At 40.7% G+C, this 72,089-nt stretch overlaps 1 protein-coding gene and 1 long non-coding RNA gene across 4 annotated transcripts in view; both read right to left on the reverse strand.

The window, feature by feature from the left end:
- Positions 1-5,274: 5,274 nt before the first annotated feature.
- Positions 5,275-51,454, reverse strand: LOC120368996. 2 transcript variants are annotated; one of them, XR_005582882.1, is made up of 3 exons: positions 51,124-51,454; positions 13,638-13,738; positions 5,275-5,442 (listed from the first exon to the last, which is right to left on the reverse strand). It is a non-coding gene; the product is annotated as an uncharacterized LOC120368996 (long non-coding RNA). The 2 variants fall into 2 exon arrangements; XR_005582881.1 differs by lacking the exon at positions 5,275-5,442 and adding an exon at positions 8,337-9,122.
- A 16,168-nt stretch (positions 51,455-67,622) lies between these two features.
- The window catches only part of RPS24 (ribosomal protein S24), a 9,507-nt gene continuing 5,040 nt past the window's right edge, over positions 67,623-72,089 (reverse strand). For both annotated transcript variants that reach the window (XM_039482214.1, XM_039482215.1), the window contains 2 exons: positions 68,734-68,757; positions 67,623-67,708 (listed from right to left, as the gene is read on the reverse strand). Coding sequence is in view for 1 of the 2 variants with exons in the window: in XM_039482215.1 (XP_039338149.1) it covers positions 68,755-68,757 (3 nt within the window). In the remaining variant the exon portion in view is untranslated. The remainder of the gene's footprint in view (positions 67,709-68,733; positions 68,758-72,089) is intronic.

A 72,089-nucleotide genomic window follows, 5' to 3' on the forward strand; every position in this document is an offset into this window, starting at 1 on the left:
ATGAACTCAAACAGGAAAATGATAAAAGTAAAAAACACCACATCATCAGTTGGTGAACACTTTTCACAAAGTGATCCCTCTATATATGACCTCTCAGTCCTCATCCTCAAAGGAAACCTGCACAACACTTTACAAAGACAGCCTGGGAGCTTACATTCATAACTTTGCTAGACACTAAAAATGATGCTCTTTGGCAATGTCTACATTACAAAATTATGCTGACCTAATTTACGTCAGCATACAGCCACTGCAGTTATTAAATCACTTGTGAGAGCACATGTTTGGCTCCTTGCTCCTGGTGATGATGCACATCACTGAAAAACCTGTACCAATGTATTGTCAGTGTGGGACATTGTGGGACAGCCCTGAAAGCCAGTAACAGTTGACATAAGAAACATAGCACCTACACTGACACTGTATTAACATAATGACATTGACCCTGCCTTTAAGCCACTCGGGGAGGTGGTGTTACTAATTTGGTATAGAGAGGTACTTACGTTGGCAGGAGTCAAATTTAAGTGGAGACACTTCCACAGCTAGGTTGATGCAAGGCAGCTTACATTGACCTAACCATGTAGTGTAGACCAGGTCTTAATAAAGACATTGCATTTATAGCTTATTACAACAATCTGTAACCCACTAGCCCCCTTTTTCGTCCGATGACTACAGAGATTTTAATGGCTAATTCACTTTGAATGGTCCCTTAGAACAGTGGCTCTCAACATTTCCAGACTACTGTACCCCTTTCAGTCTGATTCGTCTTGCATACCCCAAGTTTCACCTCACTTAAAAACTACTTGCTTACAAAATCAGACATAAAAATACAAAAGTATCACCCCATACTATTACTAAATGCTTGCTTTCTCATTTTGGCTGTATGAAATTTAGTTTGCACGGACTTCACTAGTGCTTTTTATGTAGTCTGTTGTAACACTATGCAAATATTTAGCTGGGTTGATGTGTCCCCTGGAAGACCTCTGCATACCCCTGGTTGAGAACCACTGCCTTAGAATATGTGCTATTTGTGCTAAACTATCTGTTTGATCTTGTATTTAGCTGTGACACTCTGAATACCTTTCCCAGACCTGAAGAAGAGTTCTGGGTAGCTGGAACACTTCTCTCTCACCAACAGAAGCTGATCCAATAAAATATTACCTCACCCACCTTGCCTCTCTGGCCCCAGAGAATAGCTCCAGCAGTAAAAGCTTGGCTTATTCTCTGAAGTTTGAGGGTTTACATCTCCTCCAAAAACCAACTTTATTCTTATATTTACTACTGTTCTTCCAACATTTACTATTATAACTCAATCTCACTATCCCTATAAACAACAAACCTCTCTGTGCTTCCATTTCCCCTCTCACGCATTGTCTTGTCTGTTTAGTTTGTATGCTCTTTGGGGTCAGAGTCGGGTCTGAGTGTGAAGAGTGCCTACCACAGTGGGCTGGGGGTGGGGTGTCTGATCTCAGTTGGTGCCTCTAAGCCAGTGATTCTTAACCAGGGTTACACATACCCCTGGGGGTACGCAGAGATCTTCCACGGGGTACATCAACTCATCTAGATATTTGCCTAGTTTAACAGGCTACATAAAAAGCACTAGACAAACTAAAATTCCATACAGACAATGACTTTTTCATACCGCTCTATATAAACTATACACTGAAATGTAGAGTACAATATTTATATTCCAATTGATTTATTTTATAATATGGTAAAAATGAGAAAGTAAGAAATTTTTTCAGTACTAATGTGCTGTAATACTTTTGTATTTGTATGTCTGATTTTGTAAGCAAGTAGTTTTTAAGTGAGGTGAAACTTGTGTTACACAAGACAAATCAGACTCCAGAAAGGGGTACAGTAGTCTGGAAAGGTTGAGAGCCACTGCTCTAAGCACTATTGTAATTTCAATAAATAGTAACCCTGGAATGTGGACAGCACTAGTGTAAGCATCCTCCCACTGTCTGATCAGTTTGCCTCAACCCTGTTCTAAGGCTGACAAAGTTGTTCAGTCTTCAGTCCTATGCAATTTGTATCCTCTCTACTCAGACTGCCAATAGGTTGCAGTTGTGGTGTGATCCAGACAGATCTTTCCCTTCCAGTGATGTTTTCTAGAAGAAATTCATTTCAGATGAGAAAACTATTTCCATATTTAATGTTGTCATTCTAATTAACTCAAACAGCTACTTTTTTGACAATATTTTGCTATTGTTTTCCACAGGAGGAAGGGAGTCTATTCCTCATAAAGAGGAGCCTCAAAGAGCAATTGAAGTTATATTTGAAAACACTCAGGAAAAGGTGTTTATATTAATCTAAAAGAAAGGGAAAATTCACACCTTGTCCACTTCATTTATAATAGCAGCTTCCTCATTTCATTGGCATATTCCCTTATTTACATTACAGGCTGTTCTTGAAATGACAGCGAACTTTACAGGCTTGCTAAAGGCTTGTTTCTAATAGAGCTGGTCTACAGGGATTTTCAGCTTTAACAGCACTTTGTGCATTTTCCTATGCCATTGCCTCAAACCACAAGAACTTTCTATGTAGTTTTGGATTTGTTTGCACATATAAACACTTTGCCTTGATTTGGGCCAGCAAAGGGTTTTTAAACATTGATTGTTGTTGTTGCTAAGACACAGGTCCTTTGAATGTGATAAAAAAAAAAGAGAGAAATGCTTGAACATCTGGTTATCTTCCATAGCTGTCTCCAATGACTATGAAAAGGAGATAAATAATTTTGGAGATGGATCCTGGCAACGTTGCAATAGATTTAGCAATTTCCTTTCTATCTAATTTTCCAGTCCCCACCCCCACATTTAACTCTCTGTATGCTCAAAGTATTCTGCATGCTTATTGCAGCCCTACAGACTGCTATAAAAATACCACACTATTCTACAGCTTGTAAATGTTAATAGCATTTTGCAATATTACTATAGAATACCATGGGGAGGGGTTGTTTTTGTTTGGCTGGTTGGTTTGCTTTGTTTTTGGGGTGGGGGGCATTTAAAGGATAAAGAATAAAGTGGCCATAAAATCATAGTTTCTATGCATCTACTTCCACCCAGGAACTACACAGAACAATGGGAAATGTAAATACAGAGAAAAGCTGCTGAGATGCAAATAAGCACATCTGAACCACTGCAAAAGCTTCCCATACCCAAGAGATCATACAAAAACAGGCAAAAGCCATGATCAAGAAATAGGAAGAGAGAAGAGGTGGGGATGGGGAGGGGCACATTCTAGGCAACATAATCCACCTCTCTGCAGATTAACATCCAGATACAAATAGCACGTTAGTTAAATTCTATTTCAAAGTGCACAGATGTAACGCTACACATACATCCAGAGTAATAGCAGTAGCTTCAGAGTTACTCCAGATTTACCCCCAATGTAAAGGAGAGCAGAACCTGGTCCATTTTGTTTTTCCTTCCTTTTGAAACCCTTCTACAACTCCGCAGATAAGAACTCGTTTTGTTTAAATACTGTCTTGTTTTACCACCAAGGTCCAGTCTGTTCCTCAAGTGCAACCATGGTTTTGTGACACTCCCATCTGACCAGCTTAGAGTAAACATGTTTGACTTGTGTCCACACAACTGCTTTTTCCACAATACAATTAAGTGAGTCCACACTTACCACGTGACAGACTATCCCACATTTGCCTACTGTAGGGTATCTTGCTTCTCTGGCTACATCTATGCTATGATCTGGGGGTATGATGCCCAGCTCACATAGACGCACTCAGGCTAGTTCTCATGAGTTTGTGCACTATAAATAATAGTGTGCCACGATAGCACAGACACAGTGGCACACACTAGCAGCCCCAAGTACATATGCACAGAGTTTGGGTGGGTTTGTGCTCAAGGCAGCTAGTACGTTCCATCGCTGTCTGTGCTTCCATGGCCACATTACTCTTTTTAGCATAGTAGCTCAGATAAGAGCTAGCACAAGTATGTCTATGCAAGCTAGGAATCACACCCCTAGTTCATAGAGTATGTGTAGCTTCCGACGCCTCCAGTGCTGCCCATGGTCAGACAGGATACTGGGCTTGATGGACCATGGGTCTGATTCAGTCTGGCAATTCCTAGGTTCCTAACTGTACTTGAATAATGCCTTTTGGCAAAATCTGAGCAGTTATAGAGGTCATGCACACTGGGGGAATGCACTCCAGGAGAGCTAAGAAGTAGAAGACCATACAGGCTTACAAAGGCAGCGTTTGAGGAGAGAAAGGAGGGCAGCTACACTGCCCAGAAAGTGATGAAGTGATTTTTGTGGTTTATCCTGTAATCACTAAGCCACTGGTGAGGCTGGAACTGTTAACTATTAGCCGCCACACAGTTACTGAGTACTAGCTATATTGTTTGTTTAGAGCACCAGGCACAATGGGGTCCTGCTCCACGACTGGGGCTTGTAAGCACCACCACCATATAACCAGTAACAACAAACAAACAAACTGGTTGAATACCTCAGTGATACGTGGTAGGGCTGACAACCTTGTGCTACTTTACTTTATGCTCCGTTTACATCATGTGAAGTAGGAATTTTGCAACTGAGCATACCCACTTCCTGTGGTCACATCTCTTCTGGTAGGCTGCCAGAGAGACCTAATGGCCCATCAGGCTCCAAGGTAGTATAGCAGTTAGTGTTGTTACTCCATTTTGTTCTGCATGCACTGCCTGCTGTCCCTGGCACAGTGTGTACTGGCCCATCTCATCTCTTTCAGTTCTCACTCTTATGTAAGTTCCTGGTATTTACCGCAAGTGTGTATTTTTAGGAATGAATCTGATGCTGCATTTTGTATGTCATACTGTCAGTCATTATTTTGTTTGGCTGTTCTACTGATCCCAGCCCAATAGGTCTAAGATAAACGAGGCATTTATTCGCAATCAAGAAGCTATTTAAAAATATGCTTTTAAGTCCAATGAATTAATTCATACCAAATTAATTACTTAATACCATTTGACCTTCTTCTTTTCCAGGGGATGATTTGTGGGTTGTGGGGTTTTTTTGCCTGAGCAGTGTCCTTGACTGGCAGCTTTCTGTCAAGTATAATGGATGATTATATTCTTTAAACAGTGTTTATGACATCTGATGAAACAGTCACTTGGTGAAGCTCCATATATGGTCAATGTTGGTGCACGTGCTATCATTTCACTTTATCCTCAGTGGATTAACAAAGTAGAGTTAATGTTGCTCACAAGCACAAACAAGAGTTGTTCCTTTCACCACTCACAAGTGGCTTTTTTATTTAAAAAAATAGAATACAAAGGTTGAGTACCGCAAATATCTGTAACCCAGACTCAATGTTCTTCCATTGTGAGGTCCTTATGTAGCAGAGGGGAGACAAAAAAAAAGAGGAAAAAAAAAAAAAAAGTAGTCCTCCATTGGATCAAATACAAATACAGATTTATCCTGTCTAGGTGCCAGGATGTTATCAGTAGAGCTGAGATCCTAGAAGAAAAAAATTGTCCCTATATATTCACGCTGCAGTGAATTTTGATATTTGTTTCATAAATATTCAAGCACTCAAGCATTATTACCATGAATATTGCAAAAAGTGAATTTTTAGACCAAATACTTGCTGAAAATGAATTTTTAGTTGCATGCATGATTATAAAATTCTCAATTCACAATTGTGTTAGTACATAAGTCCCCCAATAGGGGTCAGAAGTAATGCCACATGACTTATGTAACTAACCAACACTGTCAATTTGAATATTCTAATTTACTGCACAATTTGCAGTATATGTAGTCTACATAGCATGCAGTTTCAGTTCCCTGATTGGATTATTTATCTAATTGATGCAGCCTGAATTTTGAATTGTATATTTGATTATATTTGTTATTCACTTTCTATTCGTTACACAAGCCATCCAACCAGAAAACAGAAACTGTGCCACATGACTTACTGGTATGTTACACAACACAAATATTTTCAAGAAATATTTAGCAAATGAGCTGTAGAGCAATTATGGAATGATTTTGCGATGAATAAATTCATTGCAATTTTTCAATCTGTTCACAGATAGTGTCACAGAAAAATATGAGTTTTGATAAATTTGTTGTTTTCACTCAGCTATGATCTCCAGGGGCCTAATCCAACTCCTAAAGTAGTATTGACTAAAGTGGGAACTGGATTGGGACCCAGGCGTGTATATCTGTCTTTTATTACATTACAATAATTCTTCTGTCTTATTCTGCGCCTTCCTTCCAAGGATGTAGAAGCATTTTACAAATAGTCAATCAATCCTCACAATAACAACAGATTTTATAGATGAGGAAACTGAGGCACAAAGAGGTTAAGGGATTTGCCTGAGGTCACACAAGCAATCTGTGGTAGAACATTTGTCTCTTTGCCTGGCCTGTGCCTTAGTCAAAAGCCCACCCCTTTTGTATCATAGGTCTGGTAGAGGTAGAATTTAAAAATGTGTCTTTGTAGAGGCTTGTGCTTAACCCAATCCATTAATAGCACAAATGGAATTCACCACATCATTGTCATATAGCATAGCATATATATGTCATATAGCATAGAATATATATAGGATACAGCATAGGAGTGTGAAATAGGGTTGCATTATAGTTACCAAGACCTCCTAACCAACAAGAGTATGGTAACAAAATATTACATCAGCCACAATAAAATATTTACTCTAAAATTAATAGCTTATTCATCAGGTATGTACACTACAAAAATGATCTGTCTATACAGTCACTGGGGACTCAAGACAATTGGGACTTCAACTTCTGTATAGTCTATTGTACATTTAATGACCATAATGATCATAATTCTAAATGAGAATAAGACAGAATGTTTGTTTATAATTCTTACCATGTACTAAGAGGTTTAACCTATACTGGCTGCCCGTGAGGGAACTACAGTAACTGTGAGAATTCTGAGGACATCCCAGCCAAGTTTTATCTATTTGACCCTGTTAAAAATGGTAATTATGTTATTTTATATTTGTGAATTATATTATATCCCAGAATAGAGCCTACGGTGCTGAAAATGTATGTTATAACTACTAACTGCAAAGAATTGTGGTGAAGGATATTGTGACTGACCACACTATCTCCGGGCTCTCTGAAACACAAGATATCAGCAGAAGGTGATGGATCTTAACTGCATATCACCTGACTACTTTTAGAAAACTTATCTACATTTTGGAATCATTTTGAGAAGGTTCTATGAGTAATTGTAACTGGGTTTAAAACCCTGACTTACAACTACTCAGACCTAGAGCTTGCTGGGAAATTTCAGTCAAATGTTTTTTGGTCAGAAAATGCTGCTTTGTCAAAACTAAGGCTATCTGTGGGGAAATGCCGGTTGCAAAAAACTTCCCATTTCAAAAAATTATGAAAAAATAATAATAAATTATCCAGCCTGCCTCATCATTTTCTAAATGAAAAAAAGGCATTTTTTGGTTCCAAACAACTTTTTGTTTAAAATGTTTTAATTTATAGTAAAAGGTAATTTTAAGTAGATAAAATAAAGGTTAAAACAAAACAAAACATTTCAAAATTATTGAAATAATACATTTTGATTGGCTGATCCAATTATTTTTTTCCAATTTTGCCTTCACAAAAATTTGAGATTTTGACTTTTCATCACAATTCAGGTTGGGAAATATTTTCAGAATGTCAAAAATTCTCACAGTACAGGAAAAACATTTCTCCCCCAGCTCTCCTCACATCCTACTGCTGACATGGCCTTTCTGCATGTAAGACAGACCAGCTTGGCCTCAGCTATCTAAATACAGAGTTATTGTATAAAAGGCTATAAATCAGTGGTTCTCAAACTAGGACTGCCACTTGTTCAGGGAAAGCCCCTGGCGGGCCAGGCCGGTTTGTTTACCTGCCGCGTCTGCAGGTTCAGCCAATCACAACTCTCACTGGCTGTGTTTCACCGCTCCAGGCCAATGGGGGCTCCAGGAAGCAGCGCGGGCCAAGGGACGTGCTGGCCACCCTTCCTGCAGCCCCCGTTGGCCTGGAGTCGCGATCGGCTGAACCTGCGGATGCAGCAGGTAAACAAACCAGCCCGACCCACCAGGGGCTTTCCCTGAACAAGCAGCAGCCCTAGTTTGAGAACTACTGGTGTAAATCACACAATGGTAGCTCGTTGGGTGGTAGTCAGTTTACTTGGCCCTAAGAGAATCCAAGCTGGTGCAATCTATATGCAAAACTGACTGGAAAATAGGTGTAAAACAGATGAGAATCTTAGACGTGGGTTATTGACTCCAATGTGATTTTGCTAAACTAAAAACTGCATGATCTGGTCCTTGTATCATAAAGTACAACAAACCAAAGACTTGTGCTTTGACATATATACAGTAAGTGAAAATCGTTACAGTAATTTTGAGCTCAGTAAACTTTTTACTATCAGAAGGAGAATGCTACTGTAGCTCCACGGCAATCATTATAATGAAGTCCAAGACCATCTATCAGCAAAACCCATTAAGCTTTATTTTTAGATACACAGAACTATGGTCAACTAGTGAAATATATTTCACTACATTAGTCAGGCTCTTTGGACTCAGTAAACAGATAAATTAACTGATGACATTAAATAATGTATTATATGGAGACTGTTCTCGCTGTGATGAATTTATAGCTAAGCCTAACAATGCTGATGTACTTACAAGTCTGTCAGTAATGCTGGGCTAAGCCTTATTTTTAAGGGCTTCAGAGCTAATTATGAGCAAATTTTGAAACTATCTGTAGGTTTGACTACAAATTTGGCTGCTTCTTCATAGACTTTAACACCAGAAGATCTTTTAGTGTGATGTCCTGCATATCACAGGGCATAGAATTTCATCCAGTTTCTCCTGCATTGAGCTCAATTGTATTGTATTCCTGCAACTGAAGTATCTAAAGTTTAGATTCTCTAAAACACTTGAGTGTGCAGTATTGTACTGGAAATCTTCCAAGAATAGGTTTGTGTGGGAAAGCTCGTTGAAAGAGGGAGAGGATTTGACATCAAAAATATCAAGAAAATCTTGTTTCCATTCTGCATCAAAACTTTGAAGTTTTCCATCTAGCTCTCTACCATCCTGAGAAGTTTGGGGTTCTTCCTGCTGCTGACTGAGCTAGAAATACCAAGAAAACAGAGTTGCTCACAGGATTTGGGGTACAAGCTAGAAATGGAAAGACAGAAGTAGATTAAAAAATGAAAAGTAATTTTATAATATTCACATACCTTCTGAACCTCAAGGAGGCTCAGATCAATTTCATTGTGAATTTTGGGTGGAAATTCAGCTTGGTTCCCTTTTTCTTGCCCAGTTTGCCAAGCCCTATTTGTCAAGCAAGCAGGAGTACATGGTGGTTGGAACATTCGTCTGGGTGTCCGGTCTCTTCCACTGACTTGCGGCAATGACTTGGATGAGTCATTACACGTCTCTGTGCCTCAGTTGCCTCATATGTAAAATGGGGATGACAGTAACTTCCCTTCCTCAGGGGGGTGTTGTGAGGCTTAATGGAAGTGCTTTGAGATTGCAAGATGAAAGAATGTTGCTACAGAAAGGTTCTGAGATGTAAATAAGTTCTCTAAAAGCAACCAAACTAAGATCCACACCTTCCACGAATACCTTGTGGTTTAGAGTCCTGAGAAAGTAAGTGAGAGCTCAGTCACAAAACCCTTCCCCACAATTCTTTGCAGTTAAGGTTATTATGAATTCTCAGCACTGTGTACCTTATTCTGGGCCATAACCCACCATCAGGCTTTACACAGAACCCCCGACTGAACTAAAGCAATGGTGCTGAAGGACTCTGCAGGGCACAGAACTGTAGCAGGGGACATGCCTACATAAACTACCATCCCACACCCATAAGGAGGTATGATCAGTGGATTGGGGCATGGTTCAGTCCTCAGAACCACTAACACACATGCTGCCGACAGCAGCAAGCATTGGCAAGTGGATGGTGGGTGGGTGTGTTGGTTCTGCTTAGGGGGAAAGCACTTCCCAGCTGATAGCACTGTGCACTGGGGCTACCTGTGAAATCCCACTCTAAGCAGAATTATCCCTGTGGCAGAGAATACACTGGGTTTGGACTTTGCCTCCTGTCATGATCCCAGCCACAGCAGGGGACAGGTTATAATATATTGCTTTCCAAAGCCAAAAACATTTTTTTAAAGGATTACAGTTGGATAAGTGTCACATTCCCCCTAAAAACATGGAAGTTAGTTATGGGACACCTCTTAAAAGGTTCCCCAATGCCCATACGACACATTTTTCACCAAAGATGACAGACTCTTCGTCTTCACAAGGAACTTCCTTTGGCCTCCAACAGATCAGGAAACAAACATTAATTTCCCTCACAGTGTAACAAACAATCTAATCACCACCTCAGAAAACACTCAGCATTGGGTTATGTGCATGACATACATTTGAAGTCATAATTAAGGTTGTGTGTCCAACTGAGAGAGAAGTTATTGTGACGTGTGTAATGTTTTGACTCTACAACAGTCATTTCAGTTCCTCCTGCACCAGCACTCACAACTCACAGCCTCCAAACACTACGTCTGCCAAGGCCCCGATCCCAGTGCCTGCTGCTTCTCCTCATTTCCCCCGTCTGAAAAGGATGCCTCCTCACATCCACATTGAATCCACCAGAGGAATGCACTGCGCGCCTCTGCCCCAATTTCAGGATCACAGTCTGCCTAGTCTTGGTGGAAAAGGTCCATGCTTCAGAAGTGCCAGCCGCTACTACACATTGCTCACTAGCATTGCATGGTCGGGCAGAATGAAAACATTCACACCAAACTATCTTTAGACTGGGGGAAGGTGCACTTAACTGGAAGTCAGGAGAGTTCCTTTAAATCTCACCTTTTCCACTCAATTGCTGTGTACATTTCTGTTCACTTAATACCTCCTTACTGAGCAAGGCCTCATACCCTGACCTGGAGCCAGGCAAGTTACATTTCCCCATCTTACAAACAAGTAAGAGGTTGCATGCAGTCACTTGTGATGGAATGGAGAATAGGACAGTGTATGACAAATCTCTGGGCTTGGCTATCCAGTCTGTAACCACTGCCATAGTCATCAGACCACATTTCCTACACAGAGCCAGGAAAAGGACCCAGGAGTCCTGATCCCCAACTTTCTATGGCTGTCTAGCAAATGGTGGGGTAATCCTTTGGTCAAGAGTGTGTTGCAAACCTCTCTAATATCTACTCCATATAAAGGATAACCTTTAGCTCAAATTGTGGAGGTCTTGGCTGTGGAACTGAATATCTAGGGTCCAAAGCCTGCTGACAGCCTGCGTGGAGAATCCTTATGGTCACACATGTTTTATAGTATTCTTTTTAATAACCTCTTATTTCATTCAATGAGAAATTAACCTTAAATTGGTGTTATACTTAAAAACCATTATAATCTGCAACAGGCAACAAAATCCAGGTGTTCCACATTTCATATATTTTGCTTGCGTCACACACAGGCAGGTCTGGAGACTGAGAAACTTGATGGCTGTTGTGATGGCTCTGAGAGCAACCTGGGGCTTTTCTTCCACTGAAAACAATGGGAAACCTCTTTACTAGGGGCAGCCCCCGGCACACAGGAGCAATGGGAGCTAGCCTCCCCACAAGGGAAATATTGTGGGGGCTGATCTATGTTTCTGCCCCTGCGTGTCACTCCCTCTCCCTTGCATGCATGGACTGGAGGGTGGAGGCAAGAGTGGGACCCAAAGCAACTAGAGTGGCTGCTGCAGTGGACCTCACACACATACATTCAAAACATGCTTCCTAGCCTTTGCCTGCACACAGTGTGAAATAGTAGCCATCTTTACTGAAGGCATGAGAAGCCTCAATCCCATAGGGTAGCTTCAGCTCTGTTTGAAGTTTTGGGAAATGACAACCACTTAGAGGAAGGAAAAAATGTGAACACAATGAAAAAAGCAGAGGGAAAATCATAAGTAACTTTGCTTCATTGCAACCTAATTTCTTCATATGTACATTCTTCACTAGTTGGCAATGAGTTTCAACTGCAAAATGTATGAATAATCTAGGCATTTGTTAGCAATAAAGCATTTTTAAAAAGGCAAGGCAGGCAAAAAAAAGGTCCCTTTTTTGTCACATCTGATATTTAATAGACGTCTGAAATCAGACAAACTGCTGATGAGTTTTAGGTAACTGTAAAGATGAACCAAATAGTCTAAAAGACTATCTGAGTTGCAGGGGGTATAACTGAAATGAACTAAAAATATAGAGAAATGTTGAAACTGATTATTTTATTCTGCTCAAACGCTCTCTGATTGACACACGTATTTATTTTGCTTACATGGTATTTAGTTTGCTGAAGGGGTGGGGGGGATAACATTATGGGTATTTTTCCAAAGAGACCCATGTTTATTTAGGTTGGCAGCAGGAAAAGATGTTTTTAAAGCTACATCAATGCCCGCCACCTGCGGTAAGCTGCTTGTTTTGCAACAGAACAGTCCTAAATGCTGGATGAGAGCTGGAAAACTTAATTAAAATGCACTTCAAAACAAACGCATCCTGCAAGCATCTCAGGAAATCTATAGGTTCATCATTAAATTCATTAGCAAGTTTATAAAAATCCAAAGACAAAAACAAAAAAATACATCTCAAATATGCACGAACGCACACACAAAAGAACACCCCCAGTTATTCAAATTCTCTTGGACCTTGCTCACTGTGGCAAGGCCCCTGGAGTAAGGCAAACATGAACGACCATCTGTTATTTTTGTCTGCAAAGCAGTGACTTCCCCCTGATGAATCTTTGATAGCAGCCAAGGAATGGCAGCAACTGCTCTGGCAGAAACTGACAGCCAGCAACCCTGGTCTCCATTCCTCTTTTCACTCATCCTGCATGTTAAATGGATGCTTCAAACCCAGGAGTAGCTCTTTACAGATTAAAATTGAATATCCCTTTTCTGCGCTCTCATTTAAATTACAGCAAATGAAGGCAAGTGTCAGGGAGCAAGTGAAGGGAAAATAAGAAAGAGAGAAAGAGAATATCGGAGAATGAGGAACCCCGGAGGGAGCATTCACAGTGCCAAAGAGATACTCATTTTCTAGCACCATCTGTCAGGAGCCACTTGGAGCTTTTTCTTTCTTTCATTTTTTCTCTCTTTTCTTCTTGTTCCCCTCCCCCAAATCCTTACCTTGTTTGTGGGAAACATCAGTAGGTAAAACCCTCTGGAACTAACAGAACTGTGGATTGGGTTTGCTTAAAGTGACACTTTATTTTAGGGCTTGATCCACTTCCCACTGAAGGCAATGGAAAGACTCCCATTGACTTCAGGAATCAGATCAGACCCTTCAGCCTCCGTTGTTCAACGTCAGCTTCTCTATTAGTGATTTGTGCTGCTTTCTTGAAATTCTTACTCTGGAGATGTGCTTGCTGACTCCAGACACCCAGGCCTCTGTCTGCCCACAAGGCCCAGATTGAACTGGCAATGAAATTACTGATCCCTCGCTGTCTGACTGCTTGAAAAAATCCCACACACATTATCCGTCAGCAGCCTCGCAGCATTTTCGCCATGTCGGATTTCCAGAGAAAGTTGCCTTGTGAGCCACAAAACAACAATATTAACTTGAGATTAGTCCTGAAAATTTGTGTTGGTGACATGGGACTTAAAGAAAAAACAGAAGACATTGTTTCGTACAAAAATGTGTATTAATGAATTACCTTAATATTTGGGTCTCAATCCTGCTCCCACTGACAAAAGTCATCTCTACTTTCAGTGCTCAAAGTCGGACTCTTCCAGAACACAGGATGTAAAACGGTACCTACAGACAAGTACATACATACCACAAACTATAGTAAGTGCATAGACATTGGCCTTCACATGTTCACTTAAGAACAAGTAATTCTTTAAGTTGCAGGAAAAAATTACATTACACAAAGATCATTATAGCAGAAGAGCAGCAAAGAGTCCTGTGGCACCTTATAGACTAACAGACGTTTTGGAGCATGAGCTTTCATGGGTGAGCAGAAGAGTAGTTTTTGGTTGGGTCCATTTTCACAATGATTATTCTAGACCAGTGTAAATACATATTACAGCATTTCCTACGGCATGTGGCATGTAGGTATTAAGTGGTGAGGGGGGAGGGTTATTCTAATCATGACTGCTTTCTGTGTTTAGTTTCTCTCTTGTGATTTCATTTTGTTTGATGGACAGCCCCAAAGAATGACTTGTATGCTCTGTTTGTTGACAGTAGCAAGGGCCATGCGGTCAACAGGATTCCAAACCACAGAACCCAGTATTGTCAGCTCTCAGAGTTCAGACCTCATGGGTCAGGCCCCAAAATAAACAGATTGATTTAAATAATACATTTTAGGGTTCTTTTTATTCACCTTCTAGTGCTGGAGCACTTAGGGCTTATTTACACTTAAAACGCTACAGCAGCACAGCTGAGCCGCTATAGCGCTTCAGTGTAGACACTGCCTATACCAATGGGAGAGATTCTCCTGTCGGCATAGGTAATCCACCTCCCTGAACAGTGGTAACTAGGTTGACAGAAGAATTCTTCCATCGACCTAGCCTGGGGACTTAGATTGGCTTCACTATGCTGCTCCGAGGTGTGGATTTTTCACACCTTTGACCAATGTAGTTAAACCAGCTTGATTTTCTAGCATACACCAGTTTTGGCAGGGGTGTAAGAAGGTGCAACTTCCATTGAAGCAGGCTACTTACACAAAGGCTGGAGAGGCGTGGGCAGGGGAGATCCAAGCTGCCTTTCTAGCCAGTGCCACCAATCTCAAGGGATCATGATTTCCTGGCTACAGCATATGTACAGACATCTCTCCGGCCATAGCAGACATATTGCTTTGGTTATGCCGTCTCTGGAGGAAGAACTACCCACTGCTGAGGCTGCATGTGCATCCAGCATGGAAGGGGAGAGGGATTTGTAGGCACCTTGTACCACCACCACCCTGCTCTGCATGGAGTTGCAACATCCAAGGGCTCTGTGCCATGGGTTCTGGCAGATGAATCTCCTAATTTTGGCAGAAGGGTTGCCCCAATCTTCTGCCACTTTTGTTTCTTCATTGACTTTCACTGCACTTTTGTGAGGCTCATGAGCTTTCATCATTTGTGGAGTAAAAACTGAGCAAGTTTGAATAGCTAGCACTCAGGGGGAAAACAGAGACATCTAGCTTTTCACTGTCAGTGAGCAATAAAAGGAACAGATATGCACCAAAACTAGCTATGTTGTAAATCACCACTAGATGGCAATATCTTTTTTATTACAAACATTTCATTTAACTCAAGTGTGGATTTTTGTTGTTTTTTTAAATAACCTGTGGGTACATTTTAGTTAACACAAGTTCAGCAAGGTACTTAAACATGCATAACTTTAAGCACCTGAAGAGTCTCATTGACTTCAGTGGAACCATTCAGGTACTCAAAGCTAATTACATGCTAAATTGGGTCTAACGGAGGGACTGAAAGCATTCTGGAACCATGCATAACTGTAAGAGCTTTTCCTTGTCAGTCTAGGATCCATATCCCTGTTAACTAAAGCAGGTCAAAAACTGGGAGGGGGGGGGGGCGGCGGAATTGCACAGAAAACAAGTTTAAGTATTTTCCATATTGTTTTAGAAAATTTCAGCACACACACTTCAAAGATTTTTTTCACTATTTTAAAAAAAGGGACATCCACTCTTATAGTTGGTCAAGGAAGTGGGGACATTTTTATAAAATTTCAACCAGCACTGTTCTCAGCATCTGAACCAGCTGGGACATGACACAAGGTGGGAAAGTGTCCAAAACGTTTGACACCGATTTTCAATGTGCATAAAATAAAATTGTGTGTCAGAAACTATACTAGAAATGATTAAGCAACTGGACTGATAACACTGGCCAAACTCCACTCTTATTCACAAGAAATCAGGTCACCTCTTAGTAAGTCTTTTTTCCTTCCTCTTTCTTCTTTTATACTTATCTTCAATAATTTTTCAAATACCTACTTTTGTGTACCTGTTTCTTTTTGCCTAACACCATCTTTTTCTTACCCCTCCTGTAATTCTCTTTTGTCTCTTGCCCTTCTTTTTTGTTCTAGCTCCTACTGTTTTGGTCTCTTTCCATATTTTTACTTGAGCTCAGTTAGTTTATTTCTTTATCTGTTTACTCACCATCCAGATTCTCCTCTCCAGATGTGGACCTTAATACTGCCCCCACCCCCACCATTCATCTCAGGCTGCTCATGCTATTCAAGGACCTCCTTCCTTAGAGGTTTTTAAGGCCCGGCTTGACAAAGCCCTGGCTGGGATGATTTAGTTGGGTTTGGTCCTGCTTTGAGCAGGGGGTTGGACTAGATGACCTCCTGAGGTCCCTTCCAACCCTGAGATTCTATGATTCTATGACTCTCTTTTTGCAAGGCTTGTGCCTGAAGCTACTGCTGTTGCCAACTCTTTACAGCTTCTTTCCTCTCCCCAGACTCCTCAAAGAGCAGGGAAAGCACTCCATGGTGCTACCTGTGAGAAGAGAAAAGGAAGCAAACTAAATCAGTAATGATCAGTGTTCATGTACAAGCAGCTAAGCACTGAGCACAAGGAATCTAATTTTCTTCTCACCCACCCATTGGTTTTACATTGGTGTAATTCCTTTGAACTCTTTGGAGTTATTCCTCATTTAGTCTAGTGTAAAAGAAACATCTACTCCTACATATCCCTTCCTCTGCAGGCACATTAGGGGAATTTAAATTACAGCTCATGTGTAGGAATCCTGGAGCAATCCAGAAAAAGCACCACAACCTGGGAATGAAAAGAAAATCCATACAAATTGATAGCTTTGCTATCAACACTTCCCAGTCTTGACCCCTGCCTGGGCTCCTTACGCAGAAACTGATGACTGTGCAGACTTCATTAAAAATATTTAACGAACGGATTTAAAAATCATTCATATCTAAAATGTATTTTTATATATATTATATACTCACACACACACACACACACCCCTTAGTTTAGATTGAGCATCTCAAATGTAAGTATGGGAATAGACAGATTGGATTGATCCAGAAGCCTTTGCACAATGGTTGTAACAGGTTGCCTATTTCCTTCTGGTGTCCCACCCTGTTAGCCTTACAGGCAATGGAAGATGCCAATTGATTTCTGATGATTCACTATGGGGGGAGAGGGGGCTATATCTAATTAACTCAACCAGGAATACGTAGCAGATAGGAGTGGCACAGAATGAAATCTAGACTCTGGGGTTGAGTAATCTTAAGGAGGAAGCCTGGAAGCAAGCAGGGCCAGGGAGATGGCTTGGGCCGGAGTTCATGTTGTGTGAATTTCTTAAAAAACCAAACCCCAGGAAGGGGACGAGTTCACACACAGCATCTATTGACTGCATTTTAAAACAGGGGGAAATGCCACCTGCTCACATGTTGTTACAATTGTCACAAAGTGCCTTTGAAATAGTACCCTCTCTTGCAATTGAGATAATCACTGATGTAATCAATGTATTACATACTATACTTGCAAAGAGCAAACCTATACTTTGTCCGAATGGTTTTAGTTTTTGATTAAGAAAGACCAAAAGCAGAGAATACAAACAGGGATGAGTCAAAACCATATTATTATTATTGTTAACCATCTCCCAGCATTGGTTTGGATAAAGTAAAACATGTCTCTGAGCTATGGCCGGTTTTGGATTTGCAAACTTAAAGGCTGAACTGATGTGGGCTTGCAAAACAAACTGAAACCACCCAGCTTGACTGTTATAGAAATTGGACAGAGCTCAAATTTTTTATCCAAAGCCAAAGGTGAATGCACTGGGTGAAATTCAAAGTATTGCTCCTCATCTAGAAGTGCAGGATTACAGCCACCGGCTAACACTTACTCATCTGTATAGTTTGGGGGGTGCTGCCCCTAAAACTGCAAGCCTCGGGCCAGCACAGAATTTGCCCACACACACGGCCCCATTGACCTGACTGGAGTTGCCTCCCCAAATATAGAAATCAAACTTCACCTATGGTGAGTAGTCCCTATTCATAGTAGTAATCTTAAGCATGTGTGTAACAAGGAAGTCTAGTGGTTACAGCGGTGGGCTCTCTTTAACTCCTGCTGTGCTGGCAGGCAGTTTCTTTGCTTTATCACAATGTGCATACGTTTTTGCAGGACCAGAACCTAAGCAATCTGTGCCACTGTCATTTCAGCAACTTCTTCTCCCAATACAAGTCCCCATTTTTGTGAGAATGCTACTTCTCTTTTGACTGGAATAAAGTGTGCCTTTCTCTGGTTATAGTTCCATGGGGAAGGATAACCTCCTTACAGCCACTAACCTGGGACTCAAGACAATCTGAGTTTGCTTCCTGGTTCGTCTAAAGACATTCTCTGCGACCCTGAACAAAACCTCTAGGGCCAGATCCACAAAGGAACTTAGACATTAATCATTGTGTAGGAAGCCTGGGCACCTCACTCAGATATTATTGTTCCAGTGATTTTCCAGGCATCTAAAAGGTATTGCAACTCTGGTGATTGCAATGCCTAAGTCCCTCTGTGGATCTGGGACTGTCTCAAAATATTAGTTTTCTTCTTGTATTTCTTTCTTCTACTTCTCCCACTCTCTGTCTATATTGTCTATTTAGACTGGAAAGCATTCAGGGCAGGAACTGTCTTACTACAGGCAAATCTACACAGCATCTGGGAGGTATAATTCCCAGGTTGGGTAGACACTGGGTGGGACCATACTTGGGTAGCAAACCCAAAGCTGTGTACCACCACAGCCACACTGCTATTTTTAGACTCTAGCTCGAGTGGGGCTGGCACATGTATGTCTATCCAAGCTGGGAATTACACCTCCCAGAGGCTGTGTAGACATACCCAATGTGTTTGTGCAGCCACTAGCCCAATGGGATCTTGCTGTTGGTTGGGGCCTGTAAGTATTCTAATAATGGCAATCTGGTGCTGAGTGTCTTAGAATGACTTGTATTACTAATAAATAACAGAATCAAATGCTAATAAATAATCATAATATGGTCACCTGAGCTGAGTTTTGAGCAGAACCATCACAAAAAGTTCCTTGAAAATCTTTAACGTCCACAAGTTGGCAGGGCCCTAATTTTTTCCACCTCTTTCCCAAGACAGGTTATTTACAACAGCAAATGATTCAGGGAGGAGTTATGGGACACCTTTTTTATGCATGTATTATATCAGATTTTGCAAGCACTCCTAGAAGATTGCAAGTAGGATATATTGCTTTTCTTTACAATATATCACAAGAACCAGGAGACCTGGCAGCTTGTGTGTCACGGTAAATGTAAATTTGTTTGTACCACATCAAATCCCATAAATGAAAGCATTAGTTATAAAAACTGAAGTACAATTTGGTGTGTTTTACCTCTTCACTCGTGCTATTAAATCTTTTTTTCCCCTCCAAAGGTACACATGTTGTGGCATAAGGAGCAAACTGTTGACAGATGGCACTGAAACTCCACAGTCCCATAATTGAGGCTTATTTTCATACATTCCTGCCAGTTTGAAATCTAATTGCCAATAAAACAATACTGTGATATTGCCACATCTAATACTATCGTATTTCTCTAAAGTTGCACTTGAATCCACTAGTAAATTCTCATCTCCCAGAGCAAAACATTTCCCCCCTTCCATTTGAAAAAAGCACCATAAATCCATGTACACTAGTTCGATTTTGAATAGAAAGTTACCTCCCTCCTCCCCAAAGAGCTCTCACATAGTTATTGTTACTGCCATTAGGAGAGTACTAAATATTCTTTGTTTACTTAGTTGCAGCACAGATGTGCTTCAGACATCTCCTCTTATTAAAATATGATAATGGTTAGACTGACAACAACAGTTGTTCTTATAAAAGGACCAGCTAAAACAAGGATAAAATATGCAATCTTTGCTATATTAACCGCTTGCATAGCACCGAAGGTTTCAGATAGACGTGTTGTATTTGAACCCATTTCCAATATATCAGGCACTGTTCATCCTCACAGTCCATCAATTCCATTTCATTGTACTACTTATTCATACTGTGCTTTTTTTACAAAAATTTGATGTGCATATGAAGAAAGGCTTAAAAAGGAAATGTACTGAAAATACTTTATTAGTTATAAATAAGAACATGCAATGATGATTATACTAATGACCTAATACTGCATTTACTGCTATGTGAGAATTGTATAGCACCACTCAGCCTTGAAAGGTGCCTAAATATTTTCTACAAACTGGCCCTGATCCTGCAAACTCTCATTCACATTTAAGGTTACTATAATGAGTATGATTTCAATTTTCAAGTGATTTCAATGATCTCAAAAGGACCACTCACAACAATAAATTAAGCACACGAGTGAGTACTTATTTGCAGGACTGGAGCCTTTATACGACCATATACATACACACCATATACCCACCCTTGAGATGCAGTCACCTCTGGGATGGAAACAGCAAGTTTTTAAAGCCACACAACAATTCCAAAACAATTTGGGTCAGGAAAAGAAGGAGCCTACTGTAAAACTGCCAGGGAATTTTTAGGTACTATTATTTGAACTGGTCGATTAATTCATTATGAATAAGTATTCAACAAATTAAGTCCCTTGTTCTGTACATGGATCATTGGCAAGCTGATCCCACTTTCCACTAATATATTAGTTATAAGACTTTGCTGAATAGTTTATGTGAACAAATTTCCGCAAACGGCAGCAGTTCACTCTAGCAATTTGTGGAAATATGGTCAGCAATCGGGCATCTAAGTCACATGGTATTAGTATTTGCTCCCTGATTGGATGACTGGACATTTTCAATGAAAGAAGAACGCAAAACAAATGATGAATAGTGAGTAACATATAGCAAACATGCTTATTGGCACACAAATTAGGTAATTCATACAAAGAACCGCCATTCCCTACACACTTGTTTGAACAAAAACCCATTTTGCAAGTGTTTTTAAATCGCCATTAGTAAGGACACAAACATGGTCCAACCAAAAAGTTGTTCAGAAACCAAACAAATTTTCACAAACACTATTTTTGTAGTAAGCACCTAGCTCCAGTTATTATGTTTGTCTATATGCCATCATTATACTAATTACTGTATATTGCAAAGAGAGAAATTGTCATATTTCCTAGCATGGTCAGGCAGCTGAGAGTATCTTCAGTGTTAGTATGCTACAGCCTCTCTACTTCAGGAATCCAGAGTGAGACCGGGGATATAAAGTTTAAACCGCAACTCTCTTTAGATACATAACAAGATGGCTCCTTCAGACTCTGAGCATGCAGATCTTGAGTCTGTCTGCCTTGTCACGTGAGACACCTTTCACAATGGGAGGCTCACTGGTGACTACACATGACTAATTTTAAAGAGTGTTCTTGTAGCCTTGTCAGTCCCAGGATATCAGAGACAAGAGGGATGAGATAATATCTTTTATTGGACCAACTTCAGTTGGTGAGAGAGACAAGCTTTCGAGCTCTTCTTCAGGTTCTGGAAACTATCTGAGAGTATCACAGCTAAATACAAGGTGGAAAAGATTGCTTAACATAAATAATGAACACATATTTCAAGAGACCATTGAAAGGTGAGGTGACCCATTAACACCCCTCTAATCTTAGGAAGGAAAGTTCTGTCTTGTTACAATTTAAATTCTATGGATGTATCTGTAGCCAAGAAAATCTCTCTTTGTCAGGGTCACACACTGCCAGTTCTCCTGGCTTTCTGCATGCAACACACACAGCCTACAGCCAATATCCTAGCCCCAGGGAAAACCCTACTGGGTTAGCCTTAACTTGCCATGCAGCCAGTCCCACTATTCTCTGAAGCTGTTTTTACATAAAGGGGCTGCTCACTTGTTCTGTTGAGCCTGAAAGAGTGCTTGGCACACACCTAAAGAGGCCTGAGATTGTATCACCTGATGGCAGCCATTAACATCATTCAGTATAACAGTAACATTAATCTAATTATAGATGGAAAAGAGCAATATGCATTGACTAAGTTACAGATAAAATAACATAAGAATAATCTCAGGCGATTCACTTCCAGCATAATTAATGCAGTAAGAAAGACAAAATCAGTGATTCTCCTATGATGGACTACAAAGTATCTGGTTCTTACAAGGGATGGGAATAGGGGCCATAAGTCTTTTCCTACCTCCACTGGTAGTCAACTCAAAGGAGCCAGGAAGGAGGTCATGACCCTACCCATTCCTCCACACCAGAATGGGTTCACACATAGCCCTTCCTAAGGGGTGACACAGCAAGTCAATTTACATTTGTACAGGGCCGGCGCAACCTATTAGGTGACCTAGGTGGTCGCCTAGGGTGCTGACATTTTGGGGGCAGCAACCACGGCAGCCGGATGTTCTGCCGCCACAGTCATCAGCGGTATTTTGGGGGCGGGACCTTCCGCCACCTAGGGTGCCAAAAAGGCTGCCGGCGTGCCTGCATTTTAAGTCAATCTCTGGAAGACTGCAACTTTGCACTGCCCTTACCACAGACTAGCACCTGACTGGTGCAATCTGGCCCTGCTCCTGTGTGAGTGCTTCTATTAATTCACTCAGTCCAGCAGGGGTAGAAGAATACCAGGACTGAAAGAGTTAACTGCAGGCCATACAGTGACTATTAGATGGTGCTGGGTTTCCTAGCATGGATGATTTACACTAGTCAGACTGTTACTCTTCATATAAGCCTTAACATAAATCACATAAGAAGGACAACAATCTTTCTGGCTCTGTCCTGATCAAAGCAGTATATTTCAGTTTCTCACCAGGAGACTGATGCAAAAAGAGATGCTAAGGATATTAGGCATGGAGCCAATTCCTATTTCATGTAAAATTGTAGAAGTTTCAATTACACACACATATTGAATCCACCATCCTGGGGTCACGTGTAAGCCCCAAGCCCAAGCGAATTCCCAGATCCAATTCCCACCTCCTAACTTTGGTAATTTAAAATCCAGGCACAGAGCTGAAATTTGCAATGGGAAACATCAAAGCCCTAGATGCAAATACCTCCAAACTTTGGGATACTCAAAATCTGGATCCAAATTTTGCAGCTTGAGATGAGCTCTCGTCGCTGTATTTTGATAAGTGACGTAAGCTGTAAGAAGAGCCACAGATATAGGGTGACCAGACAAAGTGTGAAAAATCAGGACAGAGGGTGGGGGGGTAATAGGAGCCTATATAAGAAAAAGACCCAAAAATCAGGACTGTCGCTATAAAATCGGGACATCTGGTCACCCTACACGGATACCCTGGATAGGGAGACCTTCCAAGGAAGACTGATGAAGGTCACAGGGAGGGAAAAAGCTGGAGAAGTTTAATTGAGAAGGAGGCAGAGGGGCAGCCTATTGAGAGTGACAGAAGTGGGTGGGAATGCCAAAGGGCACCGAGGCTGGAACCAGGGGGTCAGGGGCCATGCCCCCCCCCCCACACACACACACATTCACACTCCCTTTTTAACAAAAGAAACATAGGCGCTCTCTGTGGGATATTTTAAGTATTAATTTCCTCCACCACTTTGACTTTGGCCCCTCCACTTCTACAAAGGTTCCAATGCCCGAAGCGCCATTGTCCCCCCCCCCACACCCTTTAAAACTTGTTTTGGAGGGAGCACACCATGACGTGGCCCAGTTGGCCAGCACCCGCGTCCCACTCTCCATTGAGCCACATGCCAGCAGCTGGGCCCACACGTGTCAGCTACCAAAACTGCAGCGCAGGCTCCTCTTGGTGCCAGGGACCCACCAGGTCTGGAAAGCAGGAAGCCAGGAGTTTTGGGCTTGTCAGCAGGGAGAGTAAGGTAAGAGTGTGTGGAGGGGAGGAAGGGGCTCAGGGAGGGTGGGACTGGTCGTAGGGGCAGGGGCTCTGATAGAGTGGGACTGGGGGGGGCTCCCCCTCCACTCTTCCAGTCCTCCTAGTGCCCAAGCCAGAGGGCCCATTTATGCTTATGGATGCCTGAAGATTTTCTGCTCCCTGTTTCCTGACAAAGCAGAAGCGCTGACAGGGAAAAGTGTGCACTGAGGGTAGGGGCTTCTCCATGCTTTAGAAAGAAGAGACGAAATAAAATCAGTTAAGGAAACTATTATTTTTAAAGCTGGGTGTAAAACACTTTCCTTCTGAGTAGGAGAGACTTCCAAACCCTCCCTATTATAAAAGCAATTTTCAAAAGTTCCTATCAAAACTTTTTAAGACAGACTATAACAGGATGTCTGGTTCTCAGCCCCTACATAATATTGTACTCTTACTGAGTCACCTGGATATCCCTTGATTTGAAAAAGAAATATTTTCAAGCTATACTTAATCTTTATTTCATGTTTGGCTCTGACAAGATGGTATGTGTTTGACACAAGGGTACCCAGGCATCTCCCAGTGTAGTATGTATGGGGCCAGATAGATTAGACAGGTCACAGAAAATTTTATGCAGTCACTGTTTGACCAAATGATTTAGCCACTGAAAATTGGGCAGACTTTGCTGCTTTACATGTATTGAAATCAGCTGTCCTTTTCCAGCCCTAATTTTAGCTTGTTATGCCACGACACCAGCTAAGTCAATCAGTTCTTACAATCAGGCTCCACTGCTGCTGCAGGATACAAAATAATGAAGAAAAATCGCTGGTATGCTGGGCTGAGGTAATCTGATTGGCACAACAGAGATGTGGAATAAAGCATAAAAGACGGGAACTTAACCCTTAGAGAGGTACCTGAGCCATGGTTTTGAGTCAGATTCTCAAATGTGACCTCCCGCAGAATATGGAGGTGGGTTAGATTCATTGTTCCAGCTTGAGTGCATTGTAGGAATACGATCAAGCCACAAAACTTGGACCATTGTGGAGCTTGTGGAAGGGGAGAGGGATCAGACCTTGGAGTTCAGCACCCGTTCATCTCTTGTATTCGCGTCTTTATTTAGCAATTTGTAAAACGAACATAACCACATGCTGTAGATTCACACTAGGGTGACCAGACGCAAGTGTGAAAAATTGGGACTGGGGGTGGGGGGGTAATAGGAGCCTATACAAGACAACACCCCAAATATTGGGACTGTTCCTATAAAACTGGGACATCTGGTCGCCCTAGTTCACACAACTAAAACAATGACAAATCACACAAAGGAAGCCAACAAGAAGCTCTCAACATGCTCTTACCCTGTTAACCAAGAGAGTCTATAAGCAGGATTGTCTATAGCCAGTACCTCCAAAGCACATCGGCCCTGCTAATCCAACACCTTCTCAAAAGCTTGGGACAACAAGGCTAGAGCTCCAAGGCAGTCAGTGGATTCTAGCTCTGTCAGACCAAGGAGAGAAACAAGTTCCTGAACAGAGAGTCCTCCTCCTAGACATACTTACATATATAATAATCACATATGCTGCTAATTGTTCATTTGGTTGGCAGTGTGGAAACTGACAACATTTAATGGGGTAACGGAGAGTTTGTGGTTTGTGAAATGGAAGATTATGTAATCATAACAATTAAGGCTAAGAGAGACCATTAGGTTAATCTGACCTATTGACTGAGGAAGGGTTTCATTTCCAGCATGATATTATGCGTTCCTTGCATTTTTGCTGGGCAAAAATTTTTGGACACAGCATTTATTCATGAAAAAATTCAGTTTCAGGTTGACTTAAACTATTCATCAATCCAACACAAATTTACTGAATAGTTTTGGCCCATTTTTTTCAGGCTATATTCACAAAGGGACTTACACACCATTCACAAAATCAAGGCGATGCAGACATCCCCACCTTGTACTCTGTAGCCCTGTGATTAAAGCACTCACCTAGGATATGAGAGATCCAGGTTCTGTTCTCTTTTCTGCCCAATTCAGAGGAGGAATTTGAACTTGGATTTCTCACACTGCAGATGAGTGCCTTAACCATGGGTCTATAGGACAGTCTGGAATGGGAACCTCTTTTGTGGAAGCTGTTCCACTTTGAATAACTAATTAAATACTCAGTAGAGTAGGGACTGGCACCCAGTAGAGTAGGGACTGGCACCCAAGTCCCAACTGAGTGCCCTAACCATGAAGCTATAGAATCATTCTCACTTGTTCTCTGGCCTGAAACCTAGAAAGAGGCTCTGTTTCATAGCAGTGAGCTTTAGGGAGGGATTTGCTGCAGTGGAATGAAGATGGTCATTCAGCCATAAAGCACAGCATGGAACAAGCTTGGGAAACAAAAGTAGATCATGGAGATGAGGCATTATTCACTGGAGGATGAGATGGTGTGTAGGAGACAGGATTACAGATTTAGTCAAGGACAGAACTGTGTAGTGATTTAACAGTCAGTTCAAGGAGTCTAACTTGATGCAGAAGTCAGTGGATAATATGAGAAAGGGGAAGGATGAGATCATAGTGGCAGGCAAGGAAACTGGATTTTCTCAGAGTACCAGCCATGTTAGTCTGTATCTGCAAAAAGAACAGGAGTACTTGTGGCACCTTCGAGACTAACAAATACTCAAATTTGTTAGTCTCTAAGGTGCCACAAGGACTCCTGTTCTTTTTGTGGGTTTTTTGTATGTGCTAAAATGGTCAGCAGAGAAGTATTGAACAACGTTGCCACTTAAACTGGCATCACAAGGTTTCAGAGACAATAAGCTGATGTCAGTCTATCTTCAGACTTAGTAAGATGGTGCTGCTTCATTCTACATTCAAGATGCTCTCTTTGCAACCGTAAGGGTTGAAAACTTAGTTTTGGAGGAAGCATTACGAAAGTTTAAATTTTGTGGAAAAACTGATGGAGCCACCCAGAGAAGTGCTGACACTGACCCCAAGTGAAAATGATCCATTCTCTGAAGTACTTGGGTATTTTACCTGAAGAGGCTTAGTAATACCTTTTTAAAATGGATTAACAGCACATGAAACTGACACGATAGTAATGATCAACAGTGCGTGTATAATATACATGTCTTGCTCTGACCTAAGGATTTCATGGAACTTCATAAACATTAATGAACTTCAAAAGACATCCCTGCAATGTATCATGCCACAAAATTCTGATGGGTAAACTGAGGCACAGAGAGAGTGTGCAACTTGCCTAAAATCACAGTCATACAATGAGCAACTGGCAGATTTGGAATTAGAACCCAGGAATCCTGACACTCAGTCCTCTAGTACCACTGCCTTCTGAGCAGATGCTGGCTGAAAAGACAAAACTGAAAGAAAAAACAGTTTGTTGGTAGCATAAGTGCAACATATGCCATAGGGACTTGCAATTAAATATCACTGCGACAGAGGGAGGGGGGCAATCTGTATGAACTATAAACAGGGGAACCCAGAGTCAGAAAAACATGCCATGAACAATGTCATAAATAGACCAGCTATTTATTTTAGTTCATCAACATATCTAAGGACAGTCTTCCCTTGTCAGAGGTAGCTAAGAGTTGTATTTATCCAACAAGTTTCAAAGGAGATCAGCTGCAGAGACTGTATCTTTAGATAACAGCATCAGGTAAGATGCTGACCCATGAACAAATGTTTAAATATCCAGCCACCATGTGCTGTGTTAAATCAGTATTTCCCAGTGTATGAAGAAAAAACACAAATTATCGTATTTCCATGTGTATATAAAATGCAATTATTTTTTATCTTAGCTGTGTGATTTGGGGGGTTATTGCTTAATAGAACAAATTAATTTTATAACAGAAAGACTCTCTACTGTTAATAGCACCATTTACATTCTCCTCTGTATGAATGATGAAGCATAAACTAATTAATGCTTGGAATAACTGCAACCCTATCCGTTTGGAGTGGGGGGTGGGTCTGAATAGTAATGCATCATTATCAGCTAAACCTTAACATCTGTTTATTAAATCAATTCAGTACCAGTCAAATGCTATTAATGTCAGCTACATTGTTTTCCTAAATTCAAATCCAGTCAAACACTGGATCGCCTGTACATATGATACAGAGCTGTCCCCCCATAGCCTAATTAGTGCTACAGCCCTGAATACCAAAACCCAGACAGTAGATTCAGTACTGGCTACAGCAGACACACTGGACACTTGTTGAACAAGTTGTTTTCTATAACTGTTGGCACAGAGCATGGGGGTATAATAGCATAAATTCCCAGAAGCAAGAGGAACTCTCTTTTCTGCCAGCTTCTCTATGGAAGAGCGTGCTACTTGAGACTAGTTAAAAGCTACCTATGTATTCTCTCACACACACACTCACTCACTCTTCTTGGTGGAATAAATTAGCACCTGAAATGGATAATCACTTTCGATTTTTTGCTTTTGCAAGACAAACTACAAGTTCTTTACAACAACAGGAAGATAATGTATTCCTTGCACTTTTTTTTTTTGGTAGTATTTCTATCTTTTTCTTCAAAGTGGAAAAAAAATCAGTTTCAGTTACTATCTCATAGAGATGAGTGCTGCAGAAATTTATTTCTAGAGCATTTTGATTTTCCCAGTTTCCCCCACTCCACCCCAGTAGCTTCTGTCTGTCAGTTGGGGTGGGGTGCATGTTACTATGAGAGAAGAGTCACACTGGAAAACAGTAGGCAAGAAAAAACTCACCCTGTGATTTTAAGATCTTTCTAAAACTGTTGCTGCTTTCTGTAGCATCTGAATTTTAAAGATAATCATGTTTCTAATCTATTCTGTTGCAGAGAGCCTTTACACTGTGCTTTTAGCTCTGTGGGCAGAATTGATTCCTCATCAAATGTGTTCAGTTTGCAAATTGAAAGATAGGTGGGTTGTTGTTGTTTTTTCCAAACTGCAATCTCACGCTGGGATCCAAAACCCAAATAAGGATCTTGATAGCAAATTCTGCCCTCATTCCACCTGGGCAGCTCTATAGTCTTCCACTTGTGCCCTCAAAGACATCTGTTCAACCCTATCAGCTGCAGCAAGGCTATGCAGGTATAAACAGAACATGGTTAAAAAATGTGAGATAAAGCAGGAGCAGGAATATAATCCAGTTCCTTCTCCTAGAGCTGTGCTGGATCATCAGCATCAACAAGAATTTTTTAAGAAGTCATGAATCACTATAGTGAGCAACCATGACTCTGGAGTCACATGGAGAATAGATCAATTGAGCAAGATGATGTCATTTTTGCAGCGTCACTTTCCAGAGGAGAACCTCACTTGCAAAAGCTAACAGTGTTGTGTTCTTACATTGACATAGCACTTTTCCTTAAAACAAAAGGACACCAAAACACTTCTTAGATCAAAAAGTATACACTAAGGTCTTCCCATCACCCACATGCAACCATCTTTAAGGTGGGGCATCAGAAGTTTGGATTTGGGAAGCACCTCTTGTAATTGGTGGGAGATGCATACTGTTAACCTGGAGAGTCAAAGATCACTAAGATGGGATTCATTCCTCCCTGCCTCTTTCATCTCCCCACTCTTTCTCCTCTGGGATCTTCCACTCTCCTCCCTGTCACAATGTGAACAGGGGCCTCATGTACTGTCCACCTGCCTTCCAACTAATTTTGAGCATGGTAAGCCAGCCACCTTGCAATCAATAGGGTGCTCAAAATCAGAAGGATTTGCAGTATCAGTCCCTGAGCCATCCAATTCCTTTCCCTCTACTTCTGTACATTATCTGGGTGGTTTATAGCATTGTTCTAAAATAGCTGTGAAATACCCATCACATGATATTATTTATGAATTTATTTTCATCCAAGTAAGTTAAATATAAGGTACTGCAGGTAGGGCTGGTTGAAATTTTTCTGTCAATTTTTTTAAATGAGAAATTAGAATTTAATCTAAAATATTTTCTCTGAAAGTATCTGCTTTCCCTACACTTTCATCAGAAAACCAAAAAACAAAAGTTGGATGTAATTCTGTGATTGCCAAAAGCTGAATGTCAGGTTTTGGTTTTTGGACTGTAAATCAAAAATTTTCACTGAAAACAAAAAAACTCAATTCATTTTTGTGTAAACTTTCCACGAGGGGGGACTTTTTCCATACCCAGCTCTAACTGCATGGACCGATCTGGCAGCATCAAGACACCTTGGGTCAAATCCAGGACTCCACTGAGTTCTGCCTGGTAGGAATTTGGTCCATTAAATTCAATCTTAAATATCCCTTTATTTAGGAGAGAGTGTAACCATATGAAATACCCAATCTGAGCTTCCCCTTAAATAGAGCTAATTGAAAACATATTTTACATGGAACATACTTTGTAAAATATATAAAGATGTTAGCTGAGGAATCAAAAGCAGTATGATGAACAAAAAAGGCTGGTATATGTAATATTACAAAATCCCATTGGTAGGAAAGGACATGAATGATATGAAGGACAACATTCTGCCTTGACTTACACCTACTGCAAGTTCCACTGTTTTCTGTAGAGTTGCACTGGGTGTAATTCAGGGCAGAAATGGATCCTATGAGCTTATATTACTGATATGGTAGGGGCAATATAGCAAAATGAAGAGAGATGGGGAAAGACAGACAACATGGCTATAAATCAGAGGTGTAGCCATGTTAGTCTGTATCCACAAAAACAACGAGGAGTCCGGTGGCACCTTAAAGTAACAGACTGGCTATAAAGTGACTTGGAATGAGATCAGGTGCAACTAAGGAGGGTGTGACCGGGATCCCAGTGGGGGCCAGCTGAGGTCACTCAGTTAGGGTGAACTGCAAAGAATGGGGCAGATAATCCCTAAAACTGGTGGATATTTTCAATACTTAAATTTACCAAGCCAGCATAAGACAGATTCTTTATTACCTCACTGGTTGCCCAGAAGCCAACACAGTTCCCTTAAAGTAACCCAGCTTCCAGCCTCCATCCAGGTATCCAACTCAAATATGATGATTTCTGAAAATCTTTTTCCATCATATAAAATAAAAGGTTCTACCAATCCCAAAGGATCAGACACATTATCTCCCAGGTTAATGAATAATCCAGAATTTACCCAAATACACACTACAGCCAATTCTTATTAACTAAACTAAAAAACAAAAGAGAGAGAGTATGGTTAAAAGACCAATGTACATACAGACATGAGTTCAGTTCTTGAGGTTGAGATTCATAGCAGAGATGGAGAGCTTTGTAGTTGCAAAGAGTTCCTTTAGAATTTAGTTCATAGGTTATAGTCCAATGTCCAATATCATATCCAGGGTGTACCAGCTTAACTTAGATCTCATCTTGTGGCTTAAGCTTCCTGATGAAGTTTAAACAGATCTGAGATAAAAAGGATCAGGACCCAAGGATCTTTTATACAGTGTCAGGTCTTCTTTTATAAGTTGGAGTCCCTCAGGGAACAATAGGTAATCAGGGTGTCTTTGAAGTAGGTCCATCACCAGTACTTAGCTATATGAATTAACACAAGACAATTTCCTGTTCCTCCACCATTCACCGATGACTTGCTATACATTTCAAAGAGAGATGAATACAGAGATATCCCGAGTTTACACTTAATTTAAATGCTAAGATGTTCTTTTGATCTCTGAATTATCAGAATACAGCATAGACACGGACTGCTGATTACATAGTTGACCACTACCCATGCATACCTAAATACACAAAAACACAAACATTATCTCCCCACCTGTGTTTAAGGGTTGAATTTGAGTAATTAATTTTACAGGATGTTTAACCCTTTCTGGCCATGCGTCACAGAGGGTGACTCATATTAGCATGCACTGACCATATTGTAATGCACTAGTACTAAAGCCACTATCCTGCATCCCTTATGCCCCCTAAATTCCGATTGACTTAATGGACATATTGGCTGCAGAAGAAATGGAGGATCAGGCTTTTAATGTTGTAGCCTCTATATTTTCTTTATGGAAAAGTATGCACGCTGACTAGAGAGAGAGAGAAATAGATACAGGCTTACAACTGAGGTAAAACCAGATAAAGGCTTTCTACTGCCAATGACTAGAACATGTGGTGAGACAGCATGTGACCTCTGCCATATGGCATTTGTACCCCCATTGTTCTCCTTAATCCTTCTGGGGCGGTGGGAATAATGACGGAAGGGATACGGGCGATCACAGTTTCTAGGTGAAGAACAGGTAACTTTGGGATTTGGATACATAAATCAACATGAAGTGGAGCCCCATGACTAAACTAGTCAAGCAAGGTACAAAGAAATACTAAGTGATTCAATGCAAAGCTTTTACAACTTGTTCAGTGAAGAGATCCAGGAGCTGGAATCTTTGTAGCAACTGAAACATGACTTTTGGGTGGCAATTTTCCACCCATTAATTTACCTTTCAAGTCCTATATTCTAACTTGCAGCGCAGAGGAATTACTTTTTATTAAGCAGCACCAGAATTCAGTGCCATTGTGAAGGCTGAAAGGTGGTGAGATAAGAACATTTCTAACATATCTAAGTAGCAGGGGCATTTATGAATATCAATTACTCCATAAACTTCTCCATACACATTTAAAATAAAATCAGTGAGCTAAATTCTGTCCTTATTACTCCCATGCGAACATATTGCAAGAAGAGTTTGGGACAGTCCAATCCTGAAAGATGTTGAGAGCCCAGAGCATCATTAAAGTTGATGCAAATGGGAAAACATTCAGAAGTGCCAAAGTGACTTGGGAGCCTAAGTCTTATAGGATATGGGATCCTAAATCACTTAGGGACTTCTGAAAATGTTGCCCAAAATAGAAAAGTCCAAGGCATCAGAGAAATCATAGGCCTTGGACAAAGAGGTTAGTAAAAGAGTTGAGTCAAAGGAGATTAGAGAAGGTTTACCTTGCCATACAGATTTTGGCAGGTGAACTAAGGGCTTTGTCTATGCACAGTTCATGCAGTGATTGCGTTAAATCAGTGCAACCCTTTAGCATGGACATGCTTGTATCAACTTGAATGTTTCTAGTAATTTTGCTTGTGTCGGGAAATGAAGTTAAATCAGAACAAAAAGCTCACATGTAGGACAGTCACACTCTACAGTCAAACTAACTAAATGGGTTTTATTTCACAACTTTAGTTATTCTTGGAACACATGTCTGTGTGGCTCGCTGTCTTGGATTAAGGGTGTCCTATTATAGTTTAACTGAAATGTATTTTTATTGACTTAAGCTAAATTGAAATAGAACACTCTTACTCCTAAATAAGAATGTTCACACACATACTTGGGCCAAAATAACTAAAATCTGTGAATTAAAAATCCCCATTTAACTAGCTAAATTCCAGTCTGTGCAAAGCACTAGGTCACCTGTGTTTTGAGTATTTTATTAGTAAGTCCTTTGGCAAGACTATGGTGCTGAACAGAGGTAAGGGAATAAGTTTCATAGTAAACTAATAAGAGGTATGTTATTCAAAGGCAAATAGTTTTTAACAGGACTTCACACGCCATAGTAGAGTACCTACTATCATGTCCCGCCTCTCCCTGCTCCTGACTCCTGTTGCTTAGTCTCATTTCCTCTTCCCACAGAGGAAATAGTTTGTGCATCCCACCTTTGTAACATGAGCTAGAGATTCAGTCACACAAAACTCCACTTGCCCATCTGCCTGGAGTGAGTATTTTTTAAATTAATAAAATATCATTAGCTTTTCCAATATCAGCATTATCATGAGGAGGAGTGATTTGTGTCTCAGCTGGTCAGTTTTCATGACAAGTTTGCATGGCTGAGCTAAGATAGTGATGGGAAATGCAAAGATAAAACCACAGAGAGAGGGAGGGGGAGGGACTGGGAGGAGGAAAGAAAAGGAAGAACTTGTGAAGCAAATTTTCATGGCTCAATCAATATTTATCCAGAGCTAGACACACAATATAGTACTGTGGACTGGTACCACCTTCAGTACATTCAATCCTACTGATCTGAGTCTTGCAGCTCAGAAAAAGCTCTGAATATGTAATGTTTCCTTTCCATTCCAAATTCCTTCAGAGCCCTATCATCAAGAAAGATATTCCTCCAAAGGTCATGCCATTCTTCCTCTGAATCTAAACTAACTTGCATGTGTTGTGGTAATCTATGCAGTAAAGAAAAACTGTTTCAAGTCAAACAGATTAACACAGCAAGTCTTGCTAGTGCAGAAAGAAAAGTACTCTACTGTTCGCTTGTACCAACAAAGTAGTGGCTGCTGGGGTAAAGGACTGTATTATAAATCCACAATCCTCAGGGATGCAGAGCCAGACTCCAGAGTCGTTATGCCTACTCAGTGCTGGGACAGGCAGAATGCCTCTGGAGCACAGTGAGGGAAGGCTAAGTACAGTTTCAGAGCACTAGAGCCAAGCACAGCACTTTGGGGGCTATAGGAAGAGTAGGGGCATAGCAACAACAATAAGGTTTGGCCAAAGAAAATAATTTCATCTTCATTTTATTGTCATGCTTTTCCCCATCTCATACAGGGATGAATGGATAACCAGTGCTATCAAAGATGTCATATCCAAAATGGTGGCATCATACTGTGCTTCTGATGGATATAAACACAATGTTCCAGATCCTCATAAGTACTTAGGCACCCGATTGCCATTGAAATCAATGAGTTAGGCACCTAAAGACCTTTGAGAGCACCATAAGAGCTCACCAGGCCAGTTCGAACATGACTTTGAACAACCATTGTCCGAAGCCATCTTATTATACACCACTGCCAGACAAATAGTTACAGGTAAATATTGTGGAAAAATCAATAGACAAACAAGGTGGAGTTCCCCTACTAGTGATTAGTACATTGATTCAGAGTCAGTCCCAGTTGTGTATCCCACAACTATACAATATGTAACAATACTGACCTTGTTGCCTAATATGTCCATAGAAGTTTTGGCTCTCGGCATTCAGCAACAACTCAGTGGCACTGAAAAGTCTTGCAGCATATGACTTTGTTGCTGCATTGTTGATTTTAGCTATTTAATTTCATGAAACCCCAGGTGGGTGTAAATGAGAAGTGTTGTGGAATTACACAGTGTCTGATGAAGAAGATGATTTCCCATGTGATCTGTTTTCACTGTACACTAAGCCCAGGCTCTGGCTCACTTTGAGACCAAGCACCTCTTCCGTACACACATAAATCAGTCTGACTCAGCTCAGCAAACACTGAGGACCTAACTAGAAAGGCAGGTCAGAGCCTGAGTCCCACTGTAACTTGGTCCAAACCCTGTCATCTTGCAGTGTGCTCACAGGTCAAGCCACAGACCCGAGTCAGAAGGTCAGCCTGGTGCAGTATGGACAGTTAGCACAACTGTGCGACCTGGGTCCAGCAATTGTAAACCCAGGCGTGCAATGCAGTGTGGATGCTCAAGCACAGGCCTGGAAACACCAAGTGCACAAGTCTGGGTCCTACAGACCCAGATGTAGTGTGCAGTATAGACATAACCTATGTAGATAAGGTGGACAAGAGGCCCCTCAAACTACAACACAGCAATCAGAGTCAGAAATTCCCTTTTCTAGAGTTCCCTTTTCATTATTGGTGTCTGCTATTCAGATGTAACGCTTACCATATTTTAACCTTAAACTTCCGAAGTCTTCAGTGAAGGCAACCAAAGACTCCTGTAACACTTTTGATCTAGCTAGGTATTTCTATGGTCCCTCATCACCATACTATATGAGCATCTCCCAAACATTTAATAAACTTACCCTTGCAGTGCAATAGGAAAATCTCATAACCCACATTTTGCAGATGAAGAGCTGAGGCACCAACAGATTAAAAGTCTGAATAGCAGAGTGCAATCCCTGGTGGCTGAGGCAGGCTAGAGGGCAGTCCAAAGTAGCACGGATGTAATTTGTAAAGTCAAATGGTTGAGAACTTAACAATGGGATGGTGGTAGACTGCGGATCACAGCAATGATTTAACCTGGTGATATTCTGAACAAAGAGAGCTCTCAATCATACTTGTTGCTGTTTCCATCACTTCACGTTGACTCTACTGACATTCTCAGCTTCAGAGTGCCAGACAGAGTGACAATCCTGGATATAGATTGAGAGTTCAGTTGAGCATGCACTACAACTCTCGCCGTCTCAGGAAGATGAGTCAACAGAGCTAGAGATGATTTAATACTGCTTTCTATCACACTTGATTTTGTGATGAGGTTTCTGTTTCCACTGTACACCTTGGATATCACAATGAGAAATGTCTAGACCTGGGCTTGGCTACCTCGCATTGTATGGTAAAAATTAGAATGGCTGCATTGTTGAGCAAGTTCATACTTTTGTTAACAAGTGCCTTCTTGCTAAGGGAATGACTGCAGCAGTAAACCAGACAGGCCACCGTCAGTGGGTGTCACTGAAGACACTAAGGCAGCAGGAACTGAATGCAAATGAAGAGAGAGAAGCAAAAATTAAGAGAATCAGGTAGTCCAGCAACCACCACATAAACTTCTACAGCTCTATCTTGGTATTGTCATTCAATTCCCCATAGCCTTCTAAAACCTAGATGATCAGATAATTAAAGGTTGAGTGGTATGCATAACATCAAGCTGATTAAATTTGTTTACTGATAATTCTTTCAGGTTCCCGTGAATATCATGTAATTTTCAAGGTTTATTTCAAACAGATTTTGTGTAATGTATTATTGACATCATCCTCATGGACCATTTCTACAATGTCATTCAGGATAATTATTTCACAACAGATTTTCAGAGTCCCTGATTCCTGTTGGGATTTGCTTTTGCATAAATTACAGTGCAGAATATTTAATCAGTGTCCCCATTAGAACCCTCTGGCTTATTTTTAGGAATAAAGAATGGGAGAGATGGCAGTGGGAGGTGGGGAGAAAGGGATATTTGTATGATTGCAGCATGAATATATTTTCCTCAGCTCTGTTTTCTAAAGTGCAACTGAGCTGGATGTTACCCTGCAGCATCTTTGCCTTTTTTAGAAATAAACACAGGCATTAATCTTTTGACTGCATTAAATTAAATATTAATGTTAACGGATCACATAATGTGAAGTTAAAAAACGATTAACATTTAAACTGCATTCTCTCTGATTGTTCCAAAAAAATGAATTACTCTCTCTTAACTAATAATGCCAAAACAATAATAAATCTGAGAATTAGGACTACAGGAAGTGTCTTTTATATATACACATATAGATTAAGACTGGCCAACCCTTGTTCCCCTAAAGGAACCTAAACTCTAGGCTTCAGTGCATTCATATGCGTTTCCATGCATAACCTCTTCTGTAGTCTACAACTCAGAATTCTGTAGTGTGCATGCTGTTTACAAAAGATAATTAAGCAGGCCGATCAATATGGTGCTGGGATTTGGCAGTATTAATATATCAAGAGTAAAACCATATGGATTCATTTCTCTAATAGATTGCAGGTTGCCCACTGTTGTCAGCTCACAAACTGTAGTGTGCCCTGGGTAAAACTACTGAGTTGATGGAATTTGGGTTTCCTTGAACTGGACAGTATGAAGTAGTTACGCTACTGTACACATGAGCGTACAGCTACTTTGGCAAAGGATTAGAGGTACCCAGTCTGGGGACTTGGGGTATGTCTGCACAGCCCACGGAAACAAGCCTCCCAGCCTGGGTCAACAGACTCAGGTTAGCTGGGCTTACACTAGTGTTCCAAAAACAGATGTCTAGACAGCACTTTGGGGTTCTAGCTTGGGCTGGAGCTTTGAGCCTAAAGCCTAAGGCGGAGGATGGACTTCCATTCTGTCAACCAGGGCTTGGAGACTCTCTTCTGTGGGCTTTGTAGACGTACCCTAGGAGACAGGGGCCGGTCTTACCCAACTGAGAGTCCACATATGCAGAGTTATACTAAGCACTGGGGGCCCAGCACACTGTAATATCTTGGTGGGTGAATGTGTGACCTCCCGTAGGGTCCCCAGGTGGTGTCTTGCATTAATTGAGGTTTTCCCCTGCCCAGGTAAAGCGAGTGGCATCTGGCAGGTTATCAGAGTGCTGGGGTTAATTCCTGCCTCCTCTGAGGTTGTAAAAGGGATTCGGGCCTCATGAGAGGCAAGTGGGATTCTCTACTTCCAGGCACATGGCTTGGAATTTGGGGATCACACCAATGAACCAAGGTGTCCCCACCACACTGACGCTGTTGACATTGAACCTCTCTGGCCATTCTGTGCCAGGAGCACAAGGGTGAGGATCATGCCTGGACCCTGCATCTTCTCTCCTCGTCCCTTCCGGAATAGCTTCCACATATTCAAAGTGAAGCTTGTCAAGACAGAAATAGGCTCCTATCTGCACTTAGGACTAAAAATCATTAATGTGGTGATGGCTTAAATTCAGACACTTCCTTCTCTAGCGATAGTCATTCAAATATAGAAACCACAGACACTGCTTCTGCTCAGGTAGATTTAGTGCAGGTGAAAGGTACCAGGAACTGCAACCCCAGAAACTGAAATCTTCTCTGTCTTTCCCCAGAGCACTCTTCCCAGTAACACACAATTGGATGGCTTGGCTTTCTTAATTAGTGGACTTGGGTCTGCAGCCACATAGAAAGATAATGGAACCAGCCCTTATTTTTATTATAACCTGATACTAAACCAATTTCACAACATTTTGCCTAGAAAACACAAATCATCTTGTAACAACCCTACATGCAAACCCCTGCAGAAAACTAAGAAGTGCCAATTTTAACAAAGCCCTACCATTTTTCCCCCTCACTTAGCAACAGCAACAAAGCACAGCGTACATGCAAAATGGGAATAAAAAGACCAATAGATGCACCCAACTGGCAACTACCATAAGACACTGGAATCATTAAGGAAAGGGCTGCATCTAAGGGCTTGTAGTAGAAGAGGTCATGTTGTGCTCATCAGTGAGTACAGGGAAGGTTTTATTAGGACTCTGGAGGTGATCTCACTGCAGTACATTCATTCATTCAGCATATGTAGACTCAACTCCAGCAAAGAAGCAAACTAGGGCCATTTATTCACAACAAATGTAAGATGTTATTACTGCATTTGGGACATAATCATCCATTCTTTGCATGAAGCCATGAGTGTTAGACATGGCATCTCCTTGCTCTGTATAATGAGAAAAAATGTGATGCTCCCTCTATGTATGTTTGAAAACCACACAAAGAAAAGGGTAGTTTACAAGCTCAGTAGGGCACATTTCACCTACATCACTGGTGCATACTGCAATGTGATGGGAGAGGGCTGCTAGAAATGTGCCTGACCACTGGATTTGAATCTCAGACACTCAGGACAAAGATTGTCTAAGAAGGCTATGGAGGGAGGAAGTAGCAAGTGTGTGGTGTTGCCCTCTAAAAGCTGAGCCAGAGGCTGCCACTTGTAGCTACCAAACTTCTTTAAAAGTAAATAAAATGGTGGGGGAGAAAAGAATTCCAAGCATTATTCCCAGGCTTGAAAATTGTACCATACAGCTACTAATCAGCTAACTAAACCTACTGCCCAGAGGGAGGCACAAAAGGAGGGGGTTATGTCATCAATGAGATCCAGGCTGCCCTGGTGAGATGCTCAAGGATTAGATTAACAGAAAAGAGCCGTTTATTTTTTTAAAGAAGAAAACAAGTCTATGTTCTGAGGCATGGCTAAATGGCCCATAATATTAGCCACCTTCACTTCATCACTTTCTTCTTCTTTCCTGTCTGTTCCATATCCTCCCTCTCCCCAACCCCCAAAACTGTACTTTTAACAGTTTAGAAACACTTCCTGCAATAATCCATCTGCACCATCATCAAGCTGTGGAAATAGCTCTTTCCCTTTTGTTTACATTTGTTTTCACTAGTGCCTAGTTCAAAATTGAGACCAGTGACTAGAATTTGTCAAAAACGTGGGCAGGGGAGAGACTCATCAACAGAACTTTAGCATTTAATTTGCTAAGCAGTTCTAAAGGTGACCCAGCAGCAGTGGCTTTAAGAACAAACAAACAGGAAAAAACATACTGTTAGGAGGCCAAATCCTCATCTGGTGTAAACTCACATAGCACTTTTGACTCAATGGAACTATGCTGATATTTAACAGCTGATGATCTAGCCCAGGACAGAAGCAGTTCTAGCATGATAACAGAATAATAGAAATGGATCAGGTCATCTGGTCCCTACTTTTAGTGTGGGAGTGTTCTCTATTATGAATGGGTCAGTGATTTGTACGGTCCATTTCTAAAGGACTCAAAGCATTGGTACTTCCGCATTTCCTGTTGGGAGCCTACTACATAATAATCCCCTGGTCACCTAACTTGTCTCACTAATATCCTGGGACCAACACAGCTACAACTACACTGCAGAAGCCAGTTCTTTGACATGCAAGAGACATACTTGTGTCTGTTACATGTGATAAAGCTCATGTGGGATAAATGTCATGGGCAAAATACATGAGAAGGAGACATCAGTGGATAGACAGCAATGATCAGTCTTCAACCCTTCTTTTCGAAGAGATGAGAGTTGGTAAATCAGAGGCATTTGATGATTGGAGCCAGCCATCTTGCATGTCTCGTTTGTATTATTAGCAGAGATTAAAACTGATTATTCCATTTCCTCCCCACAGCCCCGATGGCTAGGGTAATATTTGCTAAGAGCAATGTCAGCTTGCTCACTCTTCGTTTTAATCAGCAGAGAATAGTTTTACATCTGTAGTTTACACTAGGTGGAGGGAAGGAGCAAATCAAAGAGCTGAGGAAAATCCTGAGACACTGAAGGAATTCAATAAAGGTGCAGCCGAAGATCAATAAACTCAGCTGCCATCTCTGTCAAACAACAGGCCACTTTGTGCTGCGTTAAATGATACAGCAGCAAGGGATGGCCAAAGGTCTGTAGCATTGGGATGGAAGAGAGCGTGTCACATAGTGACTTTAAAAAATGAATACACTAATATGAATAAATATTTCAAAGACATTCCAGGAAATAAGACAAAATTTATAATTGGCATTCAAGTCACTTACAAAACAAAGAAGAAAATAGCTCAATGCATAATTTTATCACTATTGCCCCAAAATTGATTGTTTGCAGCTTGACACTAAATTAATTACAATAACCTCACAATTCAAACTGACTTGAATGAAATGTCTCATCCACCTGTTAATTTGCCATTCCCCTTCTTCATAATGAGGAATCAATGGCAAAATAAATAAGTAGTAAATATCAGTGGATAGAAAGCAATAATCAATCTTCTTCCCTTCACTTCAAAGAGGTGAGCCTCGGTAAAGGTCTGATCCAAAGACCACTGAAGTCAGTTGGAGTCATATAGTGGACTTTGGATCATGTCTGAAATGCTTTACAAAACTCTTATCTATTTTACCCACATTAGGCACAGTGTTACAAACACGTCCACATTTGAGTAACTTTATTCATATAAGTAGCCCAATTTGCAACACAGAATAGAAAATTAACAGGGATGAATTTGAATCAAATCTGACTCCAGACACCACCCTGAAACTTCTAGGAATGTCAAAAATGGCTCCAAACTTCAAGCACTTATTGAATTTGAGCCAAACCAAAACCAAAATGACCTGCACTTTGGAAGGTTTGGATCCAGATCTAAATTTTAAGGTGCAGGCTGGTTTTAATCAGCTGCTTATTTGACAGGTATGTTTATACTAAATGAATCCTGAATACTTCAAGGAATGGCAAAAAATTGTTCAGGGCATGGAGGTAAACATGGATTTGTCCAACTACAAATTGACATTGATTGCAACAGTAAAAACATAACCTAAAATCCAGAATGCCTACCCCTAAAATGACTCCAAAGTCTGATTTCCAACAGGTCTCTTTATTTTATATTAAGTTAAAAAAAAACTTTCCTCAGAAATTATTTCAAGGTTGAGCCACAAAGGAATGAAATCAAAGAAATGACTGAGATACAATAGTGTTAGAACAAATCATGAATATCTTGTGGAAGAAAGATCCCAAACTAGCAACAACAAAAATTAGGCAGGAAAATAAACTGCACTAATGAAACATCTATTTGCCGAAAGCCATCTGCAATCTTGAAATAGGGCAAGACAGATTTTAAACTAAAAAAAAAAAATATCAAGCAGTTCTGTGCATACTCCCAGTGTTATGAGAGTATCTTGCTGTATGTTTTATAAAGCATGAGCTACTTTTGCAGCTTTTTATAAATGATTAGTAGTAATATTTGTGACAATGCTTAAAAATAAACAAGAAGTTGAAAACACCAAGAAAATAATAGGCACTATAAATGCAACATTTGAAAATTGTTTTGCACAGGAAAGTCTGTCTGTGGCATGTATGCAAGCCTTGAAATATCCCAGCAATAAAATAAATAAATACAAAAATGGTGTAAGAAATTTAGAAATAATATAGGAGGGAAAAACTTGGATTCTCCTATGAAAAAGAGTTCCAGATGTTGCAAGCATAGGTAATATTAAAAACCATCTAAGATAGGTTTTCATTTGCTAGACAGAATGGATCTGACCCCACAGAGAACTGCTAATTTTAAAGAGGAAAGTTACCCATTGTGTCAAAAGGTGTAAACCTGAGAGGTGATTTCTGCTCCTCTCACCAGGTCCTGGGGGTAGTGTTTTCAAAAAATACCTAAGTCACCCCTGGACAGATTTTCAAAAGAGCTCCGTTCCCATTTATACCCCAATGAAGGGCCAAACTTTCAAAAGTGCTCAGCATCCTGCAGTTCCCACTGTAGTACTTCAGATCAGATTTTCAGAAGAGCTGTATACCCAACGTGCTGATGTCTTTTTGACAATCTTCCCTTTAGGAGCCCAAGTGTAAGGTCCAGCAGATCTCAAACCCAGGACTGCAGAGTTGCCAGGCAGTGAGCACAGACACACTGCCAACCAACTAATGCTCCCCTACCCATTACCCCCGGTGGACACATACCACAGGAAGTCCCACCTCAAGGGGTTCTACAGATAGCAGCCTCGTGATGCCTGATTGGCTCCCTGCCCTATATAAACCCAGGGGGCATTGCAGGAAATGTCCAGGAAATAATGTGGCTCACTAGCAAGCTGAGCTGCCCTGACCACCCTGCATTCTCTGTTCCTGAACTCCCAGTATTGACCTAGGCTTGGACCTTGACTACTGCTCAAACTCCGCAACACCCACTTGGGCAGTGACACCCGTTATTAACCCTTGGCCTGAGCGCTGAACTGTCTCCAGTGCTTCCCTTTGGCTTGATCCTTGACCTCACTATTGACTCCGATACTGATTCTGAACTCCAGCGGGCATTCCTGCCTACCGAGCTCCTGCCACTAGTCCTGCCTACTTTTGCCCAGCAACCTGACACCAAGTCTTATTGAAATGTCATTGAAATTTAGGGACTTTGATGCTTTTCAAAATACAACTGAGGAGCTCTTCAAAATTTTATCTACATTCCTTCCTCTCTAATACCATAATCAAAATGTCAGCTGTAGGAAACATCTATGGATAAACTGAAAACTCTGATAGCAAAGCGGCAAATAACCATTCATTAGAAAGCAGAATCTCCCTTTCCCTTCTACTGTATAAATTATTACACAAATATATAAATATATGTTAAAAGAACATTAAGGTTACAAAGGCAAGCACCCAGAAGCCATTAATTACATGAACACTTACATAGAGATACTTAGGATAATAGATTTCTGGTTCAGTGGCTCCATTCAAACTGAAACAATTTTTTTTTCCAGTTTTTTCTCACCAAAACAAAAAAAAATTGAAAAATATTTTGTTCAGCGTCAATGGTTCATTTTTTAAATTCAAAAGAAACTGCTGGGGCTTTTTCAAAGCTTTCCTCCTCAGGTTTTATTTGGCCAAAACTATTCACCAAATTTGCCCCGAATTCATGAATAGTTTTGGTCACACCAAAGCTGCAATTTTGAGGGGCAAATTTAGGGCTGGATTTGGTGGGGCTCCCCAGATGAGGATTAGGGATGGGGTCAGAAATGCTCCCCACGCTAGTGTTACAAAGCTTCATGCTGTCCAAGCTACAGTTGGAGTTGGAGCTGCTAGGGCCTTTTAAGATTAGGGTTAGTGTTGCAAAGGGTAGGGTTCCCTGAGCTAAGGTTAGGGTTGGTGCCAGAAGGGCTCCCTGAGCTAGGGATAACAGGGTCGGGTTAGGGCTGGCTGGGTTAGGATTAGTAAATTTTGTGCTCCCTGGGCTCCGATTAGGATTGGTGCCAATAGGGCTCCCTGAGCTAGGGTTAAGTTGTGGTTGGGTTTATCCCACTCACAGCTCATTTTAAGTATAACCTGGTATAATGCAAATGCATTTCCCTCCTCTAACAATTTGTTGGTATGAAGCCATTCCAGCCTACAACCTACATAAAAGAGGTTTGAGTCTGCTTTCATTTACCCCAGGATAAAACAGGGGTGAGTCAGTCAATGGAGTTACACCTGTATCAACCCAAGGTATGTGCAAACAGAATCAGGCCCATGGTACAGACATTAGCATATTGCACTCATGGGGCCCAATCCCACTGTCATTCTAGTCAGCGGAAGCTTTGCAATCTGACTTCTAGCCCTGATTCTGAGCCTTGTTCCAGCCCCTGGTCATGGGAAGGGACCAAAACATAGCCAGATTTCCCCATCAGAGAATCCTTCTCACATAGGAGAATTCCTCTGCCAAAGTTGTGCTACCAGAGCAGCCCTATACCACCCCTACCCATGCAGCACCGGGCATAGGATGTGGCTGGGAATGAGAGTGCGTGGGAGGGGTTATTCTCTCCCACAGAGCAGCCCAGATGCGACCACTCAAGATCACCACCTGGGGGCTGATCTAAATTTTGCCAGGAGTCAGATAGTCCCTAGGCAGGATTTGGACTTTGGAAGGTACAAAGGTGAGTTTGGGGAGGAAGCACAATCTAGTAGATAAAGCACTAAACTGGGAGAAGAGAGAGACTTGATTCTATTCTCAGCTCTACCACTCACCTGCTGTGTCCAGGGCAAGTCACTTTACCACACTGTGCCTCTGTTTCCTCTCCCAACATTTGTCTAAAAAGCACGCAGTTCTACCTTGTGCATTTTGATTATAAATTTCTTGGGGCAAGCACAGCCTCATTATGTGTCTGTACAGTACCTAAACCAATGGCATCCCAAGCATGGTTGGCACCTCCAGTACTACTGTAAGACACATGCGGGCCCAGATGGTAGGCTGGTATCTCTAGGGCTGTGCTGCTCAGGAACAGCCTGAAGGATTGGAGCCAGAGGGTTATTTCTATGGAACAGGAGACACCAGATGATTTTATAACTGTGCTAGTGGGCTAAATATTTTTCACATCTGTATCTACAGATGAGAGTGGTGGAGTTTGCACCGCCATAGAAGATATTCAATTGCTGGTCCCCCTCCTTAGCTCCAGCTTTCCTGCAAATATTTCTTTCGCATTTCCTAAATAGTTGTTTAATCTAACATGAAGCATGGAGACCACTGTAAGTATTTTGTGCAGCTGGTTGCCTGGTCACTACCTCCATTGTACTGGGAGGCAAGGGGCGCATAGGGGGGAAATGGTCCTCTGGAAATAAAACCAAAAGAATGAGCCCTGCAAGGCAGGGAAGGGATAATATATATGTCACCCAGATAATAAAGGCAACTCAGCAGGTTCTGCCCTTCCAGTACCACCGCCCATGATGGGGAACTATGATAGATAAAGGCAATAATGTGAGGTGATAACACAGAAACTGGCTTCCCAACCCATGACCACAGTGCTCTCAATGAAAACAAAGAGCCAGTGCTGAATAATAGGTTTAATGCCTCTCTCTTTTATGAGAATTTGTATTGCAACTCCTCATCCTAAAATCCCAGAGCTGTGGATTTCTGCAGGAGATTTTTTTATTGGCTTTTTCTTTAGTGGGTTCCCCCAAAACTCTTCCTGAAAAAATTTATCTTTTTAATGCTCTCTCGGAGCTCATTCCTCTCACCTTACTCGCAGGAGTGGATTCAACCAGCCTACTCAGGCAAATGTGCGTTTGCAGGGGTGGTCCGGTCCATGGCTACTAATCTAGAGGCAGGACAGAACTTTTATAAAGGAAGGACAGTCTTGTGGATGGGGCACTGGCCTGGGGTCTGGTCTCAGTTTAGACATAGGCTGTGTGTGTGACCTTGGGCAAGTCACTTAGCCCGCGTTTTTACAGGTCAATGAGATTTAGGCTATGAAGATTTTAAATCCCTTTGGAAAATGAGACCTTAAATCATAGAAATGTAGGGCTGTTAGGGACCAAGAGGTCAGCAAGTCCAGCCCCCTGTGCAGAGGCAGGACCAAGTAAATCTAGACCATCCCTAGACGCGTTTGTCCAAACTGTTCTTAAAGCCCTCCATGATGGGGAATGTACAACCTCCCTTGGAAGCCTATTCCAGAGTTTTATTTACCCTTAGAGTTAGGGGAAAAAAATTCTAATATCTAATCAAGATCTCCCTTGCTCCAGATTACGCGCATTACTTCTGGTCATTTAAGTGTTGCACTACTGAGCACAACAATGCCTAAATCTGGGTTTTAACCTCTCTGTTCCCTCTTGGTGAAGTGGGAATAATACTTCCCTCAGCTCACTGGAACATTGTGAGGATAAAAAAATCTATTAATGATTGTGAGGTCACTCAAATATGAGGGCCATCTAAGTACTTGGATGTATTCATTAGTGCTGATCAGTTAAGTATTGCAGTCCTGAAGGGTTCTAACTAGTAAATACTGATTTACCAAGTTCCTTTTGCTAATGTTTGTTCTCCTCCGTGGCAAGTGAGGAACAGGGGAAGAGAAGAGTTCCATCTTTTGATAATCATAGCAGTTTTTAAACCTTTTCCCCTTCCCTGATCTCATGCTCACAGCAGGGAAGATAAAATGGATTCTGCTAGATAAACACAACTAGAGTTCAAATTGCTGATTGGGTTCTTTTTGCCAGAGTTCAAACCAAGGCTGTGCTGGCTGCAGCCGTTCAAGCTCGATGGCCCAGTGGGACTAATTACTCCATTTACAGTAAAACATGCAAGGAAATGTATCTCCCTATCCCCATATAGCCAAGTTTACTGAAGGATAACCTACTACATTACACAGATTAATACTCCAGTGAGTAAATTAATCCTCAGAATTTCACTCACTACTTGTGGCTTATAAATTTTAATTGGCTCTAAACTGCCACACGAATTTATGTGAATGTATATTGATGCAGTGAAAGAGATCAGAAATTACTCTATCGACACTTGACGCGCCAAGATAAGATAACAGGAAGTGTTGGGACCGATTTATGAACGCATATTAATATTTGCAAAGTGGGATTCAAACTTATTTCAGCATTGCACAATCATATTACACACAGCTCAGTAGGGGAGAAGAAACAATGAAGAGAATAAATGCCTATATTTGGAACATACATTTCCACATTGCAAAAAGGCAGCTCCAATAGATGTACAGGTTGGACTGTGCTTTTATGACTCACAGTCCACCTAATCTCCCAATGTATTGATCAGAATGGCCTTCTGGTATAGTGCAATGAAGGTACAGCATGCACCTCTCTTGAGCAACAAGAATAGGATTTAATTTAGATTGACAGAGGCCACTCTCAGATCAGCTTCTTTATGCAATTCAGACAAGAACTAGGTTTCACTAATGCCAAGTTTCCTATGGTGGATTTGACATTTCCACATCCACAGAACAGGAGGCCAGATTTTCGAGGGTATTTAGGTGCCAAAAGATGCAGATATGTGCTGCCTAGTGGGATTTTCAAAAGCACATAGATACCTAACATGTTTAGGCATGTTTGAAAATCCCACCAAGCACCTAGCTGAATCTTTAGGAGCCTAAATACCTTGGATCATCTGGTCTTTGGTGCAGAATCCACCCTCTGCTACAGAATTCTGCAGAATAATCCAATTGTAACTCTAACCTTCCAAAGATGAATCAAGGAAGGTTTGTCTCCCTGAACTGGTACACAGACAGCCTGAAATAGAGCTCTCAGAGGGCTGGTCCACACTAAGAAGCGGGGTCGAACTAGGGTACGCAAATTCAGCTACGTGAATAGCGTAGCTGAATTCGAAGTACCCTAGTTCGAACTACTCACCCGTCCAGACGCCGCGGAATCGAAGTCCGCGGCTCCAAGGTCGACTCCGCCACCGCCGTTTGCAGTGGTGGAGTACCGGAGTCGACCGCAGCGCTTCCAGAGTTCGAACTATCGCGTCCACATTAGACGCGATAGTTCGAACTCCGAGAAGTCGAACTCACCGCGTCGACCCGGCTGGTAAGTGTAGACTAGCCCAGAGAGGCTTGAACTGCTACTCCTTCTCATAATTGTCTGTTAACCCTGATGCCTAGCAATGAATACTTTGATTTCAACATTGTTAATCATTCCATTGCTGATGATTTTACCAGAAGCATCCCTTGTCTGTTCTCCTTTATTGTTATATATGCTGGCAGTCACTGGGGTAGGCAGAGAGTCAGCTGCTTGCAGGGGAATGAGGAGTGTAAATTTCACCCTGAAACAATTTAAAGACTCCCTGATGCAAGCAACAAGAAAGAGGAAATACATTCCCTACCTATTGCCCAAAGGGTCAACAGCTTTCTGAAAGCCAAGAACCAAAACTCCTCTTCCTCATGCTTCCCTGGGAACCTAAAACTCCAACAGCCACTAACAGCTCCTACAATGTAATTATGCATTTTCTACATACAAATCTGTGGCACATTAAAATATTGGAGGCCACATAAAATCAATTTAATTTATTGTCAGAATGAGACGAGATAGGGACTAGATGAATGATATTTTCATGTTTAGTCCAGTAAAAACCTCCATGGCTCAACATATACTGATACTGCCCCAGAATTTCTCATCTACCACACTGGATTTAGAGTGAAGCTGAGATCTTCCATCCATCACCACCAGTAACAGAGGCCAAATTATACCCTGAGCTGTGGAGCCTCATATTTCATTATGTCCTCAGTGAGTTGCACAAAGGTCACAGAGGATACAATCTCAAGGCAATGGGGTTCCACCAAATGAAGGCAAAATTTGGCCTTCAGAATCTTTATTATTGCAGATTATGAAATGGAGTGGTTAGCAGGAAAATATTTATTTGCACACTGCAGATTTGAATATGCAAATCAGTGTTCAGAATACAGAGCCATAGGATGCACTTTTTAGGGCGGAACTATACTTTTAAATTTGAGCCAAATCTCAACTGAATATTTTTCGTCTAAAAAAAAGTATGTTTAAAGGGACATCAATTTAAAAAAAAAACAAACACACTTCTAAGATGTTTCACCAACACAGCTATGGGTAACATATAAAAGGAAAACAACAGAGTGACTTGAGGAGGAGGAACACATTGCTCATATTCCCCCCCCCCCCCCCAGTATGTTTCCTTATACGTTTGGCAGCACTTTGCAAACAGTCGATTTCATTGTTGCCTCTGTTTACCTGGGCCTCTGACATACAAATAGGGGAGAGAAAACCATTTTTAAAAATATAAACCACAAAAACAGGCAAGGGGATTTAAGGGCATAGGTGGTACCTGAAACAACTTAACAATGATTTTTAATTGTCCAGATTTCAATGGGATTTTATTATTTTATTGATATAAAATTATTGTAATGTTTTCTCTCTCTTCATCCTACACATTTCCAGTCATGGGATGAAAGCAGAAGTGCCAAAGCTCCAGTGCCCTTACAAAGGACATTTTCCTAGTATTTTTGTCCTTACTTGAGTCAAGAGTACCAGAGGAAGTCTGTTCTCACAAGATTTCCAGCCCAAATTCACACTCAAGTTATTCAGCCACATTTCAGTTAAGTGCTCATGCTCCTGGTTGCTCATCCAGCCTCACCCATCACTACTTCCTCCCTGGATTTATGCTTTTGCTCTTAGAACAATGTACCTCTCATGTTGGTTGAAGCAGGGCATGCCCCTTTGCTCCAGTCTTCTTGCCCCACAGAAACTGCATAGGTTGGGCATTCATAATATCATTTATCTGAGTTCCCTCCACCAATACCACTACAGTCCCCATGCAACAGTTATTTGTCAGTCTCCTCAGGATGGGGGAAGGGAAGAGAAAGCAGTGGTCTCCCTTTTCTAAGGCAACTAGGCTTAGCTAGCACCTTTCCTGTGCCTCTTTATCCTTCTGGGCTGATGGGCTAATTGGCTCTTTATCCCACCCAGACTACCAGCCTAGTTATCTAATTATCTCTAATTATCCCAGTCAGCTTTCTCTAGGGGAACTAATGGCCATCAAAATGTTGGCTCCCTGCACTCTATTACAGTGGCAAAGCAAGGCGCGCACACACACAAGTGGCAGCAGAAAATACACACATTGTGTTGATCTATTGCAGGGTGAAGGTAAAATATGATGATATACTACTATAGCTGGTGCTCAATAAATTGTAGGCCGCTAGCCTCATTAGTATTAACTGCAACCCCAGCTGGGTTAAGATGGAAAGCCTCACTGCTAGGACCAATGCAGACCAAACTAGACTATGACTCAGTGGGGACTGGACTCTGCCAGCAGGAATCTTCCACTGCACCCTAGCTTCTGTGTCTGAACACAGAGTAAACTGTTTTGGAAACATACAGGTTAAATTATTTAAAGGTATGTATCAATGAGATTTTCCATTTTCAATTGCTGCTATGTCATAAAAGCTTTTCAGGAGAGGCGTTACATCTTCCTGTGTTTAGAAATTACTTACTATATTTTGGCCACTAATTCTATTCTACATAGGTTCTTATACTGGGCTCATCACCATAATATCTGAGCATCTTCCAATAATGCATTCAGTGATGTGACTAACATCTGTCAGATGTTTGTTTTTTTCACCCTCTCCTCCAGGGGAAAACATGTATGAAGTGGAGCATCTTGTTTTGGATTTCCAAACACACACAGCTATATGTTTGTTAGAAAAGGTAACATCAAATAAATGTCCTCTGCACTGAGACCAAGGGGCAGAGAGATTTGTGATGGCCCTTTCTTCCCCACAGCAAGCTGCATTCCACACACTTGAGCCAGCCCCTGAGAAAGCACTGCCTCCTAAAGCACTGTCTATTATTATTATTTAACAAAAGGTATGAATAAGTAGGGTTTGAGAACTGACCTAGAGACAAGTTTCCCCTCAGGTTTGAAAACAGGGATAGCAATACTTGCTTACTTGGCCCTCCCAACAGCCTGGGCAGGGCTTGAAGTTGGAAAGGCACTGTAAATACTTCAGAATAGTATTATTATTTGAGGCCTAGGAGAAAGATAACTGAGAGCTGAAGGACAGGAGCAAGCACTAACAACCTTAGAGATATAATCAGCATTTCTCCAGTGCCTAACTAGACACCCCTGTTGCTTCAGTCTACAGTGATAGCATTCATGTATGCTTTTTCCTTCATTATTCAGTCACTTTGTTTTCAGATCCAAGGTCAACAGTTCTGCCAGTGACTGTAATTAGAACAAGATCATAACCCTTTGTGTATTTCCTGTTGGGCTACCTCTTAATTGCCCCTTGCTACCCACTGGGTGTCTGTAAGTGGAGGTCCTCACCTGTAGTGTACCCTCTCCCATCTGAGGGCATCATTATAGGGATCTTCATTTCTGGCACCTCCCTATTGGGTTGTCCCTCAGGGCTTACAATACATCTTTCTGAGTCTTCATCTCCTATAGCTCAGCCCTCTGGTCAGATCACAAACATCTAAACCCCTTCCAGGATAGGACAAACCAGTGCATATGAGAATCCAAATATCTTCAAACTAATAGCTGTTCCCTCATTAGCTCTACCTCAAAGTTTTCCCTACCTGCTCCTGTAGCATTCTTCCTTAACTGTTACTTGGCTGATTAACCTCTATCTTAAGGCTTCCTCTACTAAAGAGACATGTCTGTCCTACAATCTTCACCCAAGCTGGCATCCCTCAGTCTATTTATAAGGCCTCACTCCACCTCCCCTGGTTACTCACTTCCCAAGATGTAGTATATGACTAATTAGGGTTCTTCCCCCCAGCCTTGCAGGTGGTAAAGTTTAAGCCCCCTCATAGTATCTCATTAAACAGATCACCACCCCTTGTGGGAATTGCCATTCTTGAGTGGCATCCTACCATTTCTACAGGATGGATCTAGGCAAATTATACAGGGAAAGAGATTCTTTGCCTAAGAGGGTGCAAAGGTGGTGTCCTGTTTAGGAAAGCCCACTACTTAGAGAAGCTTTGATGTAGCAGCTCCACAACAGTTAGTTTGTAATTTTTTCTCCAGAGAAGAATAGGTCCAAGGATAAAAAAAAAAATCATCTCCTTAGAACGGTTTTGGCTTATGATGTGGGGCAGTTTGACCTAACATATTACTTATTAGACCCATAAGTTAATTATCTAGTTAATATTAAAAGACCTATTCATTAGATTAATTAAGCTAATACTGTGCTAACATTCAAATATGAAAAAAATGTGTGCAAACAAAACAGCTCTATTGACTTTCGGATAAATATTTTCAAGCTGAATAAAGCTAAAGGATATTGCTCAAGGATGGTAGAAAGGTTTCCTTTGCATGGTAGTAATAGTATATAAAGCCACAGAGCATTTAAATGCATGATTAGAATCTGTAGTATACCATGTTTGTTACAAACTGGCAGTGGCTGCTCCAGGGTTAAGGTTGTAACTGACTTTCAACCCTCAGAATCCACAAATGGAGGTATACCAGCTTCTGCATTAGAATGGTATGTCTGGGGCTCAATGGAATTTTTGTTCTAGCAGTCAAATGAATTGGACAAAGCGTTCTTGAATTAGCATATCCTTAAAAAGATAGGAGACAGGGGAATTCACTAGAATTCTAAGTCTAACTTACCTGTCACTTTTTAGCAAGCAAGCAAGAATAAACTAAGGAAGGAGGGAGAGAAAACTGTGCTTACTAGACTCAGACACAGGCCCCAAGATTACTTGATTCAACTTTTTTTTTTTTTAAGAAGCTAAGACATTAAATAGTTATATCAGAATAGCTCACTGTCTCTGAGCTTAAAATATTGTATCAAATGTTTGCTGGACCCCTAAGCTTTCATTTCAAAAATGTTTCTAGCTTTTTTTCTTTACAGAGATGAACCTCAAAAGCCTTATGTGTACTTGCAAAATGACCTGTGGGTGTCTGCAGATGAACTAGTACCACATATAGGGTTACCAGATGTCCTGTTTTTAAAGGGACATTCCCATTTTTTGGGGACTTTTTCTTATATATGTGCCTATTACCCCCTACCCCCTCTCCCATTTTTTCACAGTTGCTATCTGGTCACCCTAACCACATAGAGTTTGTTTCCTAGGCTGCTCTATCACTTGGGCTATCATAGACTCTCCCACGGTATTGGGGAGATATAATTGTCTCTCCAGAACCCCTTTCTCTTACTTTCCTGTGCCAAGTGGCGCTCAGGAAAGAATCAGCCCCTGTTGTGTAATTTCACTGCTTTGCACTAACATAGAGTATACGTTGTAAAACGCATGTAAATGACTGCAACTCATGTCCTTGTGGGGATCTATGCTCAGTATCATTGGTGGCACTTGGAGTCAAATCTTAGGCAGCACCAGCCCAGCTACACCACTTGCTGATGTCTGTTGTCCGAACTGCTAATTTTACTTGTTTAGACAAGGTGTTAGCATAAACTAATTGCCAGGAGGTAGGCAGGTTTGTCAACATGGAGGAGGAAGGGGAATCTACATCAAAATTACTTAAGTTGTTTGTAACATCAGACACACTTTAAAATGTTGAAATTGCTACTCAGGGAACTAACCCCTTTTTTACCTTGCTTGAGACTGGAAAGTGGGAGACCACTATAATTAAGTTGACTGGATCCATCCATTTGACAATGGAATTTCTTTGATGGTTGGAGTAGAAATGAATGCCTCACTTTGCTATTCCTCACATAAATTCCATGGTAATGACAGTACCTCCTCCTGAGGTGGGGTGGTGGAGCCCAGAGAAAGTCTCATACTGGGGCAGAGGGGGAAGGAAGGAGATGATAGGAGGAGGGAACAGAGTCTTGCATGGAGGTGCAGAAGGGAAAGGAAAAGAAGTGGAAATAGAATGGATAGGGAGAAAAAAGTCTTACACGGGGGCAATGAAACCCAGTTATCAAAGATGGGAAAGAGCTCCAGAATTGGTTGGACTGCTTTTCCTGGCAATGTGGTGGGGGATCTGAAGCTCATTCTGCCAGCCCTCTAACCCTCTAGTCCAAGGGAAGTGGTCTCTGGGGCACATAATTTCCACTAAGTCCCATCCTTGTGTTGCCTGTAATAAAGTTACTCTGCTTAACTTTCCCACCCTCTCAATAAGAATTCATGTTCTGCCTAAAATAACCAGATTGGGACTCCAGAGAAAAAAGCATTGCAGTAAATGAATACAGAAGAAAATAATTTCCTCAGAATCTTCAAACCACTCAGTAACTCTTAGAAAGCCTGGGGAAAGAAAACCCTGAGAAAACCTTTCCTAGGGAGCTAGTAATGTGCACTCTTCCATTCTCGTGAATGAGGAGCCGTGCACCCAAGTGATAGGAACCCCATCACTTACTCTTATCTATGGGGTATCCTCTAATTTGATATGAAAGTGTAAAAATGTTTTGAAAAGTAGATCTTGGCACAATTCATGCCCTTCAAGCCTCTTCCAATGGAATCGTTTATCAAATATGTGAGACCATGTCAGAGTGAGGATTTCTGAGCCTTATCCTAACTTGCATATTATGTATGGATTAATGAATGAAGAAATAAATCAAGAAAGACTGCTCTGCTCAGATTGCTCTCAGTTTGTCATATGCAATTTCTTTTTAATGTCCTACCTGGAAAAGGGAAAGAATCAGGCTTCCTCTTCATGTTGATTCTATCCACTGTTATTTGCCTTATTGAATAAATATATTTGCACTGAGCTGCCCAATAGATGGCACTGCTGGGATAAAAAACTTGCAACCCCCATCTTTATGTGCTCTGAGAATGGCCTGCTGGGACTTTCTACAATAGTTGTAGACTGGCTTTTAGAAGGGGCTTATATATTTAATGCCATTGGCCCCTTATGTGCTATGAAGTATGGAGATATATTTTTTAGAAATTGAGGCAATTGTGGGAATTTTGCTGGTATCTTCAATGGTAGGTCACATAAGGTAGGTTAAGTATCAGAGGGGTAACCATGTTAGTCTGGATCTGTAAAAGCAGCAAAGAGTCTTGTGGCACCTTATAGACTAACAGACGTTTTGGAGCATGAGCTTTCATGGGTGAATACCCACTTCATCGGATGCATCCGATGAAGTGGGTATTCACCCACGAAAGCTCATGCTCCAAAACGTCTGTTAGTCTATAAGGTGCCACAAGACTCTTTGCTGCTTTTATAAGGTAGGTTAGGTACCATGATCAGAGATCTTCTCTCCATGAGAGGGTTGCACTGATTTAACTACCTAAATTGATATAAGGTTCTCTTAAACCAAAATAAGTGTCTATATGGGGAGGCTGCATCTTTACAACTAAATTGGTTCTAACCCAACCCTTTCTTAGTTAACTCAGTGCATCTTTTTCATGTACACAAGGGCGGAATGGAGATGAAATGGTTTTAAAGCCTTTTCAAAGCTGTAATAAAGCAAGCCTTGCTACTGGGACTTGCAGAATCTGCCTGGAGTTATTTTCCTGCAGTATCTTTAGGAAGAAGTGAAAATGGTGTAAAGGCATTGCTGGATCCCCACAGTAGCAGAATATCTGTGATCATTCTACGGTAATCATTAGTAGCCTGAATGATCTTCATTATTCTGCTGCTGGAAAATCCCCCATGTGCACCCCAAAGCATTGGGTTTGCTTTAGTCCTCATTTGCATTTTCTCTTTTATCCATACAATAACAGAAGTTCAGTGTTTCGACAGGTTGTCATCTGCACCATCCCCATCCTGAGGGCTGGTGCCATATATGCAATTGTTCTCCACAGCCCCTTTTATCTTTCCTATATAGTGTTAAGAAAGATGGAAGACGATTTCAATGTGTTAACATGCGTGCTATTGGAAAGAGGGTGTAGAGCATATGTTAGCATCACGCTAATATAACTAATCTGGAAGAGGCTGGATAGAGGGCTAGGAAGAGATGACATCCAGTGCAGGAGACTGGATTAAATTGGTTCTGAAACACTCTCTCTTAGCACTGATGTCATGAATTCACAGATTGTTTGCTTACTAGAGTGTTTGTTTTTTCCTTATTGATAGTTTGTTTGTTATATTTGGAAAAGAGAAAGGAGAGGAAGAAAGGACATCTGTGTTTAGACGTGCAGGAGAGAAATAAAGCAAGCCTTTTGAATGTGTCTTTTCCTCACATTTAGAGATTAGTTTAGCCTTTGCAATTTATATCTGATCCCAGCTGGGTGTGGAGGAGAATGAAGGGAGAGAGTGAGTTAGGAGAAGGAAAAAAGAGAGGGAAACTAAATAGAAATGTGGCCCAAATTCTGAAGTCCCAACACAGTACAAATTTTGTCTGAGTAAGGACAATTTCAGGAATTTAAGGCTGACCCAAGGCTTACTGAAGTCATTGGAAGGACATGCATCTGACGAAGTGGGTATTCACCTACAAAAGCTTATTCTTCAATATGTCTGTTAGTCTGTAAGGTGCCACAGGACTCTTTGTCGCTTTTTACAGATCCAGACTAACATAGCTACCCCTCTGATAATTGGAAGGACTGTCAGTGACCTCAGTGGGCTTTGCAACTTCAACAATCAAGCCCTTCATACACAGATCCAAGGAAAGAGAGACTTAGAAATCCATATGTCAGTGATTCTAAGTCACATTTACTCTAAATTATAAATTAAATTAATACAATTTTGGAAGGTGGATCCATACATTGAATTTGCTGGTGCTGGTCTTTCTGGGTGAGTCTATCTTTAGGCTCAGTATTGTCCTGTCTATTGTGCAATGTTTTGAAGGATTTTCTTTCTGGTATATTGCAGACCTGTCCATTTGTCTATCCATTTTATTACTTTTTATTGCATAGACAATATTTCAGCGAAATCTCACTTCACCAGCCAACTGCCATAGACTACTAGCACAAGAGAAAGCGTCATCTCTACCTGAAAAGTAATCAAAGAGGGGAAAATCAAAAAAGTTAATAGCCACAGCTGCCACTTTGAGTTCCCCTGACACAAACTCTTTCGGCTATAGGATATCAGCCAGAGTTCAGGTAATAACAGTGGTGTAGTGCAAAGTTTTATTGCCACTAGTAGGCAATGACTCCTGAGTAGAGCTGGTCAAACTTTTTCAGTAGAAACCTTTGTGAAGAGAAAAGACCTTTTCTGAAAACAAAGTTTTGCCTGGAAATATGAACTTAGCAAACTTTTCCCACATCTGTTTAGCTTAATCAGATGCCAACCTACTTGAGAAGATCGGCATGTTTTTTTATGAAGCCAGACTTCTTCCTTTCCAGCCAGGCTAATCCTGCAGGGCATAAGCAAACACCAATACACCATGAAAAATTCCAATTTTAGCCATACATGCCAACCTGAACACTGCCACTGGTGAAATCTCCAAATTCCTCCCTGGTATATATGATTTATAGCCATTTATTGGTCAGAATCTACCCAATAGGACCTTCCATAAGACCAAGATTCCTCACAGTCCTCTCCAACTTCAAATATGAAGTGTCTTTTCATTCTGGTGTCCAAGATGAAACACCAGCTGAATGCAATAGTTAATGCTATAATGTGGTCATACATGAACCACACAAGTTCCTCCATAAGCTTCATTTAAATTAGTCAGCCATGATTTTCCTCCCACTCTCCTAAAATGTGTCCTCTCATCCTTCCCTGTGTAACTTTGCAAACATGGCAATGACACCCAAGTATGCCTCACCATACAGTGGAAAATATTTAAATGAAGAGGTAGTGGAACTACCCAGCCGAAGAACACGTTTGTTATACTTTAGAACTCTAAGTAAGCCTTAATCCAGGGGTAGGCAACCTATGGCACGTGTGCCGAAGGCGGCACGCAAGCTGATTTTCAGTGGCACTCACACTGCCCAGGTCCTGGCCAGTGTGAATAACAAAGGATTTTTCAAAATTTCTTTGGGGGTTGTTTGTTTTTCTCATTTAGCAGTCACAGCTCTCACTCAGATTTTTATAAACAGGCATAGGGCTGGGGAATGTTTTAAACATTTTATTGCTGTATTGGTTATTCACTTAAGGGGGCTTCAATGTATTTTGACAATATTATTACACTTGTGCAGCAAAAACAAGCATCTCAAGAATCCTTATGAAAACATATGAAGGGAAATTATTGTGATTTGCTATTATGTTCCAGCTGTCTTCTAATGAGACCATTTTCATTCTATTTCAAAATAAAGGGTAGGGGGCCTCATTTCTGGACTGGCGGCCCCAGTTCAGGAAATCGCTTAAGCACATGCTTAAGTCACGTACTTTAAAGTAAAAAATTTTCCTAAACAGGGATGGATTTAAGCATATGCTTAAGTGCTTTCCTGAATCAGACCCTGGCTAAATTGACATGAGCCTCACAGTAAACTCAAAAAGAACAGGAGTACTTGTGGCACCTTAGAGACTAACACATTTATTTGAGCATAAGCTTTCGTAGGCTACAGCCCACTTCATCGGATGCATGCAGTGGAAAATACAGTAGGAAGATAGATATATACAGAGAGAACATGAAACAATGGGTATTACCATAGTAACTTTACACAAAGTAAAACTATTTCCCCATGCTTATTTCTCCCACCCCCCCTACCCCCCCACTCCCAGTTCCTTACATCTCCTTGTCAATTGCTGGAAATGGACCATTTTCATTACCACTACAAACAGTTCTTTTTCTCTCCTGCTGATAATAGCTCACCTTAACTGATCACTCTCCTTATAGTGTGTATGGTAACACCCATTGTTTGATGTTCTCTGTGTATATATATCTATCTTCCTACTGTATTTTCCACTGCATGCATCCGGTGAAGTGGGCTGTAGCCCACGAAAGATTATGATCAAATAAATGTGTTAGTCTCTAGCGTGCCAGAAGTACTCCTGTTCTTTTTGTGGATACAGACTAATACGGCTGCTACTCTGAAACAGTAAACTCAGCCATCCAGTGTGCAATATGGGGCTCCTATTCCACTCAGAGGTAGCCTCAATAGGTGTTGATGATGAAAAGGCTAATATACCTTTAAGCAATGAGGAGAGGAGTGAATGTACCACTATAATGTATCCAAAACCCCAGCTGTTGTAATAGCACAGTGAATGTTCCTGTTTCTTAAAGGGTGGCAAGCATGTCGAACCCTTCTCAGTCTTAATTACAAAACAAAACAAAAAAGCATCCTCTTACTGTATATCTTTATTTATCCTCTCATCTGGTGTAGCATTTTAATATCCACATTTCAGTAGAAGACAGATGCCTAGTTTTTAACACTCTGTTGTAATGGCTTAATACTCTAGGTAAGATTTGGGGGGGGAGCCACATTGAGCACAACTTTTGAGCAAATGGGCTTGAATATTCATTAAACAACATTTAAATTAAACACCCAAACTCTAAAAGCAGCAACATATGGCCTGTTTTATTTTACATCAACTGAATGGGAGGTTGTGCCATTAGTTTCTGCAGACATAATGTTTGTTACAAATGAAGTATGTTTTCCTTTAGGGACTGCAATACCATTTCTGTATCAGTGCGGTGTGGTGAGCCCCCAAAGGGCTGGGTATATTTCACGTGTGAAGTGCTCTTGACAACACTCTTCAAAATGTAAACAAAATTCCCATAAATCTTCAATGGGGAGGGGAGGCTGGGGCAAATTAAACACTTTAATAAGGAACAAACAAGGAAGACAGCTCTCACTTTTCAGGATTTTATTGTGGTTTATAGAATCTATTCATGCTCCTGTCCTCCCCCCATTCCTTTGTGATTAGACATTTTTGTATCACTAACTGTGTGTCATGTGGCTCTACAGTCCTCTGCTGGTTAAACAGCTGCCTTGCACCAGCTCTTGGAGAATCCATCTGGTTTCTTCTGAGCGTCTTCCCCAAAAAGCGGGAAGGAAAGTGCTTGCTCTTGAAGTTGTCATAGATAGGAAATGGCTTTACAAGACATGTTCGCTGCTCAGCAAGCTCTGAGGAAAGTATTTTATAGTCCGCTGTGTTTCAGTTTCCAGGACAGCTGCTTAGGAGGTCAAACAAATAAGAAAAGAGGGTGCTGAGAGAGATCCCTCTGAGAGTTGAAAACCAGAAGGAGTCGGGGAAACCACTATATCTGAGATTTTGGGCTCAGTTCTCTCTCTGCGGTGCTCACATAACTCTAAAGACAGTTAGCACTCCATATTAACTGAAGAAAAGACCTGAGAGAGACGGGGCTATGTGTTGATTAGGCAGGTACCTTCAGGACCATGCTCCTGTTGTTCCTATATACAAACACATGCCACTGAATTTACATTAGCAAACACATGATGTTTGTTTACATTTTTTTAAGTTAAGAAACCCAGCAGTATTTATTCTGTATCTTTAATAAAGAGAGAGAGTTAATGTGGAGTTGGTTAAATGTGGCTGCCAGACACATGCTGTTTGTTTACTTTTTGTGTTTCTCTCGGGTTGAACAATGGGATTTTACTAATCCGTTTCTCTTTTGTTTATAGTCCGTGTATTTTCCGACTTCTCATGCACTAGTATGCTGCTTCAATGGGTTGGGATACAAACACGAGAGAGGAATGTTCAATGCCAGACAAGCTGCCTTTTTCAAAGAATTCATGCGAACATTTCTGTACACTTTCAGATTTTTGTAAAATCTGGCTTTTACAAAACACTGAAATTGAGCCTAAATCAAACTAACCATCCTCTTTAGTATTTAGTTAGAGGGAAATGGCTTGAAACCTAGTCAGCTCAAAACAAAAAACAAAAAAAACAAATGTAGTTTGAACTACTGCATCTATACCTGAGCCAATTTTTTTTCTTTGTTTGTTTGTTTTCTCTTATAATGACACTTTTCTACTCTTTAAAAATGCTTTTCTCTCCTCTTTTTGCTGCACGGAAAGATCTACACAAACTACCGGGGAAACAATGAAACTGACAGAAAGTGCTGTCAAATTCACAAAATGAATACATTTTTTTTTTTACTTGTAACAATATTAGATAAATTTTCAGTGTGATTTTTAAGTTGGCTGTGTCCCTTTAAACTACTCAGCAAATGTTAAAACAGGAAAGTGTCTGAGCTAGTCTTTTACCTACCTACAGTCAGGACTGTTGTAGAAAAGGTACATCAACAACCAGGCAAGCAAAATGTTGACAGAAAATTGTCAGGACGGTACAATCAGATCAGATAATGATGAAACAAAATGAAGCATGGTTCTTGGAACTCAGGTCAGTTTAAATTCTGGCCAGCCTCATTAGATAGCATTTTAACCTAACAAACAAGTATAAAACACCTTCTTCTGCCCCCAGCCAAGGAATGGATTTGTACATTTTGCCTCAGATTGTAAGAATATCTACAGTTGTTGAGAGAAGACACAGATGAGAGAAATGTACTTCTGCCTAAGCTTGCTACTTGACCCCGTTTATGATTTCTGTATGTATGAATAGCAATATCTGCAAAGGAAGATGGTTCTTTCTTATTATAGTACTTGTTGCCGATGGCCAACTCCTGGAAAAAATACAATTATCTTCTAGGGCTCAGGATGCCTTTTAGCCACTTATGCAGCTGTTTCATTAGCCACAGCTCTTCTGGAGAGTGAAAGCTAAAATTAAAAGGGAACTTATTGAATTCCAAATGAAGGTAAAATTCATAGGGGAATATGAATTTGAAGCTTGTTTTTTTTAAAGACAACCTTGGAGTTCATACTACTGGGGTTCACCAAGTGTTACCAATGCAAGACTCTGCTCCCCAGTTAAGCCCTTAAAGCAAGCCCCAAAGCTTTAGTGTACCAGGATATGCCCTGTCATAGCATCAGTGTTGTCAAAGCCTACCTAAAACTGACCATAGCCACGGCACCTAATTTGTCTTTTTAGTCAGGCAGAATTTCACACTATAGGTAAAATAATAATTGGGCTCACAGTGCAAAGTTCACGTGAGACTGATTTTTTTGAAAATTTAGAGGGAAGATGGGCTGTCAATATTTGGAGTTTTTCCTCAACCAAAATATCCATCCTCAAGATGAGGCCATTAAGCTGTGACTTGGATCTGATCAAACACAAACTTCAGGGAAGTTCAAATTTGGAGTTTTAGATCAGGTTCATCATCTCAAATATCAATCCTCCATCGACAGCCGCCTTGGTGTAAAGTTCTATATCCCACCCTTTTTCCTAGGAGCTGCTGTTTATATTAAGAAGAATGCTGTACGCTACCCATCAAGCCACTTAGAGGAGTCCCTGATTTCTTCTGCTCACCGTTTGCTCTGAAATAGATTTGAGTGTGTCCTATGTATAATAGAATACTACAAATTAGAAATAGTATCTGTAACATCATTTTATCCCTCCCCTAACCGTACAGGATTGCTCCCTAAAGCCTATTTCCTGCTGTTCCTGGGTCTGAAATGATGGTGATGGGTTAATGAAGATCTTACCATTCAACCTAAGATGGGACTATTGACAAGCTGGTAGTTTAATTTAGAGGTCTCTACCCCATAATTCTCTCACTGGTTTTAATTTGGCCTTCATGAAGGTCATAAGAAAGATACTCATGGTTGAAGATGGTCTATTAAGGAAACCCCTAATCTTGAAAAAAGACTAAGTACATTATATTGAAGCCAGGGCAAAAGAGAGTCCAAAAGCAGGTAGCTATAGCTAAAACTGTGGCTTCTACAGAGGACAGGACACATTAAGTTCAGCAAGAGACACAAAGGTGTCTTCAGTACACAGCAGGAATGGCATAAAGATTCCTCTCTTCACCCATGCCTTCTATATAATTGTTTTACCTCCCATAGGAAAGTGTTACCTTAGAGTATCATCACAGCATGAAGAGTGTGTGTGCATGTGTGTTAAATTTGGAGTTACAGAACAGCAGCTACTCCTAGCTCAGATTGTATTGCAGGAATGAAAAATGTTGCCAGAATAAAATCATATATATAAGGGGAGAACGCTGCTTATTTCAGAATAATTTAGAAAAAGTTTTCAATTAACAAATCAGTTGCCTGCCATATTCCACCATGGGTGGCAGAGAACATCCCCACAGACCACATTTTCAGCTCAAAAAAGACCCCAAAGCATTGAAGATAAACTCAGGTAACTGTATGATATGTCATCAGTCTGATATGGTAAGTTCATTTCAAACTACCTGTACTTCAAAATGACCTGCTATATTCTCCCTAAAGGTGAGCCCATTGGAAATGCTTAGTGTCCCAAACCGCTGGATAATTTTCAAATAACAATTATAAACTAAACCTTTAGACCACATTTTCAGCTCAAAAAAGACCCCAAAGCATTGAAGATAAACTCAGGTAACTGTATGATATGTCATCAGTCTGATATGGTAAGTTCATTTCAAACTACCTGTACTTCAAAATGACCTGCTATATTCTCCCTAAAGGTGAGCCCATTGGAAATGCTTAGTGTCCCAAACCGCTGGATAATTTTCAAATAACAATTATAAACTAAACCTTTAGAAGGAAAAAAAATCTGTTTCCCCATTAATTCACTGGTCTGAGCTGTCACTGCACAGATGAGCTGAATGTCGCAGTTGCAGATCACAGATACATACCACAAGATATGCTGGAGGAATGGTGCTGGGCTATAGGTAGGGCCCTACCAAATCCACAGCTATGAAAAATGCATCACGGATCATGAAATCTGGTCTTTCGTGTACTTTTACCCTATACTATACAGATTTAATGGGGGAGACCAGCATTTCTCAAACTGAGGGTCCAGACCCAAAAGGGGAATGGGGGGGGGGGTCACAGTATTGCCACCCTTACTTTTCCACTACCTTCAGAGCTGGGTGGCCAGAGAGTGGTAGCGGCTGGCTAAAGGCCCAGCTCTGAAGGGAGCAGCACAGAAATAAGGGTGGCAATACTACACCTCCCCCCCCCCCCCCAGCCTCCTTTCAGGTCAGGCCCCCTACAGTTACAACACTGAAATTTCATATTTAAATACCTGAAATCATGAAATTTATGATTTTTTAAATCTATGACCATGAAATTGACCAAAATTGACTGTGAATTTGGTAGGGCCCTAGCTATAGGTAGCCAAAGAAATGGCAGACAATGTTAAGGTGACCAAATGTCCCGATTTTATAGGGACAGTCCCGATTTCTGGGTCTTTTTCTTATATAGGATCCTATTACCCCCCATCCCCTGTCCTGATTTTTCACACTTGCTGTCTGGTCACCCTAGACAATGTATATACACTGTTATATATACACACACACACACACCATGCCCTGCTTTGAAAAAAAAATTCTCATAAAAATGATTTGATAAACAATCCTGGGATTTAAAAAATATATTTTTTACCAAACTGCTCTTTCAGTGAGAAATGCCATCCAAATACTGAATTAAATCCTCCTGTGAACTATAGATATACCTTTTCTGCAACTTCTGTAAAAGTCACAGGAGAATTTTTGCCACAATTACAGCTACTCCACTGCAAAAGGGTTTTGTATTTAATTTGTACACTCACCTTTATCAAAAAGCTTTTTTTTTTTTCCTTATAGCTAAAGGAAGGAGACAAAGGAGGAGTCGTCAGAACAGGACAAGCAATATAGATTTACATCAGTGCTCTAGTGGTGCCTTCATAATATTTGAACTGCTTAGTACATTTTATTTTTTATATAGTTCTCTTGAAACAGTGTTAAGGCTGATTGCTGATTTATTACTCCTCACCCCCCACCACCACTACTGCCTTCTCCTCTCCCACTTCTGTGAAGGGTTTGCCCTCTGCTGTTCAGCATGATGTGGCTTCTAGGTTTTTGTTTTTACAGAAACCATTCAGGTATTTGTATTGCTTTGTTCACTCTACCCTCTAGTGATGGTTCTAATATATTTGATAGTGCTAAACAAGATGCAAGGGGAAGAGGCTTAGGAAGGGAGCCTCACAGCGTTTACAATACATAATTTAATATCCAATCCAAGCTCAATTAAGTCAATGGGTGTAATTCCATGACTAAAACAAGCTTTGAATGAGGCTCCTTTATGTTTCTTTGCTCTTTTATAAGGAGGAAACATAGCCCCTTGTTATTTCATCTTACAAAATTCACTAGAGATAGGAAAGGAATTAAATGTGTATGTAATAACCCATTTCCACAGTAAATCCCACACCTTTTATTACACGGAAGCTCCCATGTCCACACGGATCCATGTTTCCTTCACTGCTGCTCACAAAACCTTCCTTCTCCCTCATATCCTCATCATTCCTCTTTCCTTAAGAGGTCCCCCCACAGAAGTTTGCAAGGGCTTGAGGTGGGGCACTCTTAATACTCACACAGGAGGTCTCCTGGGATGGGAAACTGCTTAACAGGTGAGATGCATCCATCATTCAGTAGTTTGTTCTTAGACAAGTAGTGAAATAGAAAAAAAAGCATCCCAACGGATTGATTAAAGGCAACACACATTACTTTCAATTATAGATTTTTTTCATATCTTAATGGCTTTATTCCATTTTTATTAACAGCACATTAATATAAATGTGTGATATTATAAATGAGCCTAGAGCAAACACTTAAAAAAAATCTGCATCTGAGTGCACATCAAAATAAGGTGCCATTTTTACTGGGGAACCCATGGCTAGGCAGGTACACAGAAAAGGTGTTTTGTTTTTGTTTGTTTTTTAAAGTCTTCCCTACTTTTCACTCACCCTATCCTTATAGAACTACACACACTCTCATTGAGTGCATGCTGCAGACTCTACTGCATCATTAGCATAGTTTAGTATGTTTCCGTTATATTGGTGTAGCCCTGCTGGCAAGGGCTTTTTAACAGGTGTTAGCAAGGGCATAAAGGGAATATGATAATACAACTAAGGGGCATAGTTTACACTACAGAAGCATTACTACTTACTTCCAATGAGGCAGATAAGCAGAAGGCCAGGTCCACAAGTGTTTAGGCCCGCAACTACCCCTGAAATTCAGGGAAATTAAGAACTCGGATCAACGGAGAACCGGAGTCTAAAAATCTGACAAGGACCCTAACATGAATTAATAGAGCTGGCAGTTCAAAAAAATCCCTTACCTGTGAACTGAGCACATTTGAGTGGAAAGTCATTGAGACACTGAACACGAAACCACACAGTGCTACTTTTATGTATTAGGCAGTGTTTAGTTAAGACAGAAATCTTCAGAAATTAATAAAACACTAGGACATCCTCTGGTCACCTAGCTAAGACTGTAGGTAATAGACTGCAAGATTTTAACCCTGTAAGGCCAGGGCCTTCATCTCCATTTGGATTGAGTACTGCACACACTCAAATTAGGTCTCTAAAAGCCTATAGTTGTGTATCTTAACTCCTGCTGTGGGCAAGTGCTATTTCCAAACAGCTATTCCCAATTAACTTCATGCATGGAGAATGAGGGCCTTATTCCAGTGAAGAGCATCCATCCCTGGCATTAATCAACAGTTATTCTAGAATACAGGTAAAGGGGGAGTCAATCTCCCCACAGAAAGCCCCACCTCCGGTCACCTTCCATTTAAACCAGCCAATTGTCAGACACCTCCAAATTTGAGATCAGCTGACAAATAAATGAGATCACAGTGCTGTCTAACATAATTACCTAGAAAACACTTAGAAATGAATCTGGATCCAAACTTTAAAGGTATTGGGACCCAGCATCTTAAATCACAGCACTTGAAATTGAGGGAGAGGAGCTCTATTTGCATTTATAGCTAAATTTCCCCAGTAGTCATAGTAGTAGATATCAGAGTAGCAGCCGTGTTAGTCTGTATCCACAAAAAGAACAGGAGTACTTGTGGCACCTTAGAGACTAACAAATGTATTTGAGCATAAGCTTTCGTGGGCTAAAGTCTACTTCATTGGATGCATGCAGTGGAAAATACAGTAGGATATATATATAAATAAACACCTATTGTTTCATGGTGTGTGTGTGTGTGTACACACACAAGACAGAACATGAAACAATGGGTATTACCATACACTCACTCTCGTTAGTGGGTATGGTAACACCTATTGTTTCATGTTCTCTCTGTGTGCGCGCGTGTGTGTATGTATGTATATATAGAGTCTTCTCTACAGCAACATGCTTGTTCCTGAGCTTTGTTTTGTGTTTCTTGGCATAGATATCCAAGTGCTGAATTTTCTAAGTCCATTATGTATTAATACAGGAGCTACAGGATAAAGTAAAAGCTGGATCTGACCTGATTGATAGCCCACACCCACACGCCTCTAGTCTGCTTGACAGGGAAGTCTAAAAATATGGTTGAGTTCTCTTATTGACTTTCGGGGGGGGGGGGGGGGCGCCAAGAATAGGTCATTACTTGTCAATACAGTGATTTATACATTTGTGCAAACAAGTTAAACTCAGACCTGAGCATAAACAAAAAATACTTAAACACTATTAATAAAGTCCAGCAACTGGCTAATAGATTAATCTTGTTTGCAAAGTTCTAGTCCCGGAATTAAGTTTTACTACTTATCACAACCTGAAAATATAGCTTGGCAAGTTTCACAACTTTCCAAAGACCAGCTTTCAAGCAATTGAAGTATAAGACCACTTCACTAAGCATGTCGGTTTAGTTTAGGGGTTCTCAAACAGGGGGTTATTATGGGGGGGGAGGGGAGCTGTCAGCTTCCACCCGAAACCCCACTTTGCATCCAGCATTATTAATGGTGTTAAACATATTAAAAAGTGCTTTTAATTTATAAGGGGGGAGGGGTCACTCACATAGCAAGCCTCTGAGTAAGGGGTCACCAGAACAGAAGTTTGAGAACCCTATGTCTAGTTCCTACTGTTTATAAATCAACTCAAGATATTTGGACATGACTGTCTTCAAGTAAAAATATTGATGCTGAAATAATGCTCATACCAAAAAGTGTAAACTATGCACCAGATCTGAACAATCCCGTATCTTTCAAATTCAGTTTATAAGATCTTTATTGTACATTTAAAACTGTTTAAAAAAAAAAAAAAGAGAGAACAAAGAGCATTTCAGTTTGTATAGTTTATTTGACAAGCTTCTGTTAGATCACCATCATCATCTTCTCTTGTTACCTTTGCAGGATAACTTAATCTCTGTAAAAGGAGGATGGAAAAAAGTCAGCCCTGTAATATTATCTTTGCAATAGAATGTAGTCAGCTTTTTTTTTTACATCAGAAAAGTGACGAAAGCCCTTATCATGCAGTTAGTCCTGTGCAGAAAAAGGCCACTGCAAGATCAGAGCTTCAGACACTCAATTCTTTAAAAATGCTATGAACAATTATTAAACCATAAGATAGGGAGCAACTGCTTTGTCAGCCAGCTATGTAAGAAGATCAGAATATTCAAGCAGTATAAAGACCAAGGATAGCAGATATCTTGTTTTAGTTAAATTCTGCTTTGTTTGTTTTAATACATACTGCTCAGGCTGCTTTTTAAAAGTTGCCACAGTAGCTATAGCAGAGGGTTTGCTTTGCACCAGCTACCACAACAAAGCAAATCCATTTAAGCAGCCTTGGTAGTGAAATGAGAACAAAACAGCAGGATTTAAAGTATATTTGATAGCTTTTTAGTTAAGTCTCATCAGTCCACTTGAGAGACTTCTTGCTGGTATTAAGATAGAAGTTATGATTTTAAAGCTGTCAATTTCTATCAGTGAAACAAACATACTGCTTTAAGCAGTAGTAATAATACTCAGCATCATCCCATTATATTAGTTATTAATTAAATTTAAAGGACAATTTGAGAAGTCATCACAATTTTTCTATTATGAGAGATAAATGCTGAAAACGTAGATTTACTTTACTCTAAACATTAGAGTCCACTTTGTTTACTGTAAGTTACATGATTTCCTTGTGTAGTTTGGGTCTTCCACACAATGGAGGTGTGGGTGAGGCCACGGGGAACATGCCCACAAAAAACTAGCAGTCGATACCGTATGCAAAAAGAGAGAGGAGTGTTACCTTAAAATTTAAAAAACTGTGTTAAAACTTCCTTATTCTGACTTTGAACATAAGGCCACAGCAGGATAAAATGTTAAAGTCATTTGATTACGATGAATTCTTAAGAGAAAAACCAAATCACCAGCATAGCAGAATGCCAAACATTTAAGAAGTTATACCTGTTATTTCCATTTGCCAGCTCACTGAAACAACAAGAAAACAAAGTCAGTAAATACTTGAACACCAAACAAATTACACGGTCATTATTACACAGTCATGTTACCCTAGAAAATCCAACTTGTTTATGCGAGTCTGTCCTAAAAAGAGTGCTAATGGCACTGTTGGGTTTCATGCTTATTTTCAGTAACTTTCCTAAAAAGTTCACCCTGTTCGTAAAATATTGGAGTGGGGGGGCCTTGCTTTAACTAGCAACATTGTAGGCTCCACTCTGGCCTGGAAAATAGTGTTCCAACTGCTTAAAAAAACAGTCAAAGATTTGATGAGGCAGGTTGATAAGGCTTCTTATAAGAGTCTTCTGCTCTTTATTAGTTACAAATATCAGGGGATCAGTTTTCACAATTATACAACTGAGTATTGCCACACAGATGGCTAGTTAGGCCATTCATATGCTTGAGTGTGAGTGCGAATTTACATATGTTATGAAAAACAAGCTGATACCTTTAAACATAATGAAAGCTGTCAATGTAAAAAAGCACTCAAATCAGATACAAGAAGAGTTGCTAATACAGCTTTACTATAAGGGTACCTTTGGGGCACCCAGAGATGGGGTAGATTTGTGTGCCATAAGGAGCAGTAAAAATAGTCATGTGACAATGCAAGGAAAGGCACGTTGCTATTCAGATTTAAGATGTTCAGAGGTTGTGGTGTGTGAAACTGGCAAGCCACAAAAAGTCAGGAGTTAAATGATCATGAAGAGAAAGCAGGCTATGTTGTCAGTTCCTTAGCTTTCTGCCTTAGTCATGTAGAAGCAAGAGTAAGGCCATGTCTACATTAGCACTTATATCAACAAAACTCTTTTCACATCCCTGAGCCACAGAAGTTTTACCAGCAAAACTGCTGGTGTGCATAGCGCTATGTTGACAGGAGACTCTCTCCCACCAACATAGCTACTGCCATTTGCTGAGCTGGTTTTATTACATCAATGGGAAAGCTCTCTCCCATTGGTATAACATGGCTACATGAGAGATCCTACAGTAGCACAGCTGTATTGGTGCAGCTGTACAGCTTATAGCAGTAAATATAGACATGGCCTAAAAGACTTCAAGGATAGCTCAGTGGTTTGAAGATTGGCCTGCTAAACCCAGGGTTGTGAGTTTAATCCTTGAGGGGGCCATTTGGGGATTAGTCCTGCTTTAAGCAGGGGGTTGAACTAGATGATCTCCTGAGGTCCCTTCTAACCCTAATAATCTATGATTCTAGATAGATCATTTGTAGTCACAGCCTTCCCCTAACTCCAGCCATCAGTGGCCATTCACCATATAGATGCACCAGAGCCAACAGGATAAGCTATAAGTTTACAATAATGGATGCAACTTTACCCCTTGAAAATGGAGTAAACTCCATATGTGCAAATAGCAGTTTTTCCCAGTGCAGCCACACCAGTGTCCGATCACCAGAGTCGGAAATTTAGACTGTTTCCCAGTGTAAACAAGGCCTTACAATGGATGTATAATGGTACATCCCAAAAGAGAACACACACATCCCAATTCAAACAACCTAAAGTGAGAGAAAGTGGTATGGTATGAACCCTATGTTCACAACAGGAAGGGCAAATGAAAGCAATTCAATGTGCATATGATTTACATTTTCAGATATACTTAGCATACATTTCAGACATTACATTTCCATTTTGAAGATTCAAGTATATACAAAGCCAAAAACTGATTTAGCAACAACCGTATTTCCATGCAAGTTAAGACTATTACAAGTGAATAGACTTACTCAGAAACAGAGTTTCCTTTAGTTACCAACGCGCCTATAATGATTAATGTTTCAATTACAGTGACTACTCTGCTCTGCTTTTTGTTCCCCCAAAGAGCTCTGCAGCCAAATGAAGACGTGGACATCTACTTCTACTCTACCCCAATGCTTCATTTTTTGTTATTCCTCCATCCATAAACCTCCTCAAAATAAGTTTTACAGAAATATCACTAACTTCAGTTTTTCTAGTTCATTTAAAAGATTGTTATGTCTGTCTATTTAAACTATGTAAGCTTTAAGTAATATAGTATACCTCAAACCATTCTTTAACTGAGACATTGTTACGTTATTTGGAACGGAGTGTACACATAACCTACCACCATGGGGCCTTGATCATGGTCTCTAGAGACACTAGCATAGTAATAAATATTGGCCACGTGTTTTATAAATTAGAAGAATAATCCATGTGCACTAGGCTGTTAAATTAGTCAGATCTAGATCCTTTAAGTCAGGTGTGCCCAACCTACAGCACACTAGAGCATGTCATAAGGCCCAGGGCCTGCTTCAACACAATACACTAAAGGCAGATTTATTAGTGTTTTGTCATCATGTTTACATATTCTTAAATTTTGTGATTTTTTTTTTTATTTCCCACCCCCATTTTCTATCATTCTGATATACATTTTATGTACTGATTTCTTGGTTTTTAACTAAAACTACCGTATATAAACCTATCCATCTGTTTGGCCCTCACAAGGTGGTGCTTAGGTTTATGTGCCCCTCCTGTATAATGAAGTTGATCACCACTGCTGTTAAGTGATGCCCCCAAGCCAATTTTTAAACTCTGGTCAACCTCAAATGAGAATAAAATCAGTCAAGAGAACAATTACTTCATTTCAAGGATTATACACCACATCACGGAACTATTCAAACAGGTAGCACATCAGTCAAAAGAGTAGCATTAAATTATTTTATCCTCTACTTGTCCTACCTAGACTGAGATGCATTATAAGTAGGGCCCTGTGTAAATCATGAGGTTTGGGGTTTTTTAGGGAACTCATGAGTGTAAATGGCGAAGTACAGAATTTCACACAGAGTTTGCAGGGAATGAATTTAGCCAGCAAATTTAAACCATAAGCATACAACAAATACACCGATTAAACTCATTCTGCCCTTGAAATTGACTAAGTTTGCACACAAGGTGGGTGAGGTAATACCTTATTGGGCCAACTTCTGTTGGTGAAAGAGACAAGCTTTCAAACTACAAACCACTAAGAGCTCTTCTTAAATAAAGTGCATTCATCTTTACTATTATGCAGTTAATATTAGCAGAGCTTCATCTTTATTATCCAGCATATTACAGTGTTTAAACAAAAAGAAAAAAAAAGGATCAAAATGAAGCCTCAGTTTTAAAATGCAAGATTCGAGCACTTGGATTCCGTAAACTAAAATTGATACAAAATATATATGTACGTACGTATGTACGTACGTACACACACTATAGGTAGTAAGCATGTCTTTCATAAAATGGATTATAATGAGGACGTAACCTAACTGTCTAACAATGACTTTGAGCTACACAACAATTCACACC

This window comes from Mauremys reevesii, linkage group 7 (assembly GCF_016161935.1).
Source record: "Mauremys reevesii isolate NIE-2019 linkage group 7, ASM1616193v1, whole genome shotgun sequence".
NCBI classification, from domain to species: Eukaryota; Metazoa; Chordata; order Testudines; family Geoemydidae; genus Mauremys; species Mauremys reevesii.